This window comes from Triticum aestivum, chromosome 7B, assembly GCF_018294505.1.
Source record: "Triticum aestivum cultivar Chinese Spring chromosome 7B, IWGSC CS RefSeq v2.1, whole genome shotgun sequence".
NCBI classification, from domain to species: Eukaryota; Viridiplantae; Streptophyta; class Magnoliopsida; order Poales; family Poaceae; genus Triticum; species Triticum aestivum.
The window spans coordinates 210713208-210785296 of NC_057813.1; the positions used below are offsets into that span (position 1 = coordinate 210713208).

Here is a 72089-nt window from a genome sequence, read left to right on the forward strand (position 1 = left end):
CCAGTGCCAACCAAGGACGGTACTGCCACCGATGCACCCAAGCGGTACTACCGCTGTGGAACGGCAGTACTGCCGCTTGAGGACCATGGGAGGTACTACCACTCTGGCGGTGGTACTACCGCTAGCACCTCACAACCTCCACTTCGATGAAATCACGAACTCCAAGGAAATGAAATGAGCTGGGGTGCAAAGATGAAGTGCACGTATTGATTCCACCCTAGCCTTTCCAGAGCGGACCCCCTCTTGATAGTACGGTGTCTCCTATGACTCAAGTCCGCCAAAACTGAAACGAAAGAGACTACACCGTCTTCACTTAAAACTCTGAGGGGCAACGAGTCGTCTTGTGCCTAGACATGGGATATCTGAAATGCTCAATGCACACGATTAGTCCACAAAAGCATTGTCATCAATCACCAAAACCACATAGGGAGAAATATGCCCTTACAAATGGAAACATGGAGAAAAGTATGACTTGTTTTGTTTTCACCTCTAGTATTGGAGGTGAGAACTCGACTTGGTGTTTCCCGATGCCTCACATTCCTATTGTTCTCAAGCACTCCTTCCTCTTCCTTTTTTGGCTTGCTTGGTTGCTTTAACTTAGAAAACACATACATGTGTGCACATATTCAATGTGAGTCAAATGCGAGCTTGTAAGAGTAAGATAGAGAGGGCATAAGAACAGTAGGAATGAGAATATAGGAAAGCCTAACTTACCGGTTCCACTCATCCCTATCATTCTTATGTGCTCCTTCCTCTTCCTCTTTTTTGTTGCTAAATCACTTTAGCAGAAAAACTAAAATATATGCACATATATTGAGGTGATAAGAGATGTTCGCCATGTGAGAGGAAGGTTAAGAAAGAAGTATACGAGCATCTCTAACAGACCTCATATATCAACAATCCTTATAACACAGATAAGGACCGAGAAATCGGATGTTTGCGGGGCGAAATTGGCTAAGACCGAACAGACCCCGTATTTGAAACTATAAATTTTGAAAGAAAGCATTCACGGGCTAAATGAAGAACACATACTACATTCATAGTTTGATCACCGCTACATTTCCGAAGTTATTTTACATCGCGGCGCCACCCTACCCCTAAACTAGCCAAAATCGGAGCTCTCCGGGTGCGGTGGCGATGCTGTGGCAGCGACGCTCACTCATCGTCGCTGGAGGAGGAGACGAGGTCGACGTACTTCTTGTCTTGATCCTCCTACTCGTGGCGCCATGCTGCCTTCTTGGCGTCGAACTCGCGCGTGGCGGCGAGCGCCTGCTCGAAGAGGAGGTCACTGAGCTCCTCGTCCTACTGGTGACACACATCCTCCTCCTCCTTCTCGCACGCAGTGTGGTACGTCTCCAACGTACCTATAATCTTTTTATTGTTCGACACTATTATATTATCAATCTTGTATGTTTTATGTGCATTATTATGCTATTTTATATCATTTTTTGGGACTAACCTATTAACCTAGTGCCATTTGTTGTTTTTTCCTTGTTTTTGCCTTTACAGAAAATCAATACCAAATGGAGTCCAAATGAAACAAAACTTTTTGACGGTTTTTCTTGGACCACAAGACATCCTAGAAGTTTCGGGGGAGGCTAGAGGAGCCATGGGATGGCACAAGCTTGCAGGATGTGCCCTAGGCGGCGCCCCAAGCTTGTGGGCCCCCTGTAGCCCCTCTAACCCTAATTCTTCTTCTATAAAAACCCAAATATTCCTTGTAGACCAGGGAGCACACCAAAAATACTTTTCTGCCGCCACAAGTTTCTATTCTCGCGAGATCCCATCTGGAGGCCTTTCCGATAATCTGCCGAAGGGGGATTCGACCACGAAGGGCTTCTACATCAACCTTACTGCCCTTCCGATGATGTGCGAGTAGTTTACCACGGACCTACGTGTCGAAGTTCTGGGAACAGGGGTCCCCAGACTTGCCTGCCTACGGCCTGTGGCGTGGCTCAAGTAGTGGCCCAGTATGGCCCATCTTCATCAGCACAAGACTCAAGACCCTCGCGAGGGGCCAGGCCTCGCGGGGCGGACGATGCAAGGCTTCCTCAGGGACGGCCTCGCCAAACAGGCTCGCGAGGAGGCGGAGAGATCAAGGCAGGGTACCTCGCGAGGTGCTCATGATGCAAGCCATGACGATCGAGGCCAAGCGGGCGCCGGCCTGTGCAGTGTCCTTGTTTCCTCTTTGGTGCAAAGGGGGCAAGCATAGACGTGGAGTACCGAGGCATCAGGCAAAGGTTGCCATTTCGGTGCAACGAGACCAAGACCAGCGGAGCGGCAGGATGGAGGTCAATGTGGAGCTCAAGACGGCGTCATCGCCAGTGCTTTTGGCAGCCGAAGACCAACTCTAGTCAGGATAATTTGTACTAGATGTTCCCCTTCGAAATGGCCATTGTTGGCGAACTTCCCGCTCAATATTTGGGGAGATGCCCAGGGCCTCTATAAATAGAGCTAGCCACCACAGAGTAGAGGCATCGGATCCAGATTTTGGGAAGACTAGAGAGAGAGAGGCAATCGAACTCACCCAAGCAGTTCATCGCATCAGCTCAAGAACACCTCTCGCGAGGCCGTTCTTCCCCTGTACTGTTCATCATCAGCCCCTGAGGCAATCCACCACACCACACACTGGAGTAGGGTATTACACCACAACGGTGGCCCGAACCAGTATAAATCTCGTGTCCCTTGTGTTGTTCATCGTATTCAGCTTAGATCTGACGAGGCAATTGGACGTAGATCGGTAGGGGAGAGATCTTCGTGTGCACCTCAGAGTTTGAACCTTAAGGGTCTGCCGGAACCCAACATCCGACATTTGGCACGCCAGGTAGGGGTGCGCTGGAATCTCTCTTCCGCTGTTCATGCTCGATCTTCCGTCGTGTCCATGGCTGACGCTCGCCGGGCTCGCGCCGAGCGTCGGGCTGCTCTCGTCGCCCGCGTCGCCCAGACGGCGCCCGTCGGCGGGTGTCCCCGTCGTTCCCCGTCGCCTGCTGCCAACTCCTCCACCGGCCCGGTGGGGAACAAGCAGCATGCCTCGTCTCTGCATCCTTCGGTGTGGCGGGAAGGTCGCACTGCCACCCCGTCGCTGACTCCAGCCGGTTCGTCGTCCCACGCCCGTCGCGCCTCCATGGACGCGCACGCCGTGTTGCTCCTGGCACGTGAGCTCCTGCACTACCGTCCCATCGACGACCTCTACGAGGACTGGCTCGCCCGCACCACCGAGCTCGTCAGTGCCGCAGGGGGCTCCCCTATGTCGTCCCTCTCGCTGCCTCGCCCTCCGTCCTGCGCAGGAGGCGCAGACCAGGAGGTGCCTCCGCCTCCTCCTCCCCAAGAAGGCGCAGACCAGGAGGTGCCTCCGCCTCCTCCTCCCCAAGAAGGCGCCCCAGCTCCAAGGCGCGCGGCCCTAGGACGAGATCCACCGTGTCCGGCGCACGCGCGACAAGAAAGGAGCTGCCAAGAAATCCCTCGTCCCCAAGAAGGCGCACGCGTGCTCCCGACACCGGTGCGCCGTGACCGCATCCCTGCGCCGCCACGTCAAGACCCCGCGCTGCTCCAAGCGGCAGCGCGTGGGAATTTCCAGGAGCAAGCCCAGCATCAGCAGAGAGCTCCGATGGTCACCGCAGGCTGTCGCGCCTTCACCCCCGAGCTACGCAGTGTCGCCTGGCCAGGTAAGTTCAAGCCTGACCTGCCTCCTCACTACGACGACACTGCAGACCCCGCGGAGTTCCTACAGCTCTACGAGCTGGGCATCGAAGCTGCCAACGGGGACGAAAAGGTCATGGTGAACTGGTTTCCCATGGAACTCAAGGACGATGCCCGCACCTGGCTCCTGAACCTGTTTCCTTGCACGATCTCCTCCTGGGACGAGATGCGCACCCGCTTCATCGCCAACTTCCAGGGCACTCGCGACAGTCTGCCGGCTGTGGGTGACCTGCGCCGCATCAAGCAGTAGCCTGGAGAGACCTTGCAAAAGTACATCCAGCGCTTCAACAACGCTCGCCTCAAAATTCCCAGTGACTGAGGAGGCCATTATCTCTGTGTTCTCTGATGGCGTTCGCGACGTCAAGATGAAGGAGGAGCTGGCAATCCATGAAGATCTGTGTACGTCACTGGAGTTGTTCAACCTGGCGACCAAGTGTGCAAGGGCTGAGGAGGGACGCCTCTCCCTTCTCGAGCTCCCAACAGCAGACCCAGAAGAGAAGAAAGCCAAGGCCAAGGATGTGAAGCGCCAGGGAGCAGCTGTGCTCGCAGCAGAGCCGGACACAAAACGCGGCAGGGACCAGTCGGAGTCGTCCAAGGGCAGCCGGTACTGTGTGTACCATGATCTCCACACCCACAACACCAACGAATGCCAAGAGTTTAGGGCCGTACGAGAAGGCCGCGTCGGACGACGCCCCGAGTGCAACGATCGGGGCTACGACCGAGGAGCAAGAGGTGGAGGATGATGGGACGACCGTGGCCCTCGCCAAGGGTAGCGTGACCGACCTCGCGAGGACCACTGGCAGGACCAGCCTCGCGAGGGATCTTGGAGAGATCAGCCTCGCGAGGATCGCCCACAAGGCAACGCAGGCCTTCCTCCTCTGCCACCACCACCAAGGAGGAATGAAGACCATCATCAGGACGAGGGGGCTGGGGGCTTCCAGGAGCCACGTGCGATTGCTTGCATCCCGGGCGGCGCTCAGGCCCCAGCCTCACAGCGCATCTTCAAGCAGTTAGCTCGTGAGGTGAATGCAGTCGTCCCCAAGCTTGAGGCCACACGCCCTCTCAGGTGGTCTGCGTGCACCATCACGTTCAGCTCAGTGGATGATCTCAAGTGCGCGGCAACGGCCAGTGTCCTCCCAATGCTTTGTTCCCCAGTCATCAGCAATGTGCAAGTCACTAGGACCCTCATCGATGACGGAGCAGGACTCAACGTTCTGTCCGTCGAGACATTCAACAATCTCCAAGTGCCATATGATCAGCTTCAGCCAACCAAGCCTTTCTCGGGAGTCACTGATGGTTCCATTGTCCCGATAGGGCAGGTCCGCCTTCCTGTCACCTTTGGACAACGCAACAACTACCACACAGAGCTCATTGACTTCGACGTCTCCCACATTCGCTTGCCATACAATGCCATCCTCGGGTACCCAGCCCTGGCCAAGTTCATGGCAGTGACTCACCATGGCTACAACGTCCTCAAGATGCCAGGGAGCAGTGGGGTCATCACGGTCCCCTGTGAAGAGAAGGATGTGGTGTGCTCCCTCGAGCGCGCCTTCCAGGCCGCGTCGACCGAGGACCCGGACAGCAAGAGTGGAAACCTCCCTGGAGTAGCTCCCAAGAAGAAGAAGACATCACCTGGTTCAAGGCCTCAGGAGGTAGGCACCTCCGGAGGCGCCACATCTGGACATGTGCCCGTCCAAGGGGCGCCACCCTCCATCGCATAGGAAGGCGCACCCAGCGCCCTCCTCGGGCAAGGCTCGGGGGCTCTCTCCTGGGGAGTCATCGACCTTGCCAAAATCACGAGGGAGGCGCTTGGGCACCACTTGGAGGCGTGCTTCACGGCACGCTTCCCTCAGGAAGGTGTAAGGAAAGAAGGACCCAACCCTCAGGAGTTCATCACCAAGGCCGCTCAGGAGTTGGAGGAATCGAGAGTCATGCGCGGCAACCGCCGTCTGCCCGGCGTAGCTCCCCATCCAGGCGAGGATGGCGGGTTGCGCGTCTCCATCGACTACCCAGGGCTCAACCGAGTCGCTTCTCAGGTGTGCTTCTGGCCTTCGCGCGTGGGGCGTTGCGCGGGCCCACTGCACAGCTTCGTCCGCATGCCCTTTGGTTTGCCGAACGCGGCTGCAGCCCACCAGCGCTTGATGAGAAGCATTCTTGAAGCTCAGGTGGCCAAGCATCGCACGTTCCTGGAGGAGATGGAGATGGACCTCGTCGGGCCGCCCGGACCTCCTGAGCCTCCCGAGGCTCGGAGTCCTGAGGGCTCGTGAGGATCGGCTTCTTCGCCCCGCACCGCCAGCTACTCCGACAATTGTTCTACAATAGTATCAGGTGACTTCTTTTCAGTTTTCGCTTCAGCTGGGAGCGCCCCCAAGGCTGCATCATTCCCAGGTCGCGTGGGTCCGTCCCTGCGGCATGTATCCTTTTGCTTATGACTTCTGCTTACCTTGTTGGGGGCACCCCTCGGGCTGCATCATCCCCAAGCTGCTCGGGCCTGATCCAGTGGCGTTTTCTTTCTCCGCATCTATCGAAGTTGAATTGCTTCTTCATGCTTAACCTACTCATGATTATCGCCTGCTGCCTACCACGGACCTCTCCACTCTCATGCAAAGTGCTTGCACATTAAAAGGGGGGTGCCTGAGCATCGCGACTCATGGGCTCTTACTGGCTCTCCAGCCCTCACCCCCTGGCCTTGACCCACGGCATCGCGACCTGTCATACCAGCGGCGGCTGAGCTTGCTTGAGGGCCGGGACCTGAGGACATAGAGCATTTGCATTCTAACCACCTTGTAGGAACATACCACTGACAAAGGCCCAGAGCCAGGTGCAACCCGCCTCGAGGTAGGGCCTCGTGAGTCCCGCGCTGGCTCACGGGTGCCTAGATACACCTCTCCTAGCCCTACCGTGTCGGCCACGTGTCAGGGCGGGGCTGTAGACGCCCCGGGGGCTCCTCCCGGAGGGGATCCCCCTCCCACGCACCAGTGGAAGCACCATGTTCTGCGCTGGCTGACGACACTACCGAGGAGCGGCTATGCCCGTACACATACGGAAGCACTATGCTCCGCGCTGGTGATAAACAACTGAGGGCAGCCCATGACTGTATCAACCTCAGGGAGCCCAGAGATCAGTGTCTGGCACCATCGCAAAGCCTCCCCTCGGGAGTGCCGCGCGAGGGGGCTGGACACGGGGGCTGCGCCCAGGCCACGCCCGAGCACATGCCACCCAGCCAGGTCCCTCAGACCTGGTCATCGCGCGCCCCTCCCCGAGCGGAGCCAAGGTATGAAGACTCATTTGAGCGTCAAGGGGGACTCCTGAGCATCGCGACTCAGGAGCCTAACTGGTCACGTAGCCCCTCACTCCTTAGTTCCGAAAGGCTAACGACGGTTGAGGTATGTGTGGGGCCGGGCCCTGCTGACATAGAACGACAAATCCTCCCCTTCACCCCTCCCTATTTGTTGTTCGCGCGTCAAGGGGGGCTCCTGAGCATCGCGACTCAGGAGCCTAACTTGTCACGTAGCCCCTCACTACTTAGTCCCGTCCTGGTGATCCGGTTGGGGATAACGACGGCTGAGGTATGCGCGGGGCTGGGCTCTTCCGACGTAGAACACAAGCAAATAGGAAGGAAATCGCAAAATCTAGCAAATCCAGAAGCAAATATTACAGACATAAATTGTTCTCACAATACCAAACACGAATTTAAACGCCTCCACGAGGCATGGTGCATGTTGCAGGAATCAAAGCAGGGAAAAGGCTGCGAGAGGATCACCCCTGGGCTGCGCCACCGCTCGTGGTAGAGTCGCGCTTGGCAGCCCCACCTCCTGGAGTTGCGGGGCCGACAGCACCTCACTTGGGCGCGGTGTTGAAGGTGCGGAACTTCGATAGCAAGGCCTCCGCTCGACCCTTGACGGCTTCAGCAGCAGCGGCAGAGTGCTTGGCGTCCACGGGCTCCAGCAGGTCATCGAGGTTGGCGTCGGGGTTGCGGAGGTAGACGTGGCTGAGGATCTGCGTCAGCGCTGCGGAGGAGAGGACGCGAGCCTCGACTTCAGCCATGGGGCCGATGCCGATCACGACCTCCTCAAGCGCCTCGACAAGGAAGGGAACTAGCTTAGCGGGGCCTTCCTTGGCTCCGGCCAGTGGCTTCTCCAGGCCCTCGTCGTAGAGCATTTTCAGTGCTACGCGGGCCCTCTCCTCGTAGAGCGCGAAGGCCGTACGGTCTTCGGCCAGGATCTTCGCCTTGCCATCTAGTTCGACCCTCTCCATCTTCAGCGCCTGCTCCAGCGTCTTCAACCGGTCATGGTCGGCTGATAGTTCGGCGTCGCGCTCCTTGACAGCAGCCTCCCGAGCTTTCATCTCCTCCTCCTTCACCTGGTGGCCACGAATCTCCTTGGCGAGCTCATCACGTAGCCCTTGCAATTCGCCCTCCAGCGTCTTGCAGTGGCCCTTGGCGGTAAAGGCGTCCTTCAATGCCTCGTCGCGAGCGGCCATGGCCTGGAAGGTGGCTTGCTTCCCCTCCTCGGAAGCCGTCACAGCCTGGCTCAGCGCCGCTCGGATGGAGGTGTCAGAACTAGCCCAACTAGAGACCAACTCCAGGCGCCCGGCCACTAGGCCGGGGTCCACGCTCCGGAGGTCCTCCCGCAGCCGGCTCAGTTCGGCGGCAGCACGGTCCAGGGGGGCAGAGGAAGCAGAGGAGATGGGAGCCGGAGGAGTAGGAGGAGAGGACGGTAGCATGATCACGGCTTGGGAGGAATGGACCCCCTCAGCCTTGGCCACCACGGCGACAACATCAAGCGCAGGCACCTCTAGAGTCAGCGGGGCCACAAGGGCTAACTCCTCGCCGGAGCGCCCCTGCTGGCCTCGCGAGGACGATCGGGCATGGGACGTGCGGGCCCCGCTACCTCCCTTTCCCGCAAGTGAAGACGCGGCCGCGGCCGAGGGGCCCGCCCCAGGCGGGGTCGCCGCATCTCCCCTCAGCCTCTTCGCCGCGGGCAGCAGCCTACCCAATGGAAGATGTCAGGTCTAGACAGCAAAAGACAGGAGCAAGGCGGAATTCGAACACTTACTGATTGACCGCTGCTGGATCCCATGGACTCCGGCCAAGCTTGAAGCCTGAAAGCCTCTTGTGGGGCTAAGCCTCGGGAGGCCCAGTCGCAGGAGAAGGCGCGCCTGAAGGGCTGGAGCTGACTTCGGCCGATGCAGGGGCCGGGGTAGACCCTTGGGGGATCAGCCCGGACCTTTCCTTCCTTGGGATCAGGGGCGCGTCCTCCCCCTCTCGCCTGGTGCCGGCCTCATCGTCGTCAGGCAAGGAGCGGAGGGCCCTGAACCTGCGCCAGGGGGAAGTCTCCCACGTCCCCTCGAAGGTCGCCTCCGAGTCATGCTCCTTGTCCTCGTCGCCATCTTCCTCCTCTTCTCCGCTGGATTCGCCGGAGGACAGGTTCACCGTCGCCGTCGCCACCTGACCCTCAGGATCCTCCGTCGGCACCAGGCCGACCCCGTCGAAGGTGGGCATGGCGTCCACCACCAGCTCCCAGTCATCATGGAGGAACAAAGGGACCGGAGCACCCACCGGGCCTGCCACTTCCTCTCCAACCAAGCAGCACAGGGCCGCGGTCAGATCCTCGTCGCTCAGGGCATCCAAGCTCAGGCGGAGGACAACATCCGCATCCGCGAGCCTCCACAGCGGGCGCGAGTGCGCCTGAAGAGGGGCCACCCGGTGCGACAGAAACTCCCTCAAGAGTGAGGCCCCGGTCAGCTTCGCCGCCCTCAGACTGCCCGGCCTCAGGTCGGCGTTCATCTTCTCCAACACCCGCTTCGCCCGCCGGTCATCTAGCTTCGCGCGGGACCACGCCTCAACGGCCTCGGGCTGCTTTATCGACAGCTCCAGCAGGGGGTTGTGGCACCCAACATTCACCATGACCCACTTGCTCTGGAAGCCCTCAGCCCTCTTCCCGGCCTTCGAGATGGCGTTGGACTTGGAGTACGCGACAAAACTCGCGCACACGGAGATATTGCCGCCAGAGACCCGGAGGGAGAAGAAGTGGCGCAGGAAGGCCATGGAGGGCGCCACCCCGACATGCGCCTCACAGTAGTAGGCGAAGATCGACAAGAGGAGGATGGAGTTGGGGTGGATATGTAGAGCATGCAACTGATACTGGCGAAGGACGGCAAGGAAGAACTCAGAGAAGGGAGGAACCAGACCAGCGATGACGGCGTTCATGAAGAAGGGGTAGAAGGTGCTCCCCTTGTCCTCCGGCTAGGCGGAGCCAAGACGGAGCGCAGTCTCCCCATCTCGTTGATCTGCGACGCCGCCATCTGGCGCGTGAGGGCGAGATTCTTTTCCATCACATTGGGAGAGACCAGGGCCGGCGAGTACCAGGCCGATGCAGTCTCAGCCGGAGTCTTGCAGGGGGCCATGGTTCGCTGGAGGAGAAAGGATGCGGCAGATCTGGAGATTTTGGAGGCAGGAAAGCGAAGAGCAAGAGAGGGGATCTGGAGCAAGGAGAACGAGAGTAATGATGTAATGCTAACCCAGAGCCAGCCATTTGTCAGTCGAGCAGTTGCCGAGGCAGCGTGGGGAAGCGGAGACGCCCACGTCCAATCAACCGCCATGCGGCGCCCAAGGTCGCAGGCTGATGGGGCCCGCGGCGCTCTGCACTTGCCCCTTCGCTTCTCCGCTAAGCCAAGTCTGAGCGCGCCTTGGGCCCGGGGGTTACTATCGGCGTTCTGGTAACGGGGGTCCCCAGACTTGCCTGCCTGCGGCCTGCGGCGTGGCTCAAGTAGTGGCCCAGTACAGCCCATCTTCATCAGCACAAGACTCAAGACCCTCGCGAGGGGCCAGGCCTCGTGGGGTGGACGACGCAAGGCTTCCTCAGGGATGGCCTCGCCAGACAGGCTCACGAGGAGGCGGAGAGATCAAGGCAGGGTACCTCGCGAGGTGCTCATGACGCAAGCCATGACGATCGAGGCCAGGCGAGCGCCAGGCGGGTGCCGACCTGCGCGGTGTCCCTGTTTCCTCTTTGGTGCAAAGGGGGCAAGCACAGACGTGGAGTACCAAGGCATCCGGCAAAGGTTGCCATTTTGGTGCAACGAGACCAAGACCAGCAGAGCGGCAGGATGGAGGTCACCGTGGAGCCCAAGACGGCGTCATCGCCAGTGCTTTTGGCAGCCGAAGACCAACTCTAGTCAGGATAACTTGTACTAGATGTTCCCCTTTGAAATGGCCATTGTTGGCGCCCTTCACACTCAATATTTGGGGAGAGGCCCAGCGCCTCTATAAATAGAGCTAGCCACCACAAAGTAGAGGCATCGGATCCAGATTTTGGGAAGACTAGAGAGAGAGAGAGGCGATCAAACTCACCAAGCAGTTCATCGCATCAGCTCAAGAACACCTCTCGTGAGGCCGTTCTTCCCCTGTACTGTTCATCATCAGCCCCTGAGGCAATCCACCACACCACACACTGGAGTAGGGTATTACACCACAACGGTGGCCCGAACTAGTATAAATCGCGTGTCCCTTGTGTTGTTCATCGTATTCAGCTTAGATCTCACGAGGCAATCAGACGTAGATTCGTAGGAGAGAGATCTTCGTGCGCACCCCAGAGTTTGAACCTTAAGGGTCTGCCGGAACCCAACATCCGACACTACGGGTCCATAGCTAATAGCTAGATGACTTCTTCTCTCTCTTTGATCGTCAATACAATGTTCTCCTCGATGTTCTTGGAGATTGAGGGAGTCCTGGATCAAGGGGTCCTCGGACGGCCGTACTATGTAGCATGGGCCGGACTGTTGGGCCGTGAAGATACAAGACAGAAGACTCTCTCCCGTGTCCGGATGGGACTCTCCTTGGCGTGGAAGGCAAGACTGGCACCCGGATATGAAGATTCCTTTCTCTGTAACCGACTTTGTACAACCCTAGTCCCCTCTAGTGTCTATATAAACCGGAGGGTTTAGTCCGTAGAGGCAATCATAATCATATATGCCAGACTTCTAGGGTTTAGCCATTACGATCTTGTGGTAGATCAACTCTTGTAATACTCATATTCATCAAGATCAATCAAGCAGGGAGTAGGGTATTACCTCCATAGAGAGGGCCCGAACCTGGGTAAACATCGTGTCCCCGCCTCCTATTACCATCAACCTTAGATGCACAGTTCGGGACCCCCTACCCGAGATCGCCGGTTTTGAGTTTTGACACCGACATTGGTGCTTTCATTGAGAGTTACGCTGCGTCATCGCCAAAAGGTTTGATGGCTCTGTCAATCATCTACAACAATGCATTCCAGGGGGAGGTTTTCCTCCCCGGACAGATCTTCGTATTCGGCAGCTTCACACTGTGGGCCAACTCGCTTGGCCATCTAGAGCAGATCAACAACTACGCCCGTGGCCAGCAGGTCAGGTTTGGAAGCTTGAATTATGTTGCCGATATCCGCAGAGACTTGATCTTCGACTGATTCGAGCCCATGGCAGCCGCTCCCTATCACTATGATGAACATGACCTAAATCTGTCATCAGACCATACCCAGGAGATAGCGCCTGCAACTACTCTGGCCCTGGATCCGGAGCAGATTGCGCCGTCTGAGGATGGGAAGCTCAACCCTGCCACGGAAGTCGCAAACTCAGCGGCATTAGAGCCGCACACAGATCCAACCTCGAGCGGGGCCTGTGTCATCGGAACCTCAGATTCGTCTCTGGCTATAGGTTCCGAACCGCGTGCATCCGCGCCCATCGAACCTGATCAGGCGCCGATCGTTGATTTCAGCTCTGTGAACATCTTCTGGCACTCACCTTTAGGTGATGTGCTAAACTCATTAAAAGCCCTCTCCTTATCAGGGGACTCTCAGCCGAACTGTATCCAGTTTGGATTGGAAGCTCATGACGGGGAATTCTGCTTCCCACCCACCACCCACTTCATAGCCACTGTCGAAGACTTAACCGACATGGTCGATTACGGCCACGATGCCGGAGAGGAGCGGGCACAAAAACCAGCGCTTATAGGGCCGTGGAAAGAAACCTCCTCATATGACGTATACATGGTGGATACACCCAAAGAGAACAATGGCGACAATGAAAAGGATCCAGTCGAGGATAATACTCCTGAGATACAACCAAAGCGCCGATGTCAGCAGCGCCGCTCTAAACCACGCCGTGGAAAAAATAGCAATACCTACACAGGAGGAAATAATACTCCGGACGATGCCGAAGACAATGAAGACCCCATTGAGCCAACCTCCGAACAGGATGAACGGGAAGATGGGCGAGTTAGCCCTGATGAACATGCCACGAATGAAGACTCGGAGGAAAGTAACTACCTTCCACTCTTTGAGGATGAGGTGAGCCTCGGCAACAAGGATTTTATCATGCCTGAGGAACCTCTCAAGCAGGAGCGCTTTAAGCGCCAGCTAATAGCCACTGCAAGGAGCCTGAAAAAGAAGCAGCAGTAGCTTCAAACTAATCAAGATCTGCTCAACGATAGATGGACTAATGTCCTAGCAGTCGAAGAATACGGCCTCGAGCGCCCAACCAAAAGTTACCCGAAGCACAAATTGTTACCCCAATTCGATGACGAGGCGCTGGAGCCCATCCTACCAGCACATAATGCGGCTGACCGACCGCCACGTGGCCGGGACAAAGCGGCAACTCAAGCCGAACACCAGCCCGTACCTCATGGTATGGGATAAGACATAACAGCTCGGGGTCATACATATGACCTGCGGCAGGACCTAGACAACAGAGCAGGTCAGACCAGATCGATCTACAGATCACGGGGACATGCCCGGACGTGCAACAACGACCATCTAGCCGGACGTGACAAACACAACCACGCCCGGGCCGAGCATCACAGACGAACTCCATCCGAACTACGTCGCAAGGTGGCCCGACATAGAGGCGCCGCACACCCCCTTTGCTTCACTAATGAAGTAATGGAACATGAATTCCCGGAAGGGTTTAAACCCATGAATATCGACTCATACGATGGAACAACAGACCCCGCAATATGGATTGAAGATTTCCTCCTCCATATCCACATGGCCCGCGGTGATGACATCCACGCCATCAAATACCTCCCACTAAAACTAAAGGGGCCAACGCAGCACTGGCTGAACAGCCTCCCTGAGAACTCCATCGGCAGCTGGGAAGACTTGGAAGACGCCTTTCGTCATAACTTCCAAGGTACATATGTTCGGCCTCCGGACGCTGATGACCTAAGTCACATCATTCAGCAGCCCGGGGAGTCTGCCAGGAAGCTCTGGACTAGGTTCTTAATCAAAAAGAACCAAATTGTTGATTGTCCGGACGCCAAAGCCCTCACGGCCTTTAAACATAGCGTTTGAGATGAGTGGCTCGCCCGCCACCTCGGTCAAGAAAAACCAAGATCCATGGCTGCCCTTACCACTCTGATGACCCATTTTTGCACGGGAGAAGACAACTGGCTTGCTCGTAGAAGCAACAACACCATTGATCCGGGTACTTCCCAAGTTCGAGACGGCAATGGCAAGCCACGACACAATAAACACAAGCGTCGCAGTAACAATGAAGGAAGGTAAGACATAGCGGTCAACGCCGGATTCAATGGTTCCAAACCCGGTCAACATAAAAAGCCATTCAAGGCAAACAGAGATGGAACATCCAATTAAGATAAGATACTGGACCGGTCCTGCCAGATTCATGGCACCCCCGCTAAACCAGCCAATCACACCAACATGAGCTGTTGGGTTTTTAAACAAGTCGGCAAGCTTAATGCCGAACACAAGGTGAAGGGGCCACCCAGTGACAGCGATGATAAAGAGACTCGCCAGCTGAACAACGGGGGTCAGAAGCAATCCCCCCCCCCCCGAAGTAAAGATAGTGAACATGGTATACGTGACACACATCCCTACAGGGGACTGCAAGCGCGTGCTACGGGACGCCGGCGCCATAGAGCCAGCCGCCCCAAAATTAAGCCAATGGGCAGCCCGCCCGATCACTTCTGATCGCAAGGACCACCCAGCCTGTATCCTTCATGAAGGTCTGGCAGCTCTCATCCTCGATCCAATTATCGATGGGTTCCATCTCACGAAAGTCCTTATGGACAGCGGCAGTAGCCTTAATCTACTCTACCAAGACACTGTCCGCAAAATGGGCATTGATCCTTCAAGAATCAGGCCCACCACAACTACCTTCAAGGGAACAATATCCAGCGTTGAAGCTCACTGCATGGGCTCGATTACATTGGAAGTCGTTTTCAGCTCGCCGAACAACTTTCGAAGCGAAGGCTTGACCTTTGATATTGTCCTGCTCCGCAGTAGCTGCCATGCACTACTCGAGCATACCGCTTTTGCTCGTTTTAATGGGGCCCCGCATTACAACTATCTCCAACTTAAGATGCCTGGTCCATGCGGCACCATCACGATAAATGGAAATACGGAATGCTCCCTCCGTACAGAGGAACACACTACGGCTACTGCGGCCGAAGTACAAAGCGGCCTTATCAAGCCGCACATTTCGTCGGCCGTCAAGCCGCTGGTCTCCATTAGACATGACCAATCAATCTCAGAGCTGAATTAGCAGTTCGACCTCCACCGTCCGCCCCATATAGCCGTGAAGTTTGTCCCCCACACATAATTATACACTTAAAATACCCTAGTCACCGGCGGAGGCACAATGCAGACAGACCTATAACATTATCCGCACACTCATAGTCTTTTCCTTTTTCTAACCATTTTTTATCTTTTACCACAGGTGACTATATTTGCTGAGAAGTCCTTTAACCAAGGCAAGGCAGCGCAGACGTGCGACAAGAGGTCCAAATGTTTTTTGTAGACCGCACTCTTTATTTCAAACCTGTAAAGTGCCCTTCTTCTCAGCTTTCGACCCCCGGCATGTCAAGTAGCCTTGGTAGTAGCGTTATAATCTGTAAAGATCGCGCTTGACGTATCATTCAGATGCTAGTCAACATAACCCGTATTCAGTATTTGCTTTTCTCAAAGAACTGAATTTTGCTTCTGTGGTTATTTCACAAACGCACCTCGGCATATATTGCCAGGGGCTCGATATGGCAACATATGAGTCGCCGACAAGTCCGAACAGCTTCATAGCACACTTCGGCGTCACGAGTTTGGCCTTATATGCATCAACTCTGAATCATGTCTTTGGTCAATAGTTGGGTTGTCCGGCTCCTGTGCTTACTACCTTACGTTCCGCTCTATCGGCTAGGGTAGTAAAGGGAGAACTACTGCGATTGTGTCCTGGTTTGTCCGGATGAGCACCTCAGTAGAGAAAGCCGAAAACTGACTGTCATGATGCGGCGAGAGCTGGTCAACCACTCGATGACTCACGGAATCTTCACGATTCCTTCCGTATTACACGAAGGACCGTTCTGGTCACGTATGTAAACGCACCGTATTCGGATAACCGCGTACATACCAGGGGCTATATCGTAGACCCACTGTCAAACTCCTATGGCTAAGTGAAAGTGTTAAATCCCTATAGTCCGATTGCCTGGTTCGCCGCATTGACACCTCCTTAATGGACCAAGACTTTGGGTCAAGAGTGATCAAGTGCTTTTCCGAACACCCCCGCATTATATGCGAGGGGGCCGAAGCCGATGACTGGTAAACTTTCAGATTATACAAAAAAGGCCACACAGGAGGCACCAAAAACTTTTTAGGCAAAATTATTAAAAACATAGCCCTAATATATCATAATATTGTTTTTACAATTTTGGTACACTTCACTCGAACATAATATCTTTTGAGCACTGACCCTCTATCAAGCGGGCACCCTCTAGGACATCCTCAAAATAATGATCTGGCGTGTGATGGTCCTTGCCCTTGGGTGGACTTTTCGCTGCAATATCGATGGCCTTCATCTTCGCCCAGTACGTCTTGACACGGGCAAGGGCCATCCATGCACCTTCTATGCACGTTGACCGCTTAACAGCGTTGATACGGGGCGCCGCATCAACAAGTCGCTGCACCAAACCGAAATAACTATTCGGAATTGGCTCGGTCGACCACAGCCAGACCACGACGTCCTTCATGGTAGAGCCGGATATCTTGTGGAGCTCGGCCCACTGGGCCATCTGTTCGTTCAGCAACAGCGGACGCTTTGGCATGCTGAATTGCGACCAGAAAAGTTTTTCCGTCGCATGTCCTTCTTGCGCTTGGAAAAACTGCGTCGCATCGGAGACACTCTTCGGCAAGTCCAAAATGCGTCTAGAGAACTCCACATTTGATTAAGCGGGGCATACTTCGGATCGCTGAATTTAGTTTGTAATAAGAAGGGTTTACCAGCCGCGATCTCCCCAGCTTGTCGGATCTCCTCCCGAGCCACTCTAGACTCTGACCGTGCTTCCCTCGCCTCTTGTAAGGCCTTGTCAAGATCGATTGCTCTGGTTTTGTTATCTTTCTCGAGAAATTCACATCGGCTAATGGCATCCTTTAGCTCAAGCGCCATAGTAGATATTCTCTCCTCGCACTAGCGCCGAGCAGCCTGTTCGGCCTTTAATTCAGCAGCTGCCTTTTCGGCAGCCGCATTACTCATCCTGGCTTGCTCCTTGGCCCGGGCAAGCTCAGCCCGAAGGGTCTCAACTGCGGCGGCACTATCTGCAGTTATGCATATCTCATTATACAATTCTCAGCGTCATGCTCATATTATAGTACTTGCATATACTGACTGTCCCAAAAACATACCTTGCGCCTCGTCGAGCCGCCTGTTAATAAGCGTGATGTCATCATCCACCACATTAAGTCGCTGCTTCAGATCTGCAACCTCTGTAGCTTGGGCAATCGCCAGGGATGTAAAAGCCTGTGTTCCAATTAGTCAGATTATTTCCTGGGCATATCTTTCTTGATCCTCTGATCGCCTCCCTTCGGACGCCAACAAGAGTCTCAGGGGCTACTATCTATACACAGGCGCATTTTGCGTTTATAGCACAATTGAAAATATTACATTACATACGTTGAAGCCTCTTAGCAGGCCCGTAAAGGCTTCATTCAATCCGCTTTTCGCGGACAGAACCCTCTCAACTACCGTACCCATCAAGGTATGATGTTCCTCGGAGACGGGCGCATGTCACAATATGTCCATCAATGTATCTGGTGCCTCCAGATCCCTAGAAGCAGCTGTAGGGGTACAGACTCCCTTCAAAGGAATATGTTTACTCGACCTTAGAGTCGTCTCTAGCTGTAAATCGGATAGTCCGGGGCCTTTGTTGTTGGTCCGCGTAGGGGCCGCACACCCCGGACCCTAGACGGCCGAAGTATCACCTTCGGGCCTAGTCTTCATTGTCCCTCGCACCACTTGTTGATCGGGAGAGATCCTCCGGTACGACATCTCGAGGTCGTCTGCCCTATTGGGCAGGGATATCTGTGGAGGCGTCTTGCTCTCCATCATCTCCGGAAGAAGATCCCTCGAGGAGGAGGACTGTTGAGGAAGGTTGCGTGCCGGACTGCAAACATATATTTTAAATATTTCCCTTGCAACCAGGAAAGAACGGGATATGTTTAAAACACCCTTGTTCACTTACCATTCAGCTAAGGGCCTATCCTTACGGAGGAACTGTGTGACAAGGTCGCCTCCCGAACCAGAACCCCCTGACAGGGATATCTTCTCTCGCTTAGAATCCTTTATCTTCGAGTCTTCGGAGGCGGTCCTCTTCTTCCCATGGGGAGAAGGGATGTCAGTTTCTCCTTCCCTTTCATCTTCGGAAGAGGGAGTTCCAATCTCCCCGAACGAGGTGTCTGGTGTACCTCTAGAATGGGGGCCAGCCTGGGCCTTCTTGCTCTCCTCCTTGTCTTCCTTCGCCGGCACTTGATATGGTGTCGAAACCAGCATCCTTGTTAACACCAGATCAGCTGAGTCTTCGGGAAGAGGGGCCGAACACCTAATTCTCTCCGCCTTCTTTATCCAGCCCTGGCCGAGTATGGTTTTCTCAGTATATTGTTATGGGAAATTTAACTAAGTTGTGTTCAAGAGTTGAGTGCTTACCGAGGTATCCGGATGGTTGCAGTCAAGGCCGATGTCCTCTGTAGTATCCGGACACTGTTTTCATGTCCCGGAGAATAATTTCCACATTCCTCTGAGCGTCGTGTCGTAGAAGTGCTGAAGGGTTCGTGGTCCTTCTGGATTGAACTCCCACATGCGGAGAGGCCGTCGCTGGCACGGTAGGACCCGACGGACTAGCATTACTTGGATTACGTTGATAAGACCAGTGTCCTTTTCAATGAGGCTCTGAATGCGGCTTTGCAGCGTCCGCACTTCATCAATTGATCCCCAGTCCAGCCCCTTATTAATCCATGATGCAAGCTGTAACAGAGGGCCAAATCGGAATGCAGGTGTAGCTGCCCACTTGGTACCACGGGGTTCACTGATGTAAAACCACTCCCACTGCCATAGGTTGGAAGTTTCTATGAAGGAGCCTTTTGGCCAAGGAGTATTGGTGAGTTTGCTCACTGCGGCCTTGTTTGGTTCAACTTTTATCGATGCATTCCGCTGCCGCGCAGCAGAATCTGAACCAAAGGGCGAACCTAGCATAATCCGATTCCAGAAATCCGCTGCTAAAATCTGAACCAAAAGCGGAAGCAGCCCAGGACGTGCTTTTCAAAATCTGATTCCGCTGCGGGCCAAAATCTAAAAAAGTTGTATCAGCTGGTTTGCCAAATGACCTACATCTTTTTCACATCAGATTTTCCACAGTTGTTTTTCCACAGCAAATTTTTCACAGCTGCTTTTAGGAATCAACAACCGAACCAAACAGGGCATGCAGCACCACCGCACTCTGCTTGTTTCCCGTCGACTACCTTCGGCTTCACATTAAAGGTCTTGAGCCACAAGCCGAAGTGTAGGGGAATATGGAGGAAGGCCTGGCACATGATAATGAACGCCGAGACGTGAAGAAAGGAGTCCGGAGCTAGATCGTGAAAATCTAGCCCGTAATAGAACACGAGCCCTCGAACGAAGGGATGGAGAGCGAACCCTAGCCCTCGGAGGAAGTGGGAGATGAATACGACCCTCTCGCCGGATCTGGGAGTAGGAATAACCTGCCCTTGAGCAGGAAGCCTGTAGAGGATTTTCACGGTCAGGTATCTTGCCTCCCGGAGCTTCGTGATATCCTCCTCTGTGACAAAGGAAGCCACCCACCGGCCTTGAGGGCTGGGTCCGGACATGACTAGGAAGCGCGGAGCGATTAACTTGAACCATGGGTGCTGGAACTCGAGGTGGGAGAGGGTGAGGAAAGGGTTGGCGTAAAGGAGAAAAGACGGGTCTTAGCCCCTTTATAAAGGCGATGAATATCAAATGTCCCCTCCTAGGCCTTAAAACCTGCCTTTTCCCAAGGAATCATGCCAACAGAACAGTTGGGTTACCCACGCCCGTATTGATGAGAATCCCACAATAAGGGGACACGATCTCTACTTTGACAAGACGTGCCAATGAAACCGTATCTCGAAATATGGAGCGGCAGGCTAAAAATGGTTCAAAATAATGGTCGGGCGGCGACGTGACGTCATGCTACAAAAATTAACAGCGGATTGGACTCGTGAAATATTATACTCTCTACGGTTGTGTGTGGAATTTGTTTTGCAGAACCGTACACAACTCTTGTGTTCAAAGACTATTTTGGAGTATTCGGAGAAGGAACCCGCTTTGCAATGCCGAAGACAATTCGCGTGTCGGACACCTCGTCATTGAAGCCTGGTTCAGGGGCTACTAAGGGAGTCCTGGATTAAGGGGTCCTTGGACGGCCGGACTATGTAGCATGGGCTGTGAAGATACAAGACAGAAGACTCTCTCCCGTGTCCGGATGGGACTCTCCTTGGCGTGGAAGGCGAGCTTGGCGCCCGGATATGAAGATTCCTTTCTTTGTAACCGACTTTGTACAACCCTAGTCCCCTCTAGTGTCTATATAAACCGGAGGGTTTAGTCCGTAGAGGCAATCATAATCATATATGCCAGACTTCTAGGGTTTAGCCATTACGATCTTGTGGTAGATCAACTCTTGTAATACTCATATTCATCAAGATCAATCAAGCAGGAAGTAGGGTATTACCTCCATAGAGAGGGCCCGAACCTGGGTAAACATCGTGTCTCCCGCCTCCTGTTACCATCAACCTTAGACGCACAGTTCGGGACCCCCTACCCGAGATCCGCCGGTTTTGACACCGACAGAGATCTATTTGATGTAATCTTCTTTTGCGATGCGTTCATTGAGATCCGATGAATTATGAATTTATGATCAAATTATCTATGAATATTATTTGAGTCTTCTCTGAACTCTTTTATGCATGATTAAGATAGCTTTGTATTTATCTTTGATCTATTGATTTGGTTTGGCCAACTAGATTGATTTTTCTTGCAATGGGAGAGGCGCTTTGTAATGGGTTCAATCTTGCGGTGCTTATTCCCAGTGACAGAAAGGGACATGACACGTATTTGTATTGTTTTCCACTAAGAATAAAAAGATGGGGTTTGTTCATATTGATTGGATCTATCCCTCTACATCATATCGTCTTGCTTAAGGTGTTACTTCGTTCTTGTTAACTTAATACACTAGATGCATGCTGGATAGCTGTCGATGTATGGAGTAATAGTAGTAGATGTAGGCAGGAGTCGGTCTACTTGTCACGGACGTGATGCCTATATTCATGATCATTGCCTTAGATATCGTCATAACTATGTGTTTTTCTATCAATTGCTCAACAGTAATTTGTTTATCCAATGTATGCTTTCTTTCAAGAGAAAAGCCTCTAGTGAAAACTATGGCCCCCGGGTCTATTTTGATCATATTATTTTCAAATCTATAAAATCAAAAACACAAAAATACCTTGCTGCAATTTATTTACTTTTATCATATTTTGCACTTTTATTTATCTTTTATATCTATCACCATCAAATCTCATCCTTTCAAGTAACCGTGAAGGGATCGACAACACCTTTACCGCGTTGGGCGCAAATATTTGTTTGTTGTGTAGGTGCAACCATTGGTGACTTGTGTGTTCCTCCTACTGGAATGATACCTTGATTCTCAACTGAGGGAAATACTTATCTCTACTTTGTTGCATCACCCTTTCCTCTTCAAGGGAAAAACCAACGCAAGTTCAAGAAGTAGCACAGTGCGCTCGACGAGCACCGCTTCAAAGGCGTCCGCGTCGGGCCCGACGAGGTAGTCCTCCGGGCAGATGAGGCCGCGGTCGCGCGGCCGCTCCTCTCCCGGCTCGATCTTGACGGCGCAGAGCGGAGGAAGCTCGTCGGGCTCCCCGTTCACTGGAAGCAGCGACGCGCCAAAAGAACTCCCCGCGTCGGAAGAGCTCCCCGTGTCGAAGCGTCGTGCATGGCGGCGGTCGTACTCCTTTGTCTCGCGGCGAAGGAGGGACGCCGACACCGAGAACCCGTAGTTCGTGTAGCGCTTGGCCGTGCGCTTGCGCGCCGCGTCGGCGGTGACGCAACGCTTGCGCTCCGGGTCAACGCCGTCATCGCGCCAGCCAGAGCTCCACATCGTCGTAGATCGATGGGCGGGGGTGGCGTATTTAAGCTCATCGGCAGCCAGAAATCGAAGAGGGATTTGGGAATCGTGGCGGGGGAGGGATAGAGTTTCGGCCCGTATACTCACGGCAAAACCCGTAGATATACCGTGTGGGCGGGGATGGTTTGTGGGCCACCGTAAAATCTTTTACGGGCTGGGCGAATATACGGGCTCTGGTCTAGCCAAAAAAAGACCAAACCCGTATAGTCGCCGAATTTTTACAGTTCACGCGAATATAAAGAGTCTGCTAGAGATGCTCTAAGAGAAGTAGGCAATATAAGGGGTCTACTAGAGATGCTTTAAGAGCAGTAGGCACGGGAAAATGATGGAAGCCTAAAGAACTCGGTTCCTGTTCTATCACTAGAAGAGGTTTTGGTTTGAGCTTTCCGGATGCCTCCCGTGCCTATTGTTCTTTGGTGTTCCTTCATCTTCCTTTTGGATTGCAACATAAAAAGAATTCAGGATATAATATGATTTTATTCAAGTTATTTCTTTGGCATGCATTAATCCATTGATAAGGTAATATAAGATGGTGGCATGGTTTGGTTTATACTTTATTATCCTCTCTGGTTGATGCTAGAGATAACACGAATTTCAAATCTCGAATTCTGAACCGACGAATTCGTGAAAATTCAGTCATACATAGATTGTAGTGAAGTATAGCACACTTGTCAATTTGCCTGTCACGTACTCCATCCGTTCCCAAATATTTGTCTTTCTAGACATTTCAAATGGACAACATACAGATGTACGTAGACATATTTTAGAGTGTAGATTCACTCATTTTGCTTCGTATGTAGTCACTTGTTGAAATCTTTAAAAAGACAAATATTTGGGAATGGAGGGAGTAGAAACTACACTGCTAATTTTCATTTTTCGTCAAAGTTGAGTGCAATAACATTTCACATAAATGGCTAACATATACTATTAGAGACTGTTGACTGAACGGAATGAAAATTGAGAACAGAGATAATACTACATCAAAAATATATAGATAGCACAGAGAAATCTGAAGCCCATAAGAATTTACTATATAATTGCAGCAAATAGTCATTGGAAAATAATTAGGTGCGAGACTCGACTACTTTGCATATTTCATCTAACAGGATTGTTAACTACTTGTCCTATTGAGATACCGAATGATACTGTAACAAAGGGAGGCTTCAGCCAATTCGACTTCGCAACAGAAAGTAAAACATTACCCTTATTTACTATGTTAGCTAGATGGTAAGCCAACTCCCCATCTCTATAATCAGATCTCCTTGTTTGTTGCTCGCAAACTTCAAAGTTTGATGCCCTTCGCCTTTACATTTGCCATGCTAGCCAGCCCACTCGCTGTCTCTGAACCCACCATGGTCGGCGTCTCAACAGGATCCACGAGGTCGACCGCCCTGTGTGGCTTCCTCCTTGTGTATGTGTAAGGGAGTCTATGTCCTTCAACTCTTGTAGCAGAGTTCATGAAAGGAGGTGCCTTCGTCTTCAGTCCATCATGATGCTGTTTGAGCACTGTTTCAGACTGCATCGGGAAGTTATAAGGTGGGTTTGTGCTTGCACCAAGGGTAAGCATCTCAGAAATAATGTCAGCATTTCCTGGGTTGGACATTTTCATCAATCCGTTCGTCTCGTGGCCAACGGCGGTTCTCGTATACAGACCAGGAGAACTTTCAGGAACCATGGCACCCGGCCGACCAAAGTTCTTCAAAAGGTTCTTCTCATGGAGGGATTCTCTTGTGTCGTTTCCTTCATTCGAATATGCTGTGATAGGTTTAGCTGCTGACTGATACCCACTCAACACTGCAGAATGGTTGCATGTTTTGAGATCCTCTAAAACAGCATGCTGGACTCCAAATGGGCTTTTGACCAAGATAGGGTAAGTTTCCAGTGCACCCTCCGCCTGCCAGGATTTTGAGCTTGAGCTGCCTAAAGAACTTCTCCTTGTGTTTATGTATAAAGGATAAGATGGATTCACAGAAAAATTATGTACATGCTGTGAAAAAGCATAAGGAGAAAAGGTGGAGACCTGCACTCCCAGCTGAGGGAGTGGGATCAGTCCTGGTGTAGGATGTATTCCTGCATTGCCATCAGCAAGGGAATCACTGTCGGCATTTGCTTTAAGCACGACTTTTGGTGGTTTGCTACATTTTTCACCGGGCACATCTCGAAGGTGAAAAATGTGACTATTCGATGAGCTAATTTCCACTGATTTTGCTCCATGGACTATCTCCTTGTATTTGGCTGACCAATTGGTACTTGATGTCCCTTCTATAAGTTTAGCTCGCTTCAATGGTGCAAAACTGGCAGCTTCAACCTTGCCAATATTTGATAGTCTTGCATTCAAAGGAGAACTGTTTGGATCTGCAAATGTGAGAAGCTTCTCTTGTATCCAGTTGTGCCAAATGTGAATCTTCTCCTCAAGACTAGTATCCACAAGATTTCTTCTCCACAGCTTGTCCATGCACGCAAACTTCCAAACAATGCCATCATGATACAACTTCAGAAAATGATAATACCTTCGTCTCTGAAAGTTCATCAGTAATTCTCTTGCCCGAGAAACTTCTGGAGAATAAAATCCACCATTCAATCTGTCAAAAAACCCTCTAAGTGGACTCCCAAAGAACATAGCACTGCCACTCAAGAGCTCCATCATTGTTGTAAACAAGTCATGTTGGTCCATGTCCGGGAGGTATGCTGCTAGACGGAATCTATCGTCTTCTGTTAGACATGAGTTCCACGTCTCCAGAGACAGTATGTCATTTAACCCAGGCAGATCATAAAGCCCATAAGGCACATTGCACAGCTGGCCTCCAGACATTGCAAGCTCACAATCGACCTTCGCATGTTCGCAGTCATCGGCAGAATCATGAACAGGAAAGCTCTCAAGCAGTAATTTCTCCTCTTGTGTAAGGTCCTCATTTTCACGGCTGTAACCACACTTCGCTATAGGCGCACCACTTGCAACCTTCACAATGCCCATTGATGATGAAGAAGAAGAGGCCCAATACACCAATCAGTATCAGAGACAATCACAAAAGAGAGTCCGCGATGATTTCAGCACAATACCACACTATCCAGTAGAAGACCCCTGTGAGAAAAAGGAGCAAACAAGCACTTATCAGCAAGATAGCACCCAAGACTAACCAATAGTTCAACTTGGAAATCACTGTTCATGAATTGTCATACAGCAAAAATGATGCATGCCAGAACTTAAACCACTGGAAATATAAAAAACCCTACATTACTGTAACGTATACGCCATAAGCAACATTGCCTCCAGTGATCGAACCAACTTTTTTTTTTAGAAAAGGAGGATGACCCCCGGCCTCTGCATCTGGGCGATGCATACGGCCACTTTATTAATTATTCTCACAAGACCTTACAAAGAAATACAACAGTAAGACTAAAGCCACCGTCTAAGCAACAACTGTCGCTACGCCTATCCAAATGATGAAGGGGCGCTGATAGTCTGGGCCTAATACCAAACAGACATCGCAGCCAAACCTAAACATCTAAGACCTGAGGTTCCAACCAGGACGCCTACCTGGTATGGGGCACCTACCAGTCCGGCGCACTTCTCAACCAGGACGCCTGCCGGGTATGAGGCCGCCGCAGCCACCTGCCACGAGTCCATCTTTAGAGCTGTACTGTTGCATCTACCATGCCAGATCTCTCTGCCATCGACGTCACCACGACGCCAGACAGCGTCGTCCTCCTGCGCGAGTCCATCCTCCCACATCAAACTCCGAATCTGCACTGCGCCATGCCGTCAAGATCCGTCGCCATCAATGTATGGATGAAACACCGATCCACCAAAGAAACCGTCCGCTGGTCCCGCGAAGCAAGGCTCAGCACCAAGTAGAAGGCCGAAGCGCACCGCCACCACGCCACCAGCAGCCCCGCCACCAAGAGTTGTTCCCAGCCGCCGCCTTCAAGAAGGAGCACGACACCAGGGTGCCGTCGACGCCCAGACCAGGGGAACAAAAGCTTTCGCCATAGCTCGAGGAGGAGGCGGAAGGGAGAGGATCCACCCCAAAGCCTTCAGGAAGGGGATCGGCGCCAAAGGCGTCGACTTTGGGGAGGCTGCCGCGCCAGCCAGGGGTTTCCCCCGGAACCTCACCCGCACGCCAGATCCGCCAGGCCGGCCATAGGGGACGCCGAAGCCGCCGCCAAGGACCGGCGCCAGCACGGATCGGGACAGATCGAAGCAGAGGCGGATCTTCTACATGGAGCCATGACGGATTGCGAGGAACCGCCACTGCGCCAGCGTCCGCAGCCCCCACGCCGCCCGCGCGGCCGTGGGAGGCTGCCCACCAGAGCCCGCCGACACAGCCCGCCGGCTGCACCGCGCCCATCCCGCCGCCACCATCATTGGGAGGCCCTCAGGCGGCGGCAGAGGGAGGGGAGGCAAGGGGGAGGCGCGGCGGCGGCGCTAGGGGGCGTCACCACCACGCCAGATCCACCTTCCTCGCCGCCAACAGAAGCCGGCGGGCCAGATCGGGCGCGGACCAAATCTGGCGCCTAAGCACCCGCACGCCTACGCCGCAGCCACGGCCGGCCAAGCTCCAGGCCACGCCACTCCACCCACCACCAGAAGCAGGAGGGGGGCTGCCACCCCACCCCGACGCGCCGAGAGTACAGAGACTCGCCGGCGCCGCCGCACCGGCCGGACGGCCGAAAAAACCGCCAGCCAAGGAGGCGTTGCAAGGGCTGACGGAGGAGGAGCGCGAGACGGAGCAGAGGGCCGCCGGGGAGCGCCGCGACGGCCGCAGCGCCGGAGGCCGAGCCTCCCCCCACCTGGAGCCCTCGCCGTCGAGAACGACGCCGCGCGCGCGAGCGGGAAGCCCCGCCGCCGCCGTCCGCCGCGCGGGCTTCGCCCGGCAGTTTCCTCCGGCGGCGGCGCGGCAGGGGGAGCCGGGGAGAGGGGGTGGCGGCGCGGCGGGCTAGGGTTCCCCCGAGTCGCCTCCTAGGCGACGCGGGGGTCGGGGTCGGGCCCTCTGTCCAGTGATCGAACCAACTACACGGTCCAGAAGTATGAACATCACATTGGACAAATAAATCCTTCTAACCCTTCTCTTCCAAACAGTAAAACGTATCACATCTTCTCTACCATTTCTATTTCTGTTGGCCTAACTTGTACAATCACCTAGAACACTTGTACGATCAACTAGACAGTATAGAGACTAACCCCACCAGAGAAAAATCTAACAAAAAATGACCTAAATTCGGACCTCCTAGAACCGGATCGCGCATTCCACAAACTGGAGCACAAACTGAAGCCGCGAGACACGCATGCACCGCATGCAATTCCGGGAAGCAGAAGCGCCCCCACACAGGTACCACGAAATCACACGCACAATTAGCAATAACTGAAGCTCAAGCCACCAACCTGCCCTACGATCCGGCCGCCGATTCTCCCCGCGAATCCGAGTGAGCTACGTGCCCACACCCAACGAATCGGGCCCGGCGGCCGTCCCACCGCGCGGAATCGCGGCTGGAGACGGCGAACTGCCCGGCGGAACGGGGGATCGAGGGGGTGATGCCGCGCCGAGGGAGAGGAGGCGGCGGAGGAGGGGAGGGGAGGGGAAAGGCGAGTGGAGGAGCCTCTGGGCTGGGGGCGAGATGGACTGGTGGTGATGGCGCAGTCTGTGCCGCGGTACTGTTTCCGCCGCGCTGGTGCTTTGCCCCCATTTCGTGCCGTGTGGAAATCGGAGCGATTACTGCTCTGACCAGCGACAACTGCTTTCCTTCGCTGTTTCCCCTGGTTTTCCGCTTCTTTATTTTCTCGCTTTCTCAGCCGGATCCCCCTCCCCGTCCGCCGTGTTCTATTTCTACGAGAGCAAACACGCGTTTTATCCGCTTTTCATTAGTTTGGGTTTGACTCGTACATCTCCGTGTGCCAAACCGACCGACCCAGTTCTCATCCACGCAGAAAACAATCTGAATTTAAATAAGGCTCGTGGCCAGACATCATTCGAGCGGCCATGCCATTGCCTAGGGTTCATGCCGACGCCATGCCAACCTAAAAAGACACGCAGTTCATGTTGTCGCACTTGTCAGCGGCCGACGCACATGCCAACACACAAAAAGGGGCGGGAATTCAACCATGTCATCTCGTCCGTGGTCATGCCGGCACACTTGACGGTATACAAAAAAAGATGACGCTCTTCCTCATAGATCAATCATCAAGCTTGGAGTAAATTGCACAGAAGTACCACGATTGGGGCATTGGAAGCAGATTGGTACCAAGATTGGTAATTTTTACGTGTCAGTACGAAGATTGGGGCGAGCCGTTGCAAAAAAGACTAAAAGTGTGTTTTATACGTATTGACAGAAAAGCTGACCGGTTGGGCCCGCCCGTCAGGCGCCACGCTGGCCAGTGCACGCGTGCCCGCGCGCTGACTGGGCGCTGACTGGGACGAGGCCAGCTCGCTTTTAGGGCGCGGCTGGTGCGGTCGAGCCACACCCCGCTCATTCCCCCCGCTCTGTTCTGCGTTCTTCTTCCTTCTCTCTGCCTCACCGCCGCCTGCGCCCGCCCCCGCCGGCCGCCACACGACGCTGCCGCAGCCATGGTTTTTGAAGACGAGAGCAGCGACGAGAACTCAAGCCTCCCGTACATGCACTCCAAAACCTCCACCGATGGGCTCAACCAGGTCAGTTACTCCATTGGAGCTAGGGTTAGGGCTAGGTTTAGGAAAATTTGGGGATTTTTCTGTGTAGGTGGTCTTTGGTGTGAGGATTTCGTTTGATTTGCTTTGTCCTCGTCCTCTGCACATGATGCTAACTTGGATTTTGCTTGGGCAGGTGCCTTTCTCTCTTCAGGACCCGGATTACAATGGTCTTGAGCTAGATCTGATAGTGTTGTGCGAGAAGCATGGGAAGCCATCAGAGAGGCTTGTTGCATTTGAAGGAACAATGATTGGGAGAAGGTTCTTAGCATGTGCAGAGCCGGTATTTTTCTTGCCTTATTGATTATGCACAGGATATGTTCATTGGAAGTGACAGAGTCTTGTTTGCCAATTGTGATTCAGTTATGTGATTGGTAATTTTGTTAGTCATATATGCCATACTGTAGTGCTCATTGTAGGAATGGTGAATATTATGGTCAGTGGAGTGCATTTAGGCTAAATATAGGCTCAAGCATGCTCTGTTGTGTGCACATGAATGCTCTGTTGTGTGCACATGCTATTTATTTATACTTGTATGCAATGTTGCTTAGTACTCACATTATCCCCTCCATTAGCTGATGTGTGACTCTTAATAAGTAACTGTTGCTTACTGCTGACAGTAGGTACTGTCATTAGCTAGTTTGTTCCTGCAGGCTAATGTAGTGTATTTAGCTAGGCTAATGTAGGATTCCATTATATTAATGGTCAATTATAAGTTGGTTATTATGCAAAGTTGAATGGAGTGTTACTCTGCTAATTATATACTGATCACCATCTTGCTTAGCACATGGTTGTGCAAATTCAGTGTTGGTCAGTACCAACATTAGCTACTGGCATGAACTAATTGTTGCTTAGTACTATTAGTAGTTGTATTGTACTAAATTTTGCCTTGTTATTTTTCCAGGAAGGTCAGAATTGTGGGTTTGTTCAGTGGGTTGATGAGAAGTGGCCCCCAACAATGGAGAATGCATTACTGAAGCTTTGGTCAATAGTTGAAGAGAGCGAGTCTGCTAGGGTGGATGATAATCTTCAAAGTTCTTTAACTATTCACCATTTGACAGAAGAAAAGAAGAAGCTGGATGCAGAATATGACAAGTTAGTGAAAGATGTGCATCAACTTGTGGACTTTCAGCAGGATAGGGTTGTGGATTTCAGTTATCTGCAGTCAGCTGTCACATATTAGCACCAATGCAGAGCTGAATTGGTGGCTGGTATGAATGCAGAAATGGCAAAGAAAGATGCAGCTCTAGAGAAGCTTCAACAGAAGTATGAAATCCTGTGCAACCTGACAAGTGCTCAAGCAATTGCCATCCAAAACCTCAAGTTGAAGAATATGAAAGAGAAGGAATTGATGAGTGAGGCTAGGATGAATTTGGAGTTGAAGAATGCAGAGTTCACAAAGTTTGAGGAGAAGCTCACCCAAGAGAAGCTAGAGTTGAAGTTCCAGGTTGCTGATCTGCTGAAGCTCAAGGAAAACCATAATGAAGAGAAGCAGATGCAAGAGTTTAAGATTACTGAGCTCATGAAGGCAGAGGAGAAGCTGAAGGAGAAGATCAAGGGGATCCAGGCCATCTTGGAGAACTGAACAAGATGAATTGAGATTAGTGGGCATTGCAGACCTTTTGGGAAGGATGGATGTGCAATGGCCTAGTAACTTATAATTATGGTTGTGTAATGTATGGTTCTAGAATTAATTGTGAACTCTGGCTGTTTATGTACCTAGTAATATGCTATTCATCCTTTTGTGAGAAAAGGATGGATTGTGCATTTGAACTCCACTATGTAATGTGAACAATGGTTGTGTATTCCTATAATGTGTTGAACTCCAGTTAGTATCATTTGCTTTCAATGTTAGACTGAAAATGATGACATAGTGATGCTTATGTTAGACTGAAAATGTTGACATACTGATGCTTATGTTATACTGATGGTTAAATGCATTTGAGGAATAGTTACATATGTTAGAGTGATGCTTAAATGCTTAAATGCATTTGCAAAAGGAATAGTTTGTTATGGTACAGTGATGCTTTAGGTGGTTCCGTCGACCCCGAGCCACCAAAACCCAAAATGATCGCTTTAGGTGGTTTCGTCGACCCCGAGCCACCCTAGACCCTAGTTGATGGCTTTAGGTGGTTCCGTCGACCCCGAACCACCAAAACCCAAAATGATGGCTTTAGGTGGTTTCGTCGACCCCGAGCCACCCTAGACCCAAAATGATGGCTTTAGGTGGTTCCGTCGACCCCGAACCACCAAAACCCAAAATGATGGCTTTAGGTGGTTCCGTCGACCCCGAGCCACCCTAGACCCTAGTTGACGGCTTTAGGTGGTTCTGTCGACCCCGAGCCACCAAAACCCAAAATGATCGCTTTAGGTGGTTTCGTCGACCCCGAGCCACCCTAGACCCAAAATGATGGCTTTAGGTGGTTCCGTCGACCCCGAGCCACCAAAACCCAAAATGATGGCTTTAGGTGGTTCCGTCAACCCCGAACCACCCTAGACCCTAGTTGATGGCTTTAGGTGGTTCCGTCGTCCTCGAGCCACCCTAGACCCAAAATCATGGCTTTAGGTGGTTCCGTCGACCCCGAACCACCAAAACCCAAAATGATGGCTTTAGGTGGTTCCGTCAACCCCGAGCCACCCTAGACCCTAGTTGTTGGCTTTAGGTGGTTCCGTCGACCCTAAGCCACCAAAGCCCAAAATGATCGCTTTAGGTGGTTTCGTCGACCCCGAGCCACCCTAGACCTAAAATGATGGCTTTAGGTGGTTCCGTCGACCCCGAGCCACCAAAACCCAAAATGACCGCTTTAGGTGGTTTCATCGACCCCGAGCCACCCTAGACCCAAAATGATGGCTTTAGGTGGTTCCGTCGACCCCGAGCCACCAAAACCCAAAATGATGGCTTTAGGTGGTTCCGTCGACCCCGAACCACCCTAGACCCTAGTTGATGGCTTTAGGTGGTTCCGTCGACCCCGAGCCACCCTAGACCCTAGTTGATGGCTTTAGGTGGTTCCGTCGACCCCGAGCCACCAAAACCCAAAATGATCGTTTTAGGTGGTTTCGTCGACCCTGAGCGACCCTAGACCCAAAATGATGGCTTTAGGTGGTTCCGTCGACCCCGAACAACCAAAACCCAAAATGATGGCTTTAGGTGGTTCCGTCGACCCCGAGCCACCCTAGACCCTAGTTGATGGCTTTAGGTGGTTCCGTCGACCCCGAGCCACCAAAACCCAAAATGATGGCTTTAGGTGGTTTCGTCGACCCCGAGCCACCCTAGACCCAAAATGATGGCTTTAGGTGGTTCCGTCGACTCCGAGTCACCAAAACCCAAAATGATGGCTTTAGGTGGTTCCGTCGACCCCGAACCACCAAAACCCAAAATGATGGCTTTAGGTGGTACTCATCAACATATCAATCATAAAAAGGACCATTTTGAGCATAGACAACATATCAATCATAAAAAGGACCATTTTGAGCATAGACAACATATCAATCATAAAAAGGATCATTTTGAGCATAGACAACATATCAATCATAAAAAGAACCATTTTTAGCATAGACAACATATCAATCATAAAAAGAACCATCCAAGCTTGCATAATATAATGAGTACTCATCAATAACTCCAGCATATCAATAACTCCAGCATATCAATAACTCCAGCAACATATCACATGAAGATAGTCCATTCCAGGCATTCACTCATAAGTTGCATCCACATCAACAAAAGCCATATATGGCATTGATTCTTAAAGTACACCACCAAAGCAAAGATGACATTGTATCATAGGATGCAAGAACACACACATGAAGTATCTAGTTACCACTTGCATAGAAGTACCTCCCACATCCACTATGTCTACCACCAGCACCTCTCCCAGCAGCAGATGTGGAGGGAGCAGTAGATGTGGAGGGACCAGATTGTCTTGGATCAGAGAATGCACCTCTCCCTTTCCCAGCACCTCTTGCAGCACCTGGTGCAACACCTCTCCCAGCACCTCTCCCAGCACCTCTTCCAGCAGCTGGAGCTGCTGCAGCACCTCTCCTAGAAGCTGGAGCTGCTACAGCTGCAATACCTCTCCCAGTACCTCTCCCAGCACCTGCAGCTGCAGCACCTCTCCCAGCTACTCTCCCAGCTCCTCTCCCAGCACCTCCTGTTCCAGCTATTGGTGTTGTTGTAGGAGCTGCATGAGAGGTTCTTGCTGCTGGTGTAGTAGCAGCAGCACCACCATTGGAATTCCTTGCAAGAGGCTTGCATAAACAAGAAGGAAAATGAGTTAGTACTTAAAAATGGAATGTACAAGAAGGAAAACCACTTATAAGAGGATTACCACATGTTTGTTCTTCCTCAAAGCCAGCTCAGGCTTCAACTGCTTGAGGCAGCTTGTGTACCTATGTCCTTGCAGTCCACAATTGCCACATGTTATAGTCCCCATTCTTGATGTGTCCTTAGGCTTTGGAACTTCAAATTTCCCCTCGATCCTCTTCTCTTTCTTTCTTCCTCTCTTCACTTTAAATGCAGGTGGGTCAATGTCTGGACTAGGGGTCTTTGTCCAGTCATGCTCACCAGGAACTGGATAGATCATTGGTTCATAAGCTGCCACATAAAATTCTTTCTTGAAGAACTTGCTGACATAATCCTCTGGTTTTCTTTTGCCCTTGTTGATTGCTGAGATGGCATGGTTACATGGGATGCCACTGAGGTCCCATTTTCTGCACCCACATGTGTGCACTTGCAAGTTAACAACATGGGTTTGCTGCCCACTTGTAACCTGCCACAAGTTCACACCAACTTGAATTGGTTTGCAATATTTGGCCCTCTCCTTCTCAGCCTCTAGCTTCTCACTATAATGGGGTGTTATGTCCCATCTAGCTGTCTTTGTACTCTCCCTATTCCTATGCCACCTCATCATCTGCTTATCCTTTATTCCATCACACATTGTTCTAATTGGTTTCTTCCTAACATCTAGGACATACTTGTTGAACACCTCAGACAAATTGTTAACTACAAGGTCAGTCTTGCAGTTTGTGTCAAATGCATGCCTTGCCCATGTTTTCTTGGGTATTTGACAAAGCCACTCCCAAGCTTCCTGACATTCAGCTCTAAGGTCATTCATTGCAATGTTAAATTTGTGTTCACTATATGCATAGGCAGCATTATCCATACACTTCTTCAGATCTTCCCCCCTAAACCCAGCATTTTGGAAGTTTGCATAGATATGCCTAAGGCAGAACCTTTGGTTGCACTTAGGAAAGACAACATTCACTGCATTTAGTAGGCCCTGGGACACACAATTAAACTAGCTAAGCTACTATGTAGCACAAAAACAACCATATAGGAACAAGGACATAAGATGCAAGCACATACCTTTTGTCTATCTGACATTATTGTATATGGACCAAACTGTCCCTCTTCTCCTCCTAGGCAGATTTTAAGTTGGTGTAGAAACCAACACCAGTTAGGTGTGTCCTCTTGCCCAACAATACCAAATGCTAGTGGGTATATATTGTTGTTGCCATCTCTACCAGTGGCAGCAAGTAGTTGAACACCAGTAGTTAACTTAATGAAGCACCCATCAACACCTGAATGAGCAAGCAAATTCAATATTTAAAACATTCAAATGCATTTCAAGATGAAACAATATGTAACTAATGCACAAGGTGAACAAACTAACCAATGAATGGTCTGCACCCCTTGAGAAACCCCTCCCTTGCTCCATTGATGCAAAATAGAACATAACATGGAATCTTGGACCTGGATGGGGGATTTTTTCGGTGGGTGTTGGAGTTACAGTAGTAACTACTACTCTACTCCCAGGGTTTGTATCCATCACTGTGTGAGCATAGTCTTTCAACCTAGGGTATTGCTTCTTGTGGTCTCCTAGCACAACATCAATAGCTATGTTCTTTGCTCTATATGCCATTGACTTGGGCACATCCACACCATACTTCTCCATGCAAGCATCAATCAAAGTCTGAATGCCAGTTGTTAGATCATATCTGAACAGTGACTCATACTTCTGTGCAAGCCACTTGGCACTTACCCTTGTTGTCTCTGTACTAATAGGGCAAGTGTGCTTAATTCTCATCTTCTTAATTACAAAAGTAGTTTCACCTTTTATAACTGCTGCCACCATAAAGAAGTTGCAATGTTTTTGGTTGCATTCTACAATTATTCTTTGATATGAGTTCCTATGATATCTGAAGTTTCTGCCTTGAGTGATGTGTAAGTTCAACAAAGCCTCTCTAAATTGATGTTGATCCAAGAAACACATGTGTAGACTTAATTGCTCATTTGGTGCCTCCATTTTCTCATTGTACCATTTTCTAGGAGGCCTCTGCTTTGCTCTGCTCTTCCTTTTCTTTGGCAGCACAAATGACAATGGCTCAAAACCATCATCATCAGCCTCCTTCAACAATCATTTCTCTTCTTCATCAGATGAAGGTTTGAAATCAGGTTCCTCCTCTAGTACTACACTTGAATGTGACCTTGTTGTAGGCGCTCTCCTAACTGGAAGCTTCTGTTTCTTCTTCTTCTTCTCTTCGTATACAATTACAGTTTCTTCATCCCGTGAAACAACTTTGTCATCTTCATCCATTTGAAAAGGTTCCTCAACCTCTGTGTCACCCTCATAATGCACCACTTCTTCCTCCTCAGATTCTTCATCATCTGTTTCTTCCTCTTCCATTTCATCATACTCTTTCTGTTTCTTTCCCTCAGCCATCTCTATGTCATCAGCATCACCCATATAAAAAGGTGGTACATCACTGTCCTCTTCACCTTCACAATCAGAACCACCACTGCCATCATATCCCTCTTCTTCTTCTATTTCCAAAACAACTTTCAGTTTTCCTTTTACATTCTTGCTCTCTTGTGTGCAAACACCAGTACCATGAGCTACACTGCAGCTGCTACTCTGACTTTCAAATGCAACTCCTTCTTCATTAACAGCATAGATGGGTGGCTCACTGAGATCATATAACACCGGCTCTTCATACACAACAGTGGATAATTCTTGCCTCTCAAACTGGCTGCAAGGAGGTGGACATGCCCTCACTAGCAAATTTAAGACCTTAGACTCCTCAACCTGCTTCTTTACTAATTGCAACTCAGCATTACACTCTACCATCTCCAATCCTTTCTCCCCTAATTGTGGATTCTCAATGTGAAACAGCAGATCATATTCACTAAATCCTTGGGTTTCCATCACTGCAATCATATTCAGGTATGTTACATCTGAACTGCAGAGCTTTAGCTCAAACATTTCTGAAGCATCAAAATAGAACCTAACATCCAAAATGTCATCATACAAACTGCAAAATGAAATAACAGACAAAAATGGTTAATAAACAATATTACTTAACAGATAGGATAACATATAAACAAAGCTTTGTTTAAGTTAACATATAAACATAGCTTTGTTTAAGTTAACATATAAACTAAACAATTACTAAAAAATCAAACAATGTAAACAATTATTACAGAGTGGGTACTTAACTGACAGCAAACTGATGGTTTGTATTTTCAGATAAGTAGTTAACAGAATTGTCCACTAATGGTGCTCTGCTCTAGTTAGGAATCATTTAATCCACTATGCTTCTCTGCTCTGCTCTGCTCTAGCTAGGTAACACCTAATGTTGCTCTGAAAATTTGGACTAAGAAATAACAATGTAATCCACTAATGTTGCTTTGCTTTGCTCTGCTCTGCTCTAGTTAGGACTCATGTAATCCACTATACTTCTCTGCTCTACTTAGGACTAGCAATTAGAGTGCTAAACATGCAAGCAGTAAACCAGGCAGTAAACCCTAACCCTAATCCCCAATTTCACTTTGCAAGAATGGAACAGTGGAACACTTATAGAACACCACCGAAGCCATGAGTCCAGTGATGGGCGGTGCTAGGGTTGGCCACCCAAATTCGCGCCATCTTCAGCCTCTGCTCCATCGACAACGCCGGCTCCGCAAAATCTTCATCCTCGCTACTGTACTCCGAGCTGGAGTAGCCACCACTGCCATCGAGGCCTAAGCAGGGGAGGTCGCCGCCGCTTGCATCGCCCCGACCATCACCGCCTGCCGGAGTAGTCGAGGCCATCATCGCCTAGGGCACAGCAGCCGCGGGGGAGAGGAGGGCACAAGGGAGGAGCAGCCGCGGGGGAGGTGACAACGCCTAAGCAGTTTGATCCATGGCTATGGTGGCGTGGTGTGGCGGGCAGCGGGGCGGGCAGGGAGGCAGCCGCCGGCGAGGGTGCGAGGAGAAGGAAGAGGGAAGAGTGGGGTCGGGGTCTGGCTTGGTCGCACCAGCGAGACCTAAACGGTGTGAGCCGGCCTAGTCCCAGTCAGCGCCCAGTCAGCGTGCGGGCACGCGCGCACTGGCCTGCGTGGCGCCTGACGGGCGGGCCCAATCAGTCAGCTTTTCTGTCAATACGTATAAAACACACTTTTAGTCTTTTTTGCAACGGCTCACCCCAATCTTGGTACTGACACGTAAAAATTACGAATCTTGGTACCAATCTGCTTCCAATGCCCCAATTGTGGTACTTCTGTGCAATTTACTCTCAAGCTTGAGCATGTCGGCCTGCATCTTCTCGAACCAAGGACTCTTCCTCAGGGACATCATGCTCAAGTCCACCTTCATGATCTCCACGCCCTTCATCATGCAAGCGAGCACCACTTCTTTTGTTTTGGTCTTGGCATTGGTAGCCTCGACCTCGAACATGTTCCTTTGCTTCTCCGTCTCCATCTCGAGCTTCTTCGTTTGCTTCTCCGCCTCCATCTCGAGCCCCTTTCCTCAGTATCTCCATAAAGGCCTTCATTTGCTCTTCTTTGTCTTGCCAGCTCTTCTCCTCCCTTGTATCCTTCTTGGTCATCATGACTTCCAAAGTTGCATGGAGGCAATCGACGTCCCATCACGCTTGTCCTCTTTCTTGGAGTTAGTCTTTCCCCGTGGCCGCGACTTCTCTCCCTCACCATGCTCCTTGGCGGCTTCCGGCCCTCCACGCGCCTTGAGGGCGGTATATTGCTCCTTGAACTTCTCGTCCATGTTTATGACCATCCAATGATGGGTGAGGTTGAACGACGTGTTCCCCTGTTGGGACTTGAATGCTGCCAAAGCTTGGAATACGTACAAATGAAGAGCATGCAAGCATATGGGCAAATGGACATGCAAGCATATGGGCAAATGGACATGCAAGCATGAAACAACAAAAACGAAGATGGACACATGTATACTATGTCTTTGATGCCGAGGCCACTCATGGCACAACCCTCGATGCTCTCAAGGGTGGCATAAAACTTGTTGCGCTCTTGTTGTATCACCCTCCAACGCTTCGAGAGGGCACCCACCCACGCTTGCTCTCTATCTTGTACGGCGCGAACTTCTTACGTTCATGAAATTCGCGATGAACTCATCGTCAAAAGGTTGATGCCTTTTGCTCGGCGCCAACCTTGGGGTCTTGTCAAATGCCCCTCCAACATTCACAAAGGAGTTTGTCCTCATCCTTTGTGTATGCCTTCGTATGAATGCTTTGGCGCTTCTTGTTTGCATTGGCTTGGGTGGAGAGCTCGTCGTCAAAAAACAAAGCCCCCCTCGATGTCTGCTTCTTCTTCTTCTTCTTCTAGGTCGTAGTATTCCGGGAACTCATGGTCTTGCGGGAAAGTGTCTCCCATGCCATCTTGGCCTTGCGTGAAGGGGTCAGGCATACCTTGAGAAAATGTGTTGGTCGTGCCCTCGTGGCCGGCCATGAAGGGGCGTCGACTGTCTTGGCTTTGGGTCTTGTCGAGATCGAAGGCTGCGCCACCCACACCGCCTTCGAAGATGATGTTCTCCATGACGAAATGGTTGGCTGTCTCGTCGCCTGTGTTCGGCATTGTGTCGAATGGGTTGTGGGCATCGGGATGCATGCCAGCGGGGATCTCCTGCAGACGTTTCCTCTTGCCCCTAGTGGACGCTCCATCAGTCATAGGTATGGCGTTGAGGTCGATGGCCATGGGCGCGGGAATGGTCGGCGCGACGATGCTCACCTCCAGTGAACAGTCCCCAAGAGAGGTGGAGAAACGGGAGGCTTGCGGGTGGGGATAAAAGTCGGGGCATCTGTGGCGTGGTGGACGTGCGCGACGACTCTGGCATTGGTGGACGAGGAACGGTCGACGAGCTAGTATTGGTCGCGGCCACGGTGGCAGCAACGAGCCCGTGCTAGCCTGGGTTTAACCCTAGGTAGAGTAGGGCCTCCCTCATGACCGCAGCAACGAGTTCCTTGTTCTTTACGATTGTGGCCTCTTGTTGTGCGGTGGCGGCCAGGGTGGCGACGGATGCAGCTTCGAGCTTGCTGGCCTACACCTCCCTCCTCCCCTTCCTCTTGGTCGACTACACGGCTCAGTGTGCATCCGTTAGCTCCTTCTTCTTGGTCGGCGCCGCTGTTTTGCGGGTGCCACGGGGCTTGCCTTTGGCAGAGGCGAGGGAGGCGAGGCCGGCGGTGGCGTCGAGGGTCAGCGCATTGTCCATGGCGAGCGGCCGGGAGCGCGAGCGGGTGGGAGTTTTTTTGGTAAAGATAGGCAAATGGAGGTGGTTGTGCCACCAACTGACGGGCGGCGGCGGGAGGACTAGGCGGGCGTCGCGTGCATCCATTTTGTGTCTGCGCCGATGCAAATGTGATAACCCACAAGTATTGGGGATTACAATTTGAGGGCAGAGTGTTCAACCCAAATTTATTGATTCGACACAAAGGGAGCCAAAGAATATTCACGAGTATTAGCAGTTGAGTTGTCAATTCAACCACACCTGAAAGACTTATTATCTGCAGCAAAGTATTTAGTAGCAAAGTAGTATGGAAGTAACAATAACGGTGGCAAAAGTAACAGTAGCAGTTTTATAGTGATTGTAACAACAGTAGCAACAAAATAATTTAGCAAAGATCAATATGTGAAAAGCTCGTAGGCAATGGATCGGCAATGATAATTGTGTTGAATGGCATTCATCATGTAGCAGTTATAACATAGGGTGACACAAAACTAGCTCCAATTCATCAATATAATGTAGGCATGTATTCCATATATAGTCATATGTGCTTATGGAAAAGAACTTGCATGCCATCTTTTGTCCTACCCTCCCGTGGCAGCGGAGTCCTAATGGAAACTAAGGGATATTAAGGCCTCCTTTTAATAGAGAACCGGGCCAAAGAATTAGCACTTAGTGAATACATGAACTCCTCAAACTACGGCAATCACCGAAAAGAATCCCAACTATTGTCACCTTGGGGTATGCGGATCATAACACGTAATAGGTGTCTACAACTTGCAAGATAGGATCAAGAACACAAATATATTCATGAAAAAAAAATAATGGGTTCAGATCTGAAATCATGGCACTCAGGCCCTAGTGACAAGCATTAAGCATAGCAAAGTCATAGCAACATCAATCTCAGAACATAGTGGATACTAGGGGATCAAACCCTAACAAACCTAACTCGATTACATGATAAATCTCATCCAACCCATCACCATCCAGCAAGCCTACGATGGAATTACTCACTCCCGGCGGTGAGCATCATGAAATTGGTGATGGAGGAAGGTTGGTGATGATGATGGCGAAGAACCCCCCTCTCCGGAGCCCCGAAGGGACTCCAGATATGCCGTCCCGATGAAGAACAAGAGGTGGCAGCTGCTCCGCATCGTAAAACATGATGAATCCTTCTCTCTAATTTTTCTCCCCGAATAGGGTTATATAGAGTTGGAGTTGAGGTCGGAGGAGGTCCAGGGGGCCCACAAGCCCTCTAGGCACGCCCCAGGGGGGTGCCCCCCAGGCTTGTGGCCACTGGGTGGACCCCCTCTGGTTAATTCTTGCGCCAGTATTTTTTATATATTCCAAAAGTATTCTCCGTAGATTTTTAGGTCAATACGAAAACTTTTATTTCTGCACAAAAATAACTCCATGGCAATTCTGCTGAAAACAACGTCAGTCTGGGTTAGTTCCATTCAAATCATGCAAATTAGAGTCCAAAACAAGGGCAAAAGAATTTGGAAAAGTAGATACGACGGAGACATATCAACTCCCCCAAGCTTAACACATTGCTTGTCCTCAAGCAATTTAGTTGACAAACTGAAAGTGAAAAAGACAAACTTTTACAAACTCTATTTGATCTTGTTGTTGTAAATATGTCTAACTGATGTTCAGGTTTTCAGCAAAGATCATGAACTAACCTTATTCACAGTAACATTTAGGTCTAACATGTACTCATATCAATGGCATAATCAACTAGCGAGCAATAACAATGAATCTCGGATGACAACACTTTTTTCAAAACAATGATGATATAATCTGACAAAATGGTATCTCGCTAGCCCTTTCCGAGACCGCAAAACATAAATGCAGAGCACCCCTGAAGACCAAGGACTGACTAGACATTATAATTCATGGCAAAACCGATCCAGTCACACTCATACTCAGCATCAGTAAATAGCAAAGCATAAAATGACAGTGGTGCTCTCTAGCTGGTGTTTTTTTATAGGAGGACGATGACTCAACAATAAAAGTAAATAGATAAGCCCTTCGCAGAGGGAAGCAGGGATTTGCAGAGGTGCCAGAGCTCAGAGCTTTAAAACAAAGATGAATATAACTTTGAGTGGTATGCTTTCATTGTCAACATAACAACCCAGAGATCTCACTATCTTGCATGCTAGATACATTACAGGCGGTTCCCAAACAGAATGGTAAAGTTTTTGCTCCCCCTCCACCAATCAATCACACTCCACGGCTAGCCGAATCCATGGGTACCGTCAACAATCCTAGGGGAGTTTTGTTTTATGATTTATTTTGATTTGATTTTGAGCATGGAAATGGGCATTCCGATTACCAGCCACTTTCCCGTGAATGACAAGTGAATAAACACTCATCGTGAGAATAACCCACCTATCATGGAAGATACTGACAGCCCCCAGTCGCTACATGAGCGATTCAGGCATACAAACAGATTATTATTTGAAAGTTTAGAGTTTGGCACATGCAAATTTACTTGGAACAACAGGTAAATACCGCATATAGGTAGGTATGGTGGACTTATATGGAACAACTTTGGGTTTAAGGAAGTGGATGCACAAGCAGTATTCTCACTTAGTACAAGTGAAGGCTAGAAAAAGATTGAGGAGCAACCAACTAGAGAGCGACAACGGTCATAAACATGCATTGAGATTAACCAACATTGAACGCAAGCATGAGTAGAATATAAATCACCATGAACATAAAAATCGTAGAGGCTATGTTGTTTTTATTTGAACTACTTGCGTGAACATGTGCCAAGTCAAGCCACTTTAATCATTCAAAGGAGGATACCATCTTATCATACTACATCATAACCATTTTAAATTGAATGTTGGCAAACAAGACAAACCATTATACACTCCTAGCTAATTAAGCATGGCATGCGTAACTATAATCTCTAATTGTCATTGCAAACATGTTTCATTCATAATAGGCTGAATCAGGAACACTGAGCTAATCATATTTACAAAAACAAAATAGGTCGAGTTCGTACAAGCTTTTCTCCATCTCAATCATTTCATCATATATCGTCATTATTGCCTTTCACTTGCACGTCCGAACGATGAGAATAATAATAAGAGTGCACGTGCATTGGACTAAGCTGGAATCTGCAACATTTATTCAAAGGAGAAGACAAGGTAATATGGGATATTTGTTAGATCAATAATAATGCATATGAGAGTCACTCAACATTTTCATCGTGGTCTTCTCCTTATGGAGCAAAGAAAAGAATTTTTTTTGAAAGAAACACACTAGAATATTTTTGGAGTTTTTCTTTTTCCCAAAAGAAAGCAAAACGAAAAGGAAAGAAACAATTTACACGGGAAAGCTCCCAACAAGCAAAAGAAGAACGAGAAATCTTTTTGGGTTTTTCTTTTAATACTAGAACTAATTAAACTAGAAAGAAAAACTAAAAAGAAGTGAGAGTGCACGTGCATCAGACTAAGCTAGAATCTGCAACATTTATTCAAAGGAGAAGACAAGGTAATATGGGCTCTTTGTTAGATCAATAATAATGCATATGAGAGTCACTCAACATTTTCATCGTGGTCTTCTACTTATGGAGCAAAGAAACGATTTTTTTAAAGAAACACATTACAATATTTTTGGAGTTTTTGTTTTTTCCGAAAGAAAGCAAAACGAAAAGGAAAGAAACTATTTACACGGGAAAGCTCCCAACAAGCAAAAGAAGAACGAGAAATCTTTTTGGGTTTTTCTTTTAATACTAGAACTAATTAAACTAGAAAGAAAAACTAAAAAGAAGTGAGAGTGCACGTGCATCAGACTAAGCTGTAATCTGCAACATTTATTCAAAGGAGAAGACAAGGTAATATGGGCTCTTTGTTAGATTAATAATAATGCATATGAGAGTCACTCAACATTTTCATCGTGCTCTTCTCCTTACGGAGCAAAGAAAAGAAAAGAATTTGAAAGAAACACACTAAAATATTTATGGAGTTTTTGGTTTTTCTAAAAGAAAGCAAAACAAAAAGGAGAAAAACTATTTACACAGGAAAGCTCCCAACAAGCAAAAGAAGAACGAGAAATATTTTTAGGGTTTTCTTTTAATACTGGAACTAATTAAACTAGAAAGAAAAACTAAAAAGAAGTGAGAACTATTTTTTTGGATTTTCCCAAAGTTTTTCAAACACACAAGAAGAAAGCGAGAAAAATAAAATCACATGAATAATACAATGAAAAAGCATGAACACCGACAACTAGAATGAGTGTGTGAACATAAATGTAATGTCGGTGAGAAATACGTACTCCCCAAGCTTAGGCTTTTGGCCTAAGTTGGTCTAGGGCCACGGCTGGAAATAACCCTCTCCTCGGTACTCCGGAGGGTCCTGGGTTCCACTGGTTGGCCAACTCCTCTGGCTCCCACTAATAAACTGGCTCTAAGTATGGATCAGGTGATAGTGCTGGCTCAGGGACTGGGGATCGCGTCTGCTCCCAGTACGCATAAACGTCCTCGGGCATAATAATGTACCTGCCTTAATGAATATCGAACAAAGAAGGTGCAGGCAAGGTAATAATCTGACAAGTGCCCTGACTGGAGACTAGGTTATAGATGAGCCGCTTGTCATTGTCTTTCTTAATAAAATCATGATCATACTAGCATAGTTCAAATATTTAGTGGGTAACAACATCTCTTCTTCCTCATCATGCCTAATGGGCATCTCAAAATGTTTAGCAAGGCCGGAGGCATAGATACCTTCGAAAACAGGACCTTCGTGCAGTTTGTGTTTAATTGTCGAGCAACTATGGCACCCAAACTAAAAGTTCTATCAGAATATAAAGCATGGCACAAAATAGCAAGGTCAGGGGCACTAAGGCCTCCACTCTCCCCATGACCAATCAAACATCTTCTAGCAAATAATGAATAATAGCGCAAAACAGGAAAATGTAAACTAGCCACTCTTGCTTCCGACACCCCTCTCTCTTCCCCTACAGTAGTTTCATCAATGAAGTCCTCCACGTCTCTAGGACTCGGTTCACTGACGCTGCCCTCATAAGGTAATTTCCAAACATCACAAAAATCATAAAGTGTCATTCGCTTAGGCACATCATACAAGTGAAATTCTACCATGGGAGGATCCTTCCTAGAATGAAAGTGAAAATTTTGCACCGTGTTAGTGAGTAGCAGGTGTTGGTCACACTTATCTTGGAGGAAGGTGGTGATGCCGGTATTCTTCGCCAAAAAATAAAAATCATCATAAATTCCGGCTGCCCTCAATAAAAATCATCACTTGGCCATTCACATGGCAGAATTTCCGCGGTGCGGGGAAGGTTGTACTTGGGCTTCTTCTTCTCCTCATTTTCATTTTCATCTGAATTCCGGCTTGAAGAGCCCCTTAACCACCTCTTCATGGTTTCCTTTTTCTATGAAATGTTTATGACTCAAAATAAAAGTGAGCAAAACTCAACAAGATTGATAGCAACTACTCCCACAAGTGTCTAGAAGCTATATCATGCAACAAAACTACTTTGGACCATATAAATTTGACATGCAAGTTCAAGAACATGGTCACCATAGCAGCAAAAATTTGAAATATATAAAGCACTAGAGCAAAAACTAATTGGACCATTGGAGGAGTCACATACCAAATAACAATCCCCCCAAAACAGTTTCGGAAACAGAGTTCTGAGCAAGGAGATCGAAAATGGCAGCAAAATGAGCAAGAACACGGGTTTGAGCAATGGTGGGATTTTTTCTGGAGGAAGACGAAGTGGAAGGGTGCTGGAATAAGTGAGGGGGGACCCATGTGGGACCCACAAGCCCTGTAGGCGTGCCTAGGGGTGGGAGCGCCCTGTGGGCTTATGGCCCACTGGTGCACCCCCTGATGTGTTTTTAGTGCCAAAAAAATCTTAAATATTCTGGAAAAAATCATACTAAATTTTCAGGGCATTTGGAGAACTTTTATTTTTTGGTCATTTTTTATTGCACGTATAATTCAGAAAAATAGAAAAATAATAGCATTTTGCTTTATTTACTCTAAATAACAGAAGGTAAAAAGAAGGTATAGAGAGTTGTGTTTACTAAATTCATCCATATCATGCCCATCAAAAGGAATCCATTAACAAGGTTGATCAAGTCTCATTAACAAACTTCTTCTGAATGACATGAAACCGAAGAATTTTTAAATAACACTAGGTTACCTCAACGGGGATATACATGTCCCCACAATAGGAGTTTCATATTTCTTTTTGACAGTAGGAAGAGGGAATTCAAAACCTCCAATAGTAATTGTTGAAAATTTTCCAATAGAATTGGTACTATTCACTTGAGGTTGTTTCTTCGGAAAGTGCACCGTATGCTTATTACCATTAACATGAAAAGTGACATTGCCTTGTTGCAATCAATAATAGCCCCTGTAGTATTCAAAAAGGATCTACCAAGGATGATCGACATACTATCGTCCTCGGGTATATCAAGAATAACAAAGTCCGTTAAAATAGTAACATTTGCGACTATGACAGGTACATCCTACAAACACCGATGCATATAGCGGTTGATATATCGGCCATTTGCAAAGAGATTTGGGTGGGTGTCAACTTATTCAAATCAAGTCTACGATATAAAGAGAAATGCATAACACTAACACCGGCTCCAAGATCACATAAAGCAGTTTTAACATAATTTCTTTTAATGGAGCATAGTATAGTTGGTATTCCTGGATCTCCTAGTTTCTTTGTATTCCACCTTTAAATGTGTAATTAGAAAGCATGGTGGAAATTTAAGCTTCTAGTATCTTTCTGTTATTAGTAACAATATCTTTCATATACTTAGCATATGGGGACTGAGGGAGTCCGGGACTAGGGGGTGTCCGGATAGCCGAACTATCATCATCGACCGGACTCCAAGACTACGAAGATACAAGATTGAAGACTTCGTCCCGTGTCCGGATGGGACTTTCCTTGGCGTGGAAGGCAAGCTTGGCGATACGGATACGTAGATCTCCTATCATTGTAACCGACTCTGTGTAACCCTAGCCCTCTCCGGTGTCTATATAAACCGGATGGTTTTAGTCCGTAGGACGAACAACAATCATACCATAGGCTAGCTTCTAGGGTTTAGCCTCCTTGATCTCGTGGTAGATCTACTCTTGTAATACCCACATCATCAATATCAATCAAGCAGGACGTAGGGTTTTACCTCCATCAAGAGGGGCCAAACCTGGGTAAAACATCATGTCCCTTGTCTCCTGTTACCATCCGCTTAGACGCACAGTTCGGGACCCCCTACCCGAGATCCGCCGGTTTTGACACTGACATTGGTGCTTTCATTGAGAGTTCCTCTGTGCCATCGCAATTAGGAGGGATGCCTTTTCCCGTCTTTAAAGACGGCGACGTCGCCAAGGGAGCTTTGGCCACCGGCCAAACTATCCGGCTAGGTGGTTTTCTTATGACCGCCTGTTCGGCCACTGCTCCGACAATGACCTCTCAGGTCATCAAAAGCGATCTTCATGTCAACTCGGAATTCACCGAGCAGCTAGATCCGATGGAGCTCTCCTCCGTAAATGAGCTCTTGGATCGTATCGCCGCCCTGGGAGTCGCTACAGACTACGATCAGATTAGGCTTAAAACCGATCTGAGAGAAATTAACTCCCCTAGGCTACCCACCATGTTGTTGTGGTAGAGGAACAACGCGGCAACTCTTCTTCTATGTTAAAGACTAGTTATGTCCGGATTCCCGATCCCTCCATGCCGGATTCCCGCGGAGGGACGGACGTCAATCAAGTACTGAACCTAAAGTCAGGCATCGGACCAGATTTGTTGGATAACGTCCAGCAATCCAAGCTTCCAAATCCGGAAACTTCTCGGCCTTTGAGCCTTAGATTGGGCGGGGTTCCGAATTTAATTCCGCCCGCCCACCCAAACATAAGCGATCTATCTCAAATACGGCAAGAGCCCGATGAAACAGTACATCATTACTGGGCCAGATTCCTCCTGGTTATGGACAGGATAAAGGACTGCCATGAGGAAAGCGCAATCTCAATTTTCTGCAACAATTGCACGGAGAAGGGAATCATGAACGCCATAAGTCGTCGCGAAGTTACACGCTTCGCCGACCTGGCGACCATAGTACAAAAATACTGTGCAATGGAAAGTGCCTGGAAAACCGAAACCAGGTTTTGGGACAATCCGGCCCTGAACATAACCCTAGTTCGAAATAAAAGGGTGCGTCATACTCAAGCACCTGGGTCAAAAACCAAAAAGCAAAAACCCCCTAAAGGGCACGGAACCGTACTGGAGGTATGGCTCAACGGACCCTGTAAAATCCATAGTACAGAGGGCGCCACTCCAACACATAGCCTTCGAGCATGTTGGATACTACGGCAGGTGGCCAAAAGTGGCGAAGGTTTTCTAGCCCCGGGTAACTAGCCCAACAGTACCAGTACAATATTAACAGTCTTCGAGACTTTCGCATCAAATAATATGCGGAAACGAACAATCCATAGCCTCGCCGAAGTCTACCAAGTAGCAACAACAAATCCATGGAGCGACACGACTATCACCTTCAATGCCAGCGACGAACCTAAATTCCGAACAGCCCGAGCACCAGCCGCATTGGTCCTCAGTCCGATAGTGGACGACTTTCATCTTACCAAGGTACTCATGGATGGCGGCAGCGGATTAAACCTCATCTACGAGGAAACCCTCCAAAAAATGGAAATAGACTGGAGCCGCATAGAGCGAAGCAGCACAACCTTTAGAGGAATAATCCCTAGTCGGGAAGTACGCTGCACAGGAAAAATCACACTAGATGTAGTGTTCGGCTCACCGGACAATTACATGTCCGAGGAGGTCACGTTCCAAGTGGCCCCGTTCGGCAGCGGATATCACGCCTTGTTAGGGCGAGAGGCATTCACAATTTTCCAAGCTATACCCCATCACGGGTACATGAAGCTTAAAATGCCCGGGCCCAATGGAATCATCACTCTTGTCAGTGATCCAGATATAGCACTCCGCGCTGAAAATAAGACAGCCGCACTAGCCCTAGAGGCACTATCCGAAGCCCTAGCGGCAGAGGAACTCACTGCGCTGCGCTCCATGGTGAATAGGGACGATTTGATACTCGATAAGAGATCTAAGTCCACCTCTTTTAAACCAGCAGATGAAATAGTCAAATTCCATGTTCATCCAACGGACCCCACAAAGACGGCCTCCATTGGGGCACAATTAAACCCTGATGTAGAAGCCACACTACGAGAATTCCTTCCGGAAAATTGGGACATTTTTGCCTGGCACCCTTCAGATATGCCAGGAATCCCACGCAGGCTGGCAGAGCACAGCCTAAATATCCTAAAAGGATTCAAGCCAGTCAAACAGGCTCTTCGGTGATTTTCCGAACCCAAAAGACAAGCAATGGGAGAGGAGCTAGCCAAACTCTTAGAAGCCGGATTCATCAGAGATATAAAACATCCAGACTGGCTAGCAAACCTGGTAATGGTACCAAAAAAGGACAAATCCTGGCGTCTTTGTGTCGATTTCAAAGACTTTAACAAGGCCTGTCCAAAGGATCCTTTCCCCCTCCCCCGCCTCAACCAAATCATCGATGCTACCGCAGGGCACGATTCATTGTGCTTCCTCGATGCATACTCCGGATACCATCAAATCAAGATGGCAGAAACAGACCAGGCCGCAACAGCATTCATTACTCCATACGGACCATTCTGCTTCAACACAATGCCCTTCGGACTCTAAAACGCCGGCGCAACATATCAGCACATGATTCAGACATGTAGCTCAACCCGGAAAAATGTGTTTTCGGCGTACCAGCCAGAAAGCTCTTGGGCTTCATTGTATTCGGTAGAGGAAATGAAGCAAACCCAGCCAAGATCCGAGCTCTGTCACAATTGGATATCCCAAAAGACCTCAAACAAATACAAAAACTAACTGGATGCGTGGCTGGTCTAAGCCGCTTCATCTCCCGTTTGGGAGAAAAGGCACTGCCCCTCTATCGCCTCCTCCGGCGCACCGAACACTTCAAATGGACGGATGCTGCCATGGCCGGACTCGAAGAAATTAAGGCCATATTGGCAACAAATCCGGTCCTGGCCGCGCCCAACCTGGGCGAACCGATGTTATTATATATCGCAGCAACACATCAAGTTGTCAGCGCGGTACTCGTCGTCGAATGAGAAACAGAAGGGCACAAATTCCCTCTTCAAAAACCAGTGTACTACGTATCCACTGTCTTAAGTCCATGCAAGTCCCGGTACCCACATTATCAAAAGATAGCGTACGCGGTGTTCATGGCATCCCGGAAGCTGCGACACTACTTTCAAGAGTGTTCCATAACAGTGGCCTCCGAAGTACCTCTCAACGACATTATAAACAACCGCGACGCAACGGGCAGGATTGCAAAATGGGCCATTGAGCTCTTACCATTTGACATAACCTACAAACCACGGCGAGCTATAAAGTCGCAAGTTTTGGCCGACTTCATCGCCGAATGGACCGAAGCCGAACTCCCTAAAGAGTATGGCGCATACTCCAATTGGATCATGCATTTGGACGGCTCCAAAATGTTGGTCGGCTTGGGGGCTGGCGTCATCTTGACGTCCCCAACCGGAGACACAGTCCAATACGTACTTCAAATAATGTACACGGACTCCAACAACGCAGCCGAATACGAGGCCCTTCTACATGGTCTCCGGATGGCAATCTCCATGGGTATTCAACGCCTAGAGGTGCGCGGGGATTCAAACCTCGCAATATCCCAAGTAAATGGAGACTTTGATGCCAAGGATCCGAAAATGGCAGCCTACCATAACGCCATCCTAAAAATGTCAGCTCGGTTTGAAGGACTCGAATTCCACCATGTAGCCCGGGATAATAACCAGGCAGCAGACGTGTTGGCACGCATCGGCGCAAAACACGACGCCATCCCTCCAAACATCTTCCTGGAGCGGCTCTTTAAGCCATCCGTATTATGGGAAGAGGAGTCCGGAAATAACAACCCGGAACCAACTGCACCACCCAACACGGAACATTCTGACACAATCGGTGGCTCAGCCAATGAAATAACACCTTCAGCCCACGAAATAATGGCAGTAATTGCCCCGTGGACAGAACCATTCCTAGCCTACTTAATTAGGTAGGAACTTCCCGAAGACCAAAATGAGGCCCGCTGCATAGTTCGGCGATCTAAAGCCTACAAGGTCCATGAGGGAGAACTTTACAAGAAAAGCACAACCGGAGTCCTTCAAAGGTGCATCTCTGAAGAGGAAGGGCGAAATCTCCTAGCTGAAATTCACGCCGGACTCGGCGGGCACCACGCTGCAGCCCGGGCCCTTGTAGGCAAGGCCTTCTGTACAGGATTTTATTGGCCGACAGCCCGGGCAGATGCTCAGGACTTAGTCCAACGATGCGTCGGTTGCCAGCTCTTTGCTAATCAAAGCCACATGCCACCCACCGCCCTCAAAACTATACCCATCACTTGGCCGTTTGCGGTCTGGGGGCTTGACATGGTTGGACCCCTTAAAGGGGGAACCCACAAGCAAAAATACTTATTGGTCATGGTGGACAAATTCACCAAATGGATAGAGGCCAAGCCGGCTAAAACGGCAGAATCCGGACCTGTGATAGACTTCATATCCGGGGTAGTACACCATTTTGGCGTCCCCCACAGCATCATCACTGATAACGGCACGAATTTCACGGCCGACAAGGTTAAACTCTGGTGCAAAAACATGGGCATCAAGCTCGACTACGCTTCAGTCTATCACCCTCAAACTAACGGTCAAGTCAAATGAGCAAATGGTCTAATCATGAGCGGCATTAAACCCAGATTGGTGCGGTCCCTCACGGAATCTAACACGCATTGGGTAGAGGAGCTCGACTCCATACTCTGGGGGCTGCGGACCACGCCAAACCGCACTACCGGATTCACACCATTTTTTACGGTATACGGCGCAGAGGCAGTTTTGCCCTACGATATAATTCATGACTCACCTCGCGTGTGCATGTACGAAGAAAGAGAAGCCAAGTTGGATCGGCAGGACAGTTTGGACGCCTTAGAGGAGGAGCATGACGTGGCAAAATCCCGTTCCGCATTCTATCAGCAGCAGGCTCGAAGATATCAAAGCAGAGAAGTATGAGCCAAAACTTACAATGTTGGTGAGCTAGTTCTACGCCTGCCGGACAATTAAAAGGACAAACTTAAGCCCAAATGGGAAGGTCCCTTCATCATCGACGAATTCCTTACCGGCGGTGCATATCGTCTACGCAACACATCTGACAACCGACTCGAGCCGAACCCATGGAATGCAGCCCGTCTCCGAAGATTCTACGCCTAGCGCCGGACTCAGAGTTCGTCTCCTTCCTCCATCCACCTTTCATATTTTTTCACTGTCTTTTGTTTCCCTCCTTTTTCCTCCCTCTTTCAGTAAAAGCCTTTGAGGGCTGATCTGCGCATTGTTGATGTGCTACTCGCACTCGTTATACCTGGGGGCTTCTTTAACAGAAGCTTATTTATACGGGCTTCATGCCCAACACATGTGTCATACTTCCGCATGTACCTTTTACTCACCATTATATGCATCGATATGACTTAAGTTTTGGCCAAGCTGGGTTGCCTGGCTCCTGTGCTTACCCCTACGTCCCCGATTGTTCGGCTAGGAGGTAAAGGGAGCACCTCTGCGATTGTTACTGCCGGGTCAGCCGGATGTGTACCTCAGACTGGGTGAAGCTGAAGGCTAGCATTCTTAAGGGAATATTCGGTCGGTGACTTGAAAGATGATTTATTACTTATTTATTTATCTGCCCCCAGATGCTTTTTCTTCTCTTTTCGCAGTCCGGACATGCACTTTAGGGCATGCCTCCCAGGGAAAGGAACCCCTAACGGAACTATTCTCCCCGGAAGATGTTTCTTACTAACCATGTAATATAACATAGCTAGTTGGGCACTTGTCTGATAAAGCACTTATGACCCCTACGCTTGGTCTCCATGCATGCCCCGGTTTTTTATAACCATGAGGGTATTCGGACACACTCCGGACTGTTGGGTCCCAAGGTTGAAGTGAAAAGGTCCGCAAAGACAAACGATCTACAATCCGGCTAGAAGGCATTTTACATGTCATTTTAAATTACATCGTCAAACTGACTGATTGTACTCCTCTTCAATCCCATCTAACAGGCTGTCTAGTTTACAGTCCCGTTGGGAATATTTCGCGGCCAACTCTACTTGGCCGTACATCAGGCTCATAGGGATCTCCTTCCTATCGGGCCCCACAGGTCCGACCTCGGCCATGTGGTTTGGATCAGCCTTCGTGTACCGTGTCTTCACCATGGACCAGGCCTCCCTGGCGCCTTGACGGCAGGCCGATATCTTCCACAGACGGAAGCGCTGCCGTACTCCCTGAAGCTTCTCAGCAAGCCCTCCAAGACCCTCGGGTAGGGAGACGGACGGCCATAAGGCCTGAACGACGCCGCTCATCGCCTGCCGGACATGTTCGTGCAGTTGCAGCAGCTCGGGAAGAAGGTCACCCGTGGAACCAGGCATTTCCTCCGCCGGACGACCCGTGAGCACACCTACAGACACATTTCTGTCAATCGACTTCCTCGCCGAACTCTTCTTTTCAAAAGAGTTTGCTCAAGCACTTACTATAAATGCCGCGATGAAGCCGCCGATTCTCCTTTACGGAGTTAGACAGCTGGACCCGAACATCTTTTAGTTCTTCGCCCAGCTGGGTTTTGGCATCTTGGAGTTTGTCCTCTCCTGCTGCACCCTCATAAGCACCTTCTCGCCGGCCTTCAGCTGGCGCAGCAGATGTTGCTTGTCCGGATCTAGTCCGGCACCCTCTGAAATATTATTGTCAGACTAAACGCACACGCCGCACTTCATAAACTACTTATCTTTTCGAAATATGTATTACCAGAGGGGGTCTCTGTGGCTCCCCCGGCGGCGGCTAGTGCGGCCTCAAGTTGGGCCTTGCATTCTTGAAGCTCCTGGGACAGGTGGGTATTCTTCTCCGTAAGATCCTGCATAACAAATGATCCTTAAATCAGTTAGTTTAACTATTTTTAGTCTCGGGGGCTATTGGCATATATAACTATTAAAATTCCTCACCCGTATATCTTTCACATACTGCTCCATGGCTCTGGTTAAACCATCTTGAGCAGCACGGAGGTCCGCGTCTCCCGCATTAAAGGCATTCAATGCCTCTGGGGAGAAACACGCATCACGAAGAACTATCCGGCGGCGCCTGTGATTCATGGCGCTCTCCACCTCAGACCTGGTGGCGGACAGCCTGTCGGCATCCTCCGTTGGAGGAGCATCCGGCTCGCGCCTTGCGCTCGCCTCCCCTTCTGGACCAGGTGTTGGAGCCTGGCAGGCGGAGGCTTGGTTGGCAACCTCTCCGGGCACAGTCCGGCGAGTGCTCTTTCTCCTGGAAGAATCATGAGCATTGATATACCTCCCAGGAGTCTTTCCCTTAAAGACAATGGTGCGCCATACCTTTGCGGCGACGTTTTGATTCGTGCTGCACTCCTCTTCCGCCCGCTGGGCCGCATTGACCTTGGTTGGTCAGTCGCCGCGGGCTCGGCTTCCCGCCGTAAAGGCACCTTCTGCAAAGCACCGTTGGTATACGGTGGTCAGAAATAAGCATTCAAAAAGTAATGGTGTCAGGACTTCGGTCGTACTCACCTGGGAAGCCAGAGATAAACCAGGGTAGTCAGCCGTAATGGCGACTAGAGCATTGTCTATGCTGAGTTGGTGGAACACCCCGTCAATCAGTTCCACCTTTATGTCCGGATCCTCTCCGGAGGCCGGATCAAGGGATCTTCCCGGATCCTCGGGTTGTGGAGTCGGGCTTTGTATGCCCTCCACATCCCGGCGTAGTTCCTGCGTCGAAATCATAAAGTAAGACACTTAACTTTGAAGGCACGGATCGGATATATAAACGTCCGCTTACCCAGCTCCGAGGGTTATTCATGGAGAATCCATTGAATGGACTCGTGCGGAGGAAGTCCTCCTTCTCCCCCTTGTACAAGCCGAACAGGATCTTCACCAGATCGGCGGTCGATCCCGGCCCCTTGCGGCCATGACGGGTGGCATCATTCTCCCCGTTGAAATCCCACATGGGGTGGCCCCTATATTAGAGCGGCTGCACCCCTCGCATAATGCATGTGGCCATGACTACAATCAAGGTCAATCCGGAATGGCCCAGTAACCTTATCCGGCCCATCAGATATTGGACTCTCCTATCATCTTCCCGTTGAGGGCTCCGCGGGCGCCAACTCAGGCGTTTTTTCAGAGGAGCGTTGCTAAACTCTGGGAGGCTGATCCGAACTGGATTCGGCAGCGGGGCGTCTTCCATATAGAACCACTCCGAAGGCCAGTCTTCGGACGCCTTCTTCGGGGTTCCGGATAGATATCCGGTCCCGGCGATGCGCCATATTTCGGCTCTGCCCACTTGATATACCGACCCCTCGTGAGAACGGGGTACGAGGCAAAACAATCTCTTCCACGGTGCAAAATGGGGCTCGATGCCCAAGAACAGCTCGCAAAGAGCTACAAAGCCCGCGATGTGCAAGATGGAGGCAGGTGTGAGGTGGTGAAGTTGGAGTCCATAGAACTCCAGGAGCCCCCGGAGAAACATATGTATGGGAAATCCGAGTCCCCTTATTAGGTAGGGGACGAAGCATACCCGCTCTCCTTTGGAGGGATTGGGGACGCTCTCCGCCTGCTTCCCACCCTTGTAGGTGGCCAGTCCGGCTCGAACTGAAACCATAAAGGCTGGGGGAAGGTATCCCTTTGCTTGGAGCGTCACTAACTCGCTATGCGGGACTGAACATCTCCTCCAATCTCCTGGCTGAGGACTGGGAGCGCGAGAGGAGGAGCCGCGTCGACTGTCCATGTTGGAATGGATTTTTGTCAGATGCGCTTCGATGAGTACTTGCGGAAGGAGGATGGTGTGATTCGGATCTGGGTCCTCGCCTCTCTTATAGGCAGCTTATTCACGCACTTAGGGGGTAAAATGTAAAAATACCCTGGCTTTTCGCATTCATACGACACATGGAAGAGGGCCATTATTGGACGTAGAAGCCAAGGAGCGCAACATTTATAAGGAAACCGGACACTATTCGGCAAACACATGGAATATGGAGGAGAACCCGCCTTGCAAACGCCGAAGACAATATACGCGCCAGACTCGTCATCATTGAAGCCTGGTTCGGGGGCTACTGAGGGAGTCCTGGACTAGGGGGTGTCCGGATAGCCGAACTATCATCATCGGCCGGACTCCAAGACTATGAAGATACAAGATTGAAGACTTCGTCCCGTGTCCGGATGGGACTTTCCTTGGCGTGGAAGGCAAGCTTGGCGATACGAATATGTAGATCTCCTACCATTGTAACCGACTCTGTGTAACCCTAGACCTCTCCGGTGTCTATATAAACCGGATGGTTTTAGTTCATAGGACGAACAACAATCATACCATAGGCTAGCTTCTAGGGTTTAGCCTCCTTGATCTCGTGGTAGATCTACTCTTGTAATACCCACATCATCAATATCAATCAAGCAGGACGTAGGGTTTTACCTCCATCAAGAGGGCCCGAACCTGGGTAAAACATCGTGTCCCTTGTCTCCTGTTACCATCCGCCTAGACGCACAGTTCGGGACCCCCTACCCGAGATCCGCCGGTTTTGACACCGACAGGGACATTTTCAGAATATCAGTCAAACGCATACGCAAAAAGACATGTCTAAGCATTTCAACAAAGTGCTCAAAGTCCTCACCATCCTTTTTCTTGGATGGTTTAGGAGGAAAGGGCATGGGTTTCTGAACCCATCGTTCTCTTTCTTTACCGTGTTTCCTAGCAACAAAATCTCTCTTATCATATCTTTTATTCTTAGGTTGTGGGTTATCAAGATCAAAAACAGGTTCTATCTCCACATCATTATCATTACTAGGTTGAGCATCAACATGAACATCATCATTAACATTATCACTAGGTTCATGTTCATCACCATATTGTGTCTCAGCATCAGAAATAGAAATATCATTTGGGTTCTCAGGTTTGTCTATAATAGGTTCACTAGAAGCATGCAAAGTCCTATCAGTTTTCTTTTTCTTTTTATTACTAGAAGGACTAGTGCATCAGTACTAATTCCTTGAGAATCTTGCTCAATTCTCTTAGGGTGGCCCTCAAGATATAAAGGTTCCTGAGTCGTTTTGCCACCTCTAGTCATAACTCTAACAACATTATCATTCATTTATTATTCATTTCATTGAGCAAATCATTTTGTACCTTGAGAACTTTTTCTACTTGAGTTTTTACCATGGAAGCATGCTTAGTAATAATCTTGAGATCATTAACAGTTCTACACACATAGTCACCCAAGCAGTCAAGCATATAAGCATTACGTTTTAATTGTCTACTAACATATGCGTTGAAGTTTTCTTGTTTAACAATAAAGTTATCAAATTCATCCAATCATTGACTAGCAGACTTATTATAAGGAACATCACCTTCATCAAATCTATAGAGAGAATTTACCTCTACTACCCGTGTCGGAGTATTAAGACCATGTATTTCTTCGATATGTGGTATATTCTTAACATCTTCAGCTTTAATACCTTTTTCTTTCATATATTTCTTTGCCTCTTGCATATCTTCAGGACTGAGAAATAGAATACCTCTCTTCTTCGGAGTTGGCTTATGAGGTGGTTCGGGAGGAGTCCAATCATTTTCATTACTCAATATGTTATTCAATAATAGTTCAGCTTGTTCAACAGTTCGTTCCTTGAAAACACAACCAGCACAACTACCTAGGTGGTCCCTAGAAGCATCGGTTAGTCCATTATAAAAGATATCAAGTATTTCATTTTTCTTGAGAGGATGATCAGGCAAAGCATTAAGTAATTGGAGAAGCCCCCCAAGCTTGTGGGAGACTCTCTTCTTCAATTTGCACGAAGTTAAATATTTCCTGTCAAGCAACTTGTTTCTTATGAGCAGGAAAATATTTTTTAGAGAAGTAATATATCATATCCTGGGGACTACGCACACAGCCAGGAGCAAGAGAATTAAACCATATCTTAGCATCACCCTGAATGTGAAAGGAAACAACTTAAGAATATAGTAATATCAATTTTTTTCCTCATGAGCAAACATGGTGGCTATATCATTTAATTTAGTAAGATGTGCCACAACAGTTTCAGATTCATAACCATGGAAAGGATCAGATTCAACCAAAGTAATTAAATAAGGATCGACAAAGAATTCATAATCCTTATCAGTAACACAGATAGGTGAAGTGGCAAACTTAGGATCATATTGCATTATAGCATTCAAAGATTTTTCTTTCCACTTGCATAGTAATTTCTTGAGGTCATCTCTATCCACTACAAAAAAATACACTTCCGTGATGATACGTGTTTGCCGCAGTAGGTCACATTTTCTGTCATGCATGTACATCCATGACGATTTTATGACAGAATCAAGATAGCCATACCTGTGCTGTCGTAGAAGTGTTCCATGACATTACCAAAATTATCATCATGGAAGTGTCCACTTCCATGACGATAAATCGCGCGTCATAGAAGTGCTTTCGTCAATGGCGACCGACACGTGGCATCCATAGTAATGGGTCGCCGTAAAGCAATCGGGTCCAGTTTTGGATCCGATAACCCGCTAACAGCCCCGACCAATGGGGATTTTCCACGTGTAAAATTATCATTGACTATAGCAACCACGTGTCAGCACCCGAAAAGGACAGATGTCAACCGCCCAATGGACAGGAGGCGCCTATGATACGTCGACATTTGGCAAGGCCCAACAACGGCCCATTTAGGTTAAAAAGTTTGGCCCAGTCAAAATTAGCGGGCTGGCCCATTAACGGCCTGCTTGCAGATGGCCCATTCACAGTTAAGGCCCGTACGGTGATGACCCACAAGTATAGGGGATCTATCATAGTCCTTTCGATAGGTAAGCGTTTCAAACCCAATGAGGAGCAGAAGGAAATGACAAGCGGTTTTCAGTAGGGTATTCTCTACAAGCACTGAAATAATCGATAGCACATAGTTTTGTGATAAGATAATTCGTAACGAGTAACAAGTAACAAGTGTAAACAAGGTGCAGCAAGGTGGCCCAATCCTTATAGCAAAGGACAAGCCTGGACGAACTCTTATATAAAGCAAAGCACTCCCGAGGACACATGGGAATTATTGTCAAGCTAGTTTTCATCATGCTCATATGATTCGCGTTGGTTACTTTGTGTTCGCACACGAACACGTCACCATGTACCCTCGACGCCGGGGTTATGCACCGCAGCTCACGTCGAAGGAGACCCGCCGGAAGCGCGGTACGCAAGACAATCCGGCGGGCTCTTTTGAGCACCCGAAACCCCACGTGCCCGGGAGGGACCCGGTCTGGGCGTGCGGCGGCTATGGGCTGCCCTAGGTCGACCTGATCGCCCCTAGGGCCTCGAGGTTCGCTGCCCTGCAATGAAGAAGAACAAACGAAGAACGAGGAAGAAGAAGAACAAGGGAGAAGATAAAAGTAAAGGTAAAAGATGATAGATTGATTTGTCGATTGTGTGTTGTTCAATCGGCCGTCACCCCTTAGGTATATAAGAGGCGGCTGGACTTCCCATGCAAGGAAAAGGCTTGGATTCACGTCCAAAACCCTAGTCAAATTCGGATTGGTTTTGTCCGAACTTTCCAAAACTGTTCGATTTAAACTGGCCGCACCTTGCGGGTCTTCTTTGTGGTAGTAAACGATCTCAGATGGAAACGAGCCCAAAAGAAATCTTGACCGATTCGACGAGACGAAAAACTTTTATGTTGAACGTTTTTTTATCAGACTTCATCTTGAGGGTCAAATCGGTCGCGCAAAACAGACTATCCCTCGCGCTACCCATCAGACAGGGTGTCTGGTGTGGCGCGCCAGTTTTTGTCTCCTGACAGGCCTGTATTCTGATGGCTCTAACTTTTGCATACGAACTCGGATTGGAACGATTTTTATATAAAAATCGACCGTTTCGATGAGACGAAGACAATCCGTGTAGATAATTTTTCCATTTGAGGTAGTCTTGGGGGCTCAATCAGCCAAACTGTACTCTGAATATAAGATCTTAGTACTTTGAGCATAGTTTCGGCCTTCGAGATGAAATCGTACGGCGATGACCCAAACTTCAAAGATATTCATATCAACAATGCGGAACTCTTTCATGAAGATTACTTCTCTATTTGAGTCCATCTTAAATAAGTTCTTGACCGTGCCAAAATCTGGTGTCAACACATGCCCCCCTGTTTTTCGGCAAAGCTTGTGTGCCCAAAAATAACTTGCACATAGCTTGCTCTAAGGACGATGTCAACACTCCATCGGCCATTTTGCATTTCTTAGGACGATAAGTTTATATCGGCCATTGCTTGTGTGAATATTTGATGCAAGCTTGGGTGAAAACTTCTCAACTTCAATAACAATCCGGTGATAAGGTTCCATAGATCAAAACCATCCTCCGAACCATATTGTTCACCCTTTCGCTAGGATTTTGCAGATAATTAAGAATGAACTTTCTCCAATCCTTACTTCGCCTGCATAAAAGTTTCATTAGTGGCTGAAGCGGTGGGCTTCGGCTCGGCCTTACCTATGTTGACAAAACCTAGCATCGGCTATTGATAGAAATACAATACACCATGGTTAACATAGTAGCCGGATGCTTGCTGTGCCAACTCTTTCAAAGTGTCATGTCTAGACATATGAACAATTTTAAAGCAAACCAAGGTAAATTTTGCATCTAGACATATCAAAAGATAAACTATAAGTGATTCGTCAAAACATTGATAATCCTTGGATATTTGTTGCACTACTAATAATGAATCACCGGAAGCCTCAATATGTATAGCACCTATAGCAAGGCAAAGCTCCAATCCGAATAACAATGCATATTCGGCTTTGATCATTGTGCAAAAATATCTTAAGCGGCATGAGGCTTCACAAACTAGCTCCATATGGAGATAAATAAACAACACCAACACTTTGGCCATTGCTACAAATTGAACCATCAAAATATAATCTCCATAGTACTAGAGAGACAAAGCTAATATCACTTAACATGTACCTTGTCTCGGTTCCAATTGAACTAAGGACGGTGTTAGAATTCCACACCGGCCATGATCAGATAGTTTCTTAGGACGATAGTTAAGTATCGGCCATTACCATGAGGTTCATGTAGAATTCATCCATTAAAACATGTATAGCCGAAATAAACAAATAAAATATCAATAAAATATTTCGGCTCCTTTGTCTAGCAACAAAAAATGTAACTAACCAAATGTATAGTGATTTGGTAATACTCTGTCATCATATAGAAAATTATGTTGCATCCATGGATCAAAATAAGTCCATGGAGGGTAACTGATCATACCTGTGGATGAATTCCATGGCAAAGGCATCAATGGCATTGTTGAAGAAAATGGATGATGTGCTAACCAAAGATTTTGATGTTGTGATGCACACCTTCGGCTTAATTGTTTGTTGCTTCCATCATTCTCCTTCTTCATTTTTATTGTACTTGTTGCAATTGAAGCATGCACATCGTTTTTGTTTTGATTGATCCTCTTGGGAACCCATGCCATGTTCCTCTTTCTAAGCTCTTGTGCACTAAGATTTTGTAATTCCTTCTTTTGCCAATACGATAAGCCGAGTGAGCACCTCGACTGTGATTTTGTTTCAACCAATGGCAACTCTTTCTGGGCCTTGTGCACCCTCAACTTATTTTCTTCAGATTTGGCACTCTGATTTTTATCAATTGATTGCTTCACTTCTTTGCCTTTTGTAGCCAATGTCAACACTTTAATTGGCTCTTTGTTTTTTGAGATCAAATCTGAAGTAGCACACTTACGACCATCTCTTTTCACGCGGTAAACTTGCTTTACCATCTCTTTCTTCTTCCTTGAGCTCTGGACCGATTCCTTATGATTGAAACGGTCTTTGATACGTGATTGTTCAAATGTTGATCTTCTTGGAGCTGCATAGTATTGGTGAGATGGTCTAGAATAAGATGGAGAATGTGCCCTTGTACCATACCTGTCCCATGATGAATATGTATCTATATGAGCATAGGGAGGCATCCACGGCATTGGCATTGGCGGCCCAAAATAAGGATATGAATATGTTGCATTAAAATTATCACTTTGCCAATACCAATCCTCATATTTGCGCCTTGGGGGTGATCTTGGTTTCTTTGCATGATTTGGCCGATAAGCATTCTTCTCTTCACTCATCTTTTGATATTTATCCAATAGTTCAGCAAAGGTGATTTTTGATCTCTTACACTTGCGCTTATTTCGGCCTTTGTTTTCTTTTGGTTTGCTTTCATCGATCATTGGATTTGCTTGCTGCCCCCCAGTCCTTGGCGTCTCCATTGTAGCTTCGATGGAATTTTCGCCCTCAAGATTATGTTCATTATGCTCTTCAACAACTTCTTTACTTGAAACCTTGATCCCATCACCTGCAGTTTTTACATTCTCTTTAAATGGATCGGCTTGAAGCAGCCGATGCAAAAACCTTTTGCCATCGGGACCAATCGGAATAGACTGGTCATCTCTTGGTGTTTCAACAAACTTCAATCGTCCTTTTTCAATGGCCGATTTAACTATTTGCCGAAACATGTTGCAATCCTCAAAATTATGTTTGGACGAATCATGCAACTTACAATACATTCGTCCTTGGATTGATGGCTTAACATGGTGATCGAGAATTGTAATGTAATTATTTTTCAGCAACAAATCAAATATTTGATCACACATGCTTGAATTGAAGGTATACTTCTTGTTTTCTAGCCGATCTTGCTGTTTGAACGGCTTTGGAGATAAGCAAACGAATGGTTCAGATTTGGAATCTCCCCATTCGGCTATGCATTGTGTTTTCCACTCTATCTCCGATGTCTTTGGATAAGATATTGTATTAGCATCGGTTTTCTCAATAGAATTTAACCTTGGCTTTAAATTTCTGAAACGAAGATATTTAGAACATACATGTCTCAGTTGAGACCAAGTGCAAGCCAAGTACGAAATAAGCAAAGCTACCCAACTAGATATGAACTTTAGATAAAGCAACGGGGAAAGCTTTGGCTGTAACAATAAGTCATTATCGGTCTTTATAAATGGCGCAATGGTTTGACCGATATGTTCCATAACAATTTTATTGCTAACAAGTAAATTACCCTTCTTCATTGGTCTTTCAAAATTACTTATGAGAATATTTCTTATAGATGCATCAATAATGAAGTTGCGACCAAATCTGAAAATAGGTAAATTACTCGCTATGCATACCTCTTCAAATATGTTGGGAGAACATGATGGTGGTGCCATTTGAAGAACATCTTGCTCCGTCTTTGGATGGCTCCCCAACACCTTGTCATCATCTTTTTCTTGAATCCGTGCATCATTGCTTTGAAGATTTTTGTCGGCCGAACTTTGTTCGGCTACTTGTTCTTGTCCTTGAAGCTTGTCAATTTCTACGGCACGGAACTCATAGGGCAGGAAGTAGGTTCCATTAACTTCAGAAAAATCAAGCACCGTTGTTTTCCTATGCTTGCCATGCCCTTTCTCAATAATGCTTGCCTCGTTGGATTTGATGGATTCAGAATATATACTACTTGATTCGGATTTTTCAACCGAAGCACTTTCATGTTCCGAATCATCCTTCTTTTCATTGATACTACCAATTGGCAATGCTTCTTTTATCTGAGCCAATTCTTTTTCTATTTGTTTCTGACGGCGAGCGGCAAAATTAGCTTTAAGCTTTTTCTCAATTTCAGCCCACTCCGGATATGATTGCCCCCCAATGCTTTTAGATTCTTTCGGCAATGACACACGGGTGTTGCCGAAATTTTGCAATTGTGTAGGGGGTGTATAATATGATGTAGTACTAGGTGAAGGCATATGCATTGTTGTAAGACCATACTTTTGCTCGCCAATTTTATCAATTGGCAAAGATTCATCTTCTTGCAAAACTCTAGCTTTTATTGCGGCATAATCAGGAAATAGCCCCTTTTCATGTTGTTCAAGGCAAAGAGCACTAATTCTCTTATTTTGGGCTAAACTCTTCAATGCAGCCACCACTACCTCATCTTCTACAATGTTGGGCACAACCGCTCCTGTAAAATTTACATTCATTCGGCTATAACCAGGAAGGTGTGAAGCCGAATTATGAGCATCTACAGTTGTGTATGGTGCCGAAGAATTAGTAACATGAGGTGTAGCATATGACGGTTGAGAGTAACTGGCCGAATAGCCACTAGTAGCATGGCCAATTCTCTCATTCATCGGCATGGTTGGATTACTATATTGCACATTAGCTGCCGATGAATAAAAGGGTGAACCACTTTCTTGTATGGCATTGGAAATTCTAACTTGGGGTGTTTCAAATTGATTAATCGAACTCATCATGTTGCTCATCGGCATATGAATTTGCTGGGTTGCCGATGCATATGAGTTGGGATACATATGGTGCATGTTACTAATATCATAAGAAGTTGAAGTATATAAATTACTTTGAATCGGCCCTTGCACGTAGTTAGTTGCATGATTGAAAAAACTAGGGTTGGCCGATAGAGTATACTCATTGAACGATCTAGTAACACCATATGAATTATTTGCATCTACATAAAGGGATTGGGTATTCATATTACCTTTGTAGACTGCAAACCCTAGATGACGATCTTTTCGTAGCAAGAACGGGCCGGAGACCGTTCGAAGCTTCGTCCCCAGCGGGGTCGCCAAAAAGTGTGTTTGCACACGAACACGTCACCGTGTACCCTCGACGCCAGGGGTGATGCACCGCAGCTCACGTCGAAGGAGACCCGGCCGGAAGCGCGGTACGCAGGCAATCCGGCGGGTGCTTTTGAAGACCCGAAACCCCACACGCCCGGGAGGGACCCCGTCTGGGCGTGCGGCGGCTATGGGCTGCCCTAGGTCGACCTGATCGCCCCTAGGGCCTCGAGGTTCGCCGCCCTGCAATGAAGAAGAACGAACGAAGAACGAGGAAGAAGAAGAACAAGGGAGAAGATAAAAGTAAAGGTAAAAGATGATAGATTGATTTGTCGACTGTGTGTTGTTCAATCGACCGTCACCCCTTAGGTATATAAGAGGTGGCTGGACTTCCCGTGCAAGGAAAAGGCTTGGATTCACGTCCAAAACCCTAGTCAAATTCAGATTGGTTTTGTCCGAACTTTCCAAAACTGTTCGATTTAAACTGGCCGCACCTTGCGGGTCTTTTTTGTGGTAGTAAACGATCTCGGATGGAAACGAGCCCAAAAGAAATCTTGACCGTTTCGACGAGACGAACAACTTTTATGTTGAACGTTTTTTGATCAGAGGTCATCTTGAGGGTCAAATCGGTCGCGCAAAACAGGCTATCCCTCGCGCTACCCATCAGACAGGGTGTCTTGTGGGGCGCGCCAGTTTTTGCCTCCTGACAAGGCTGTATTTCGATGGCTCTAACTTTTGCATACGAACTCGGATTGGAACGATTTTTATATCAAAATCGACCGTTTCAACGAGACGAAGACAATCCGTGTAGATAATTTTTCCATTTGAGGTAGACTTGGGGGCTCAATCAGCCAAACTGTACTCTGAATATAAGATCTTAGTACTTTGAGCATAGTTTCGGCCTTCGAGATGAAATCGTACGGCGATGACCCAAACTTCAAAGATGTTCATATCAACAATGCGGAACTCTTTCATGAAGATTACTTCTCTATTTGAGTCCATCTTAAATAAGTTCTTGACCGTGCCAAAATCTGGTGTCAACACTTTGATAATTTGATATGTGGGTGGACCGGAGGGTGCTGTCCTTACTTGGACAAACCTCCCACTTATGATTAACCTCTCTCGCAAGCATCTGCAACTATGAAAGAAGAATCAAGGTAAACCTAACCATAGCATGAAACCTATGGATCCAAATCAGCCCCTTACGAAGCAACGCATAAACTAGGGTTTAAGCTTCTGTCACTCTAGCAACCCATCATCTACTTATTAATTCCCAATGCCTTCCCCTAGGCCCAAACAATGGTGAAGTGTCATGTAGTCAACATTCACATAACACCACTAGAGGAGAGACAACATGCATCTCATCAAAATATCGAACGAATACCAAATTTACATGATTACTTATAACAAGACTTCTCCCATGTCCTCAGGAACAAACATAACCACTCACAAAGCATATTCATGTTCATAATCAGAGGAGTATTAATAAGCATTAAGGATCTCAACATATGATCTTCCACCGGATAAACCAACTAGCATCAACTATGAGTAATCAACACTACTAACAACTCACAGGTACCAATCTGAGGTTTTGAGACAAAGGTCAGATACAAGAGATGAACTAGGGTTTGAGAGGAGATGGTGCTGGTAAAGATGTTTATGGAGATTGACCCCCTCTCGATGAGAGGATCAATGGTGATGACAATGGCGGTGATTTCCCCCTCCCGAAGGGATGTTTCCCCGGCAGAACAGCTCCGCCGGAGCCCTAGATTGGTCCTGCCCAGGTCCTGCCTCGAGACGGCGACGCTTCTGTCACGCCCAATATGCGACCCTATCCAAAAGGAACTCGAAGGTCCCACCAAGGATAGACCCGCATATTGAAACGCTTTTGCAAGGTGGATATCATTACATCAACATTACATAATAGAGGGGGATACATACATAAGGCATACAATGCCACATGAATACAACATCACAATACATCAGATCATCATCCGACTACGGATGAAACACAAACAGGAACTCAAACAACATCCACCTTGCTAGCCCAGGCTGCCGACCTGGAACCTATCCCCTGATCGAAGAAGAAGCAGAAGAAGAACTCAACGCAAGCAAGCATCGCTCTCGCATCATGATCATCGAATAACCTGTACCTGCAACTGTTGTTGTAGTAACCTGTGAGTCATGAGGACTCAGCAATCCCATTACCATGGGTATCAAGACTAGCAAAGCTTAAAGGAAAAGGAAGGGGTAAAGTGGTGAGGCTGCAGCAGCGACTAAGCATATATGGTGGCTAACATACGCAAATAAGAGCGAGAAGAGAGCAAGCGGAACGGTCGTGAGCTAGCAATGATCAAGAAGTGATCCTGAACTCCTACTTACGTCAAGCATAACCCAAAGACCGTGTTCACTTCCCGGACTCCGCCGAGAAGAGACCATCACGGCTACACACGCGGTTGATGCGTTTTAATTCGGATCTGGTGTCAAGTTATCTACAACCGGACATTAACAAATTCCCATCTGCCTATAACCGCAAGCACGGCTTTCGAAAGATTATACCCTGCAGGGGTGTCCCAACTTAGCCCATGACAAGCTCTCGCGATCAACGAAGGAATAGACCTTCTCCCAGGAAGACCCGATCAGACTCGGAATCCCGGTTTACAAGACATTTCGACAATGGTAAAACAAGACCAGCAAAGCCGCCCGGATGTGCCGACAAATCCCGATAGGAGCTGCACATATCTCGTTCTCAGGGCACACCGGATTGTCCAAACTTCCGGTAGGCCAGCCCAGAGTTGCCCCTGGTGGCCACCGGCGGTTGACAGGTTGGACCAACACTCACAACGAGCACTGGCCCAGGGGGGATAAAATAAAGATGACCCTCGAGAGCGCGACTCTCAAGGGAAAAAGGGCTAGGTGAGGCAAATAGTAAAACCAAGGTTGGGCCTTGCTGGAGGAGTTTTATTCAAAGCGAACTGTCAAGGGGGTCCCATAAGTCACCCGACCGCGTAAGGAACGCAAAAATCCGGGAACATAACACCGGTATGACGGAAACTAGGGCGGCAAGAGTGGAACAAAACACAAGGCAAAAGGCCGAGTCTTCCACCCTTTACCAAGTATATAGATGCATTAATAATATAAGAGATATTGTGATATCCCAACCAAGATCCTGTCCACCATGGAGAAATCTTCAACTTCACCTGCAACTAGCAACGCTATAAGAGGGCTGAGCAAAAGCGGTAACATAGCCAAACAACGGTTTGCATAGGAAAGGTGTCAAAGGTTAGAGGTTCATGGCAATATGGGATGGCTTGAATAAACAGGTGATAGGTAGCGCAGCATAGCGATAGAACGAAGCAACTAGCATAGCAATGATAGTAGTGAGATCCAAGGTAGCGGTCATCTTGCCTGAAATCCCGCTAGGAAGAAGAACGAATCCATGAAGAAGACGAACGGATGAATCCGAACCAAGTGTAGACGAACGAATCCTCACGATCGCAACGAAACAGGAACTATCAAAAAGAAGCACACAACACAGTAAACACACCACACATGAACAAGACATGATGCACAACCAAGCATGATGCATGACAAGGCTAAATGAAGCTACTCATGGCAAGAGATGATGCAAACAAAAGCAACACATCAAGACAAGTTTAAATGAGGCCGGGAACAACATATAACAATTCCGGTAAGTCCTCATATGCATATTTCGAAATTGGTCCAGATCTGAATAAACCTTATGTTCAAGTTGTTAAACATCAAGTTAAGATGCACAACGATGATCTACACGAGATTCTAGTCAAGTTACGTATAAAGTTCATTAGATTCGGAGCTACGGCCTAGAAGATATGAGCAAAACAAGTTAAACATGGCATTGATGCAAAATGCATACAAACATCAAGCAAACACCTCAAAACAAGGATGCAACATGATAATAAGAAGCTACATGCAAAATCAAGCAAGTTCCATATATAGCACACTCAAAACGGAGCAACGGTTCAACACACACACGTGAAACAAGTTTAAAGGACAAGCTGTCCAAAACAGCAACTAGGCATATTGCAAGCATCAAAACAATATGCTACAGCACCCCAACATGATAACAAAAGACATGGGCATGATGTACAAGTGAAGCATTACAAAACATGAACACTGAGCTATCTCTAGAAATCACTAGAACATGCTCAAACACACATGGTAAGATTGCAAGTTATAACAATTTCAGACTTTGCAGAAAATAACAGCACGATGCAATGTTTAGAGCTATGAAACAACATGTTACAGGAACTTATCATGGAAAACAAAGGCATGGCATGAATCTACTAATTGTATAGATCAAAAGTCCCTTATTGACCATAAGCCAAAAAGGAATCAGAAAATATAATGGCACCCACGTAAACATAGGAAGTTTTTATTACAGGTTCATACATGGTAGGAACATAATTATGAAGGCATGTAGAAGAGCTTGTGCAACTCTCTACAGGGCAAAACATGGCATGGCAAGGCTACCAACAGTAAGAAGGCATGTTAGTGAAGCTAAGCATGGCAAGAACAAGTCCATAGCATGCAAGGATCAACTATAGCAACCTTGGCCAAATTGAATAACATGTAAACAATCTGCCAGGAAACATTTTGAAGCAAAAGTAGAGCACGAAAATGACATGCTAGACTACTCCATAATTGCAACCAGGACAATGGATGGATAGAGCATAACCATGTTTTCAAAACACCCTTATTGAAGTATCTCAAATTATGCATGGATCTCTCTGTAACAACATGTTTACATGGCATCAAAATTACAGCAGAACAGGGACTAAAATCAGCATTAACACGAAGCCTAGTTTGCATGCTTGTGCTAGTCACCACATTGATCACAAAAATACATGGCATACACCCCTGTAAAGATGGCATGGCATAGTTCAAAACACATGTAGACATCAACCTCATAGGATGCACACATCAATCATGGCAAAAATGACAAAAGAGCTCGTTCTGTTAACAGACAGCAGAAAACAACATGAAGCACTCTTACAACGATGATTCAGGCATCAAGATGTCCTCAAATGAATATGATGTACTCTTCGAGGCGAACAATTTGACATATTACACGCACGAAACAGAGCTACCGATGCAGAGTTACGGCAGGTCAAACATGGCATGATTTTTACTGGAATCTGGGAACTTAGCAGTTTTTCCGAAAAAAACGACAGATGAGCGTAAAATACTATTCGATGCACCGGGCGCTGGATAGAGGCAAAGCTCACCATGGGCTCGGCCCAGGACGCGGAAGGAGAGGCTACAACAGGCTTGCGGGCTGGCGCGCAGCTGGGCCGGGGCCAACGCGGGGGAGGAGCTCGGCCCCGACCTGCTGCCGAGGCCGAGGCGAGGCATGGCGGCGGCGGCGGGTTTTCCGGCGGGAGGCGAGGTCGGAGGAGGCCGAGGAGTGGTGGTTCCGGGCGGATCCGGCCCAGGGGACCCCATTCCCGGCGGCGGCAGGGCATACAGTGCATGGCGGCGCGGGCTCCGACAGTGAGCTCCATGGCGTCCCTGCGGGGAGAGGAGAGAAAGCGAGGTGAGAGAGAGAGAGAGGGAACGCGGGGAAGATGAGGGAGCAGGGGACGGCGAGGCCTGGCCTGGTGAGATCGCCGGCGGCGCGAGGTGTGGCAGCGCACTCCGGCGAGGGGGCCGGAAGGAGGCGGGGCGGCGGGAGCTCGGGCTCTGGATCGGGCTCCTCCCCATCTGGAGCTTGCGCGAGGCGCAGGGGCGGCGCGGGCGGTGAACGGGCTTCGGGGCCTAGATGCGGCCCGGGGCGGGCCCGATCTGGGTCGGGAGGGCCGCGGCGGCGGGAGTGGAGGCAGGGGCGCGCTGGGGACGCGTGGCAGCTCCCCAGTGGCTGCGGGCGGCAGCGAGGGTGATGTGGCGGCGTGGGATAGGCCGAAGGGCATGGCGGCGGCGGCGCCAAGTGGCGGTCTACGGCTGGCGGCGGCGGAACCGAGGTGGGAGGTGGCTGGCTGCGTAGAAATTGAGGGAGGAGGTTGGTGGAGGCCAAAAATGGCAAGGGAGGCGTCTATATATAGAAAGGAGCTAGGGTTTGAGGGTTTGGGGGCGTTTCTGGACCCTCCGATCGCGATCCCACGGTTCCGGTCGGAGGGGGTTTAGGTGGGCTGCAGGTGGGCTGAGAAGAGGGGTTGGGCTGAGAGAAGAGAAGAGAAAGAGAGGCCCGGTGGCAGTTTCGAAGACCGAAACATCCGACGAAGGTACCGACAACGGTACCGCTATATTTAACGGTTGGGCTAACAAATGGACTCCGAATGCGATGAAACTTGGCAGGCGCTCTGTCTACACTATAATAATACCGCACGACAAGTTGCAACCCATTCCGAGAACATTTTTATGCCACTTATAAAATAATATTTCGGAGGTGCCGCGGGCGCGTGCGAGTGTGTCTGGCTCAGAACGGACAACGGAGAAAACCGGCTGAACCCCAACGGATGCAAGTTTTGAAAATCATGCGGATGAAATGCAGATGATGACATGATAAAATGCAACACGCAAGCAAATGACATGGCAACGACGGCGAATAACTGGCAGACACCTGGCGCATCGGATCCGGGGCGTTACAACACTCCACCACTACGAGAGGATCTCGTCCCGAGATCTAGGATGGCACCGAAGGGAAAACGGAAGAGGAAGAGAAGAGGTAAAACTAAGTTGCTTCTTTGACGAATGAGTGAAACCACGAACCTTGAGAGGTTGAGAAATATGAAAGAAAGAAAACAACGAAGATGAACAAGATTGCAAACAATCTTTTAGAAAAGAGGAACAAGGAACATTACGAGAACTTGAAGGTTTGAAAGACATGAATGACGAGCACAATGGACAAGAAGGAATTGAAACCACTCTGGTTGAAACGAGATAAGAATGAATAAGAATGATATAATTTTTGGCAGCACTCCGACTGTAAATGGAAGGAATTGAACATGAACTTGAGAAGAAGAGATGATACTTGATGAAGACATGACACAAAACCTCCGGAAAGAATTGAAAGAGTATTGAATGAAAAGAATTTAGAAGGATTGAATGGAGTTGTTGAGAAAATGAACAACGAAAGAATAAGCTTGTTGTGGACTTATGGATAACATCTCAGAAATTATGAGGTGATAAACAGCCGCAAACAGAAATGATTGGATAGCTTAGAAGAACGAAGAAATGCAAAACTCCACTTCAAAAGAAAATGAAGAATTAATTGCACTTCGAAAGGCAAAAAGGAAAGATACTTGAACTCCACCGACAAGAATCTTGATGAACTCTTGAAGAATGAATTAAATCATGAAGAACCACCAAGAAGAACTCCGTTGACAAAAAGGATGATGAGATAGAATGAAAGGATGAAAGAATAAGATGAGCCTTGCGATTATTTAGATGGCGGTTCCGACGAAATGAGCGTGGAAATTGAACTCCGGAACAGAAAAGATGGGAAACACTAGAACCGAGAATTAATTCATCATGAACAATCTCCGGAAGAAAAGAATTAATCACCTCGAGGAAATAAGAATAAGATTTATTGTATGCTTATCCTTCATCAAATTAAATTGATGACAAGCAATGGATTTTTGCATACTACTTATTCTCGTAGAAAGGATGGATTAAGAGAGATATAGCGCAAACTTGCGAAGGTATTGATGGAACCACCGGTTGGATTTGTTAACAATGAATGAATTGATATGATAACGAAGGAAGTGAAATCTTGAACAAACCACCGTAAGAATTGAAAACGAACGGAGTAAAGGGGTGAATCACCGGTGAGAATTTGAGAACGAATGAAGATACTTGAGGGAATTTGATACAAGAGAACAAAGAGATCACGAGCTGATTAGAGAATACTTGAGCAATGCACCGGGATAATTAGAGGACGATAGCTGGAATAATGAGGGCAAAGAATTCTTCTGGAACGATGACCTCCGGTGAAAAGA

At 48.6% G+C, this 72089-nt stretch overlaps 1 protein-coding gene across 1 annotated transcript; it reads right to left on the reverse strand.

Annotated features, from left to right (window-relative positions):
• Window positions 1–23202: 23202 nt before the first annotated feature.
• On the reverse strand, window positions 23203–27959 carry LOC123156702 (uncharacterized). Its single transcript, XM_044574861.1, has 2 exons — window positions 27576–27959; window positions 23203–25274 (listed from the first exon to the last, which is right to left on the reverse strand). Exon 2 carries the CDS (start codon window positions 25164–25166, stop codon window positions 23475–23477), a length of 1692 nt encoding a protein of 563 aa, XP_044430796.1. The 5' UTR covers window positions 25167–25274; window positions 27576–27959; the 3' UTR covers window positions 23203–23474.
• Between the last annotated feature and the right edge of the window lie 44130 nt (window positions 27960–72089).

What these genes read in the sequence shown, in the direction of transcription:
- LOC123156702 (XM_044574861.1), bottom strand. Translation starts at nt 25,166, where the DNA reads ATGGGCATTGTGAAGGTTGCAAGTGGTGCGCCTATAGCGAAGTGTGGT.